We start from the raw sequence: 66,313 nt of genomic DNA, 5'->3' as shown, positions 1-66,313 counted from the left end.
CCCCCCCCCCCTCCCCCCCCCCCGCCCCCCCCCCCCCCCCCACGTCGGGCCCTTTCCCGACTACTCCCCAGCCCGACGCCCCTCAATACCCCCGACCGGGCCTTTATCATTCATATCACACCCGAGGTGACTCTCTACTCACACACCGCCGCCACGCTAACGTTTCATTCCTCCTTCAACCACCCAGGTCCATAGACGCTACAATTCTTACTAGTTTGTTTCCTTTAAAATTATCTTTTTTCCCCTTTTGATAAACAAAGGGGTTTACCCCAAAACCCCAAATTTGTCTGAAACGGCGAAATTGAAAAAAACCCCAATTTCTATTAAAATTTGGGTAAGCGGCCCCAACAAACAACCATGGCAAAAATAATAATCATGTCATTACAGAGAGGGGAACAGTCTCTCTCCTTTCACTTCTCTTGAAAAAGATAAAATTAACTCGGGGCCATTTTTAATTGTATTTTGGGCGTTTTTTTCCAATGAAGCACGAAGTAAAAAAGATTATAGCATCTCGTAATATGAAGAATGTCGACATGAACATTTTTTAACAAGACCTTGACCATAACGTTAAAAATAAAAATGATGCAAATGGTCTCCACGAGTCAATGGTGCGGTGGACAAGCATGCTCCCTTAAAAACTAGAGCAGTGAGGGTAAGACGTCAAACACCCTGGTATAATAGAGGAATAAAATTGACTGGATTAGCCAGGAGGTGGGCAAAGAGAAAATGGCTCAGGTCCAGAGATGCTGTTGATAAGAAACTGTACATCTCGGCTAGAAATGATGCGAAAGCCGTCAATTTCAGGGCCAAAAAGAAATACTATGAAGACAGCCTGAAAACCGTCGGACATTTAGAGACAATTCTTTGCCTTGACCAAGGAACTGCTGGGACAACAGACGCAAGCAGCTCTCCCATCTTTAATCGATCGTGCAAATCTACCAATTCGCTTTGGTCAATATTCTAAAGAAAAAAAATGATACCATCAGGAAAGAACTCTCATCTGAATCGATTCAAACTACATTTGACAAGTTTCATGGTGATTCATTAACACATTTTTCAAAGTTCACTCAAGCTGACTTTCGTGACTGCATATGTCGTCTCGAACTAAAAGTTGTGATTTACCCCGTAAATACTGCCATGCTAAAATAATGTATTGATGTAATTTAAACACTATTAAATGTATTGTTAATAATCTGTTGCAGTCAGGTGCTGTACCAGACATTTACAAACAAAGTTGCTGACGTCAAATCCCTTTTGAAAAAAAAACTGATCTAGATAAAGAGACCTTAAAAAACTAACGCCCTGTATCTAATCTTCCTTTTCTCTCTAAAATCGTGGAAATACTTGTTTTGAAACAATTCTGTCTCACCTTAAATATAATTGTCTTGTAGAAAAATTTCAATCGGCTTATAGGCAACACCATTCGACGGAAACCGCATTTGTTAGGGTTGTTAATGATCTTCTCTGTTGTGGACAATGGTTCTTTGCTGAATCTGCTTGACCTATCGTCTCCTCTAAAGTCTTGATATTACTTATGGCGTGTCTGGTGCAGCGCTTGATTGGTTTATGTCATATTTGTTTAACCATAAACAGATTATTACGGAGGATGAATATAGATCTAAAGAAATCATTCTTGATTGTTGGGTTCCCAATTGTTCAGTACTTGGACCCGTTCTTTTTGTTTTGTACGTTGGCCCTCTGTCTAAAACCATCAGAAGTTTCGGTCTGTCTTACTATCAATACGCTGATGATACGCAATTGTACTCCTTCTCCAATACGAGAATTTTGCAAGAAGTAGCAGCTATTAGTAATAATTGTATCCAAAGTGCTAAGAAATTGATGAATGAGAAGAGACTGAAACTGAATGATGATAAGACGTAGGTGCTGTATGTGGGGAACAGGAAGTGGAAATGTGAAACAGATTTGAAGCTGGGGGATGCTTCCATTCAAATTGTTGACAAAGTGAAAAACATTGGCACATCCTTAGACTCTGGACTGTCGATGGAGCAACAGGTTAATAATTTAGTTAGATCTCTCTTTTTCCAACTAAAAAAGATTGCTTGCATTAAACGGTTCATATCTGAGGATGTGACCAACCATCTGGTTGTGTCCCTCGTATTATCGAAATTGGATTATTGTAATGCTCTATTGTTTGGCGTTTCGCAATATAATCTGAGACATCTTCAGATTGTCCAAAACAGCACTGCCAGTCTGGTACAGCGTAGATGCGATTCTGCCAGACCTCTGCTTCATAACCTCTTTGGCTGCCTGTTGAGAAAATAATTAAATTCAAAACTTGTGTTTTAGTGTATCGTTGTCTTGAAAGTACTACCCCTTCCTACCTTTCGGAACTAATTGAAAGATATTCAAAACCCTGCCCCTTACGTTCGACCAGTGATTCCACCAAACTAATTGTCCCTCGAATATGCAAAAATGCTGGAATGAATTCTTTTTCTCCTTTCGGACCCTCTGTTGGAAGGCCTTACTTAAGGTTCTTTACTCACATTGTCTGACCATACTCGGGGTGTAAAATGAGTACCTGGCCGTTAACACCGTTGTCTTTGTGTGGAAAAAAATTGTAATATCGCATAACAGGCGTCATGCCTCGTTCTACATGTTACGTGTTGCTGTTGGTCAGGGACCCTTTGTAGAGCGCTGTGAGCACGTTTGGTGAATATTGCGCTATATAAAACCTTAAGTTAGTTTTTGAAATTCTTTTAGGTTAGTACAGTAATGGGTAAAATTCTCTCTCTCTCTCTCTCTCTCTCTCTGTGTGTGTGTGTGTGTGTGTGTGATCTCTCTCTCTCTCTCTCTTTCTTTCTCCCTCTCACTCTCCATCATCTCTATCTCTCTCTACCACTATCCCTCGTTCTAACTCTATCTCTCTCCCTCTCTACATTAATCTCTCTCTCTCACTCTCTCTCTCTCTACTTCTTTCTCTCTCCCTCTCCCTTGACCTCTAACTCTCTCTCTCTCTCTCTCTCTCTCTCTCTCTCTCTCTCTCTCTCTCTCTCTCTCTACCGCAAATGGTTAATAATGTATTTAAATTTATAGAACGCATATTATTGTATTCTCAAGGTTATTTCCCTAGGATAAGTAATGCTAAATAGAAAAAATGAAAGTGCTAAAATGCAATTTTATGATAAATTGCCAGACTGGTTCGATAGCAGGTGTCATTTATATGGGTCTTAGCTACCTTTAGTGAATTCATTCTTACAATCCGAATGTGCACCTAATTTCCCCTACCAGTACGAGATAAATGGGATGACATTGGACACGAGTCCACTTGACATTTAAGATTGGAAGCCATCCAAAACGTCATTTCAAACCAACCATTTCCTTTCTTATTTACATATTAAGTTCACTGACACATGAATTTTCCAGAGAAGTGTTCTAAAACAAACTTGAGCGCGAGTAGGAACCTGTAACAATGTTTACATTTTCTTCTACTTCTATGTAATCCACTCGTAGATGCAAACAACATTTTGGCCTCGACTTCTTCGGGTTACATCCGATAATGATAGAGAGGGAGAAAAACTAAATAAAAATCACACACGCACACACACACACACACACACACACATATATATATATATATATATATTATAATATATATATATATATATATATATATTACAATATAAAATAAACATGGACACTCGCATTAAATCCTTAAAGTAACTAAGTGAATGCAACGATTTGCGTAAAAACGCTGAACTGGAACTTTTTACAGTGTCGAAATTGATTGTTTTTAAGAGTGTTAGTGTCGTCCGTACATATTTCATGATATCTGTTTGACTCAACTAACTTTCAAACTGACTTTAATTTATAAAGAGAAATCAAGTTATCTGTTTATCTAATCTGTAAAAAATACATTTCTAAGTTTCAAATCTTCCAGTAGAGTTGTGCGCCGTATAATTTTTTTAATTGACTCAAATGGCACAATGTTCTCCAGAAGGCTATATTTTTTAAAGAAAGGGTATATATATATATATATATATATATATATATATATATATATATATATATATATATATATATATATATATATATATATATATCGCATCGAAACGATCGTCTTGACAAAAGAAATGCGAGTGTCCATATTTATTTTAATGTAATTAAAATAATTTTTAAGTTTTCAACAGTTTTCATTTATTTATGACATCAAGTAATACTATTGCCCCTTTGATGCTTTCAATGTGATGGTTTCGGGTGGATAACACCCAGGTTTAACTTCTTTGGTAATAAATTTAAAAAAGAATAATAATAATCTAAAAAATCGAAATTTAAAACCAGAAAATAGAAGTTGCATTGAAGGTAAAATAAGGTTTTAGAAAGATCTTATTACATGTTATGAACCTGAACAGTCAGGTGGCTCCGTAGCGCAGTGGATGAGCTGTCAGACTCTAACCTTAAAAGTACTGGGTTCAATCCCATTGTGGATATTTTTTTAAAAAGTTTACTTTATTGAGAAATACATCATTTTTGTTGTTTTAGTTACTGGAGATATATTTAAAACCTTAAATTAATCTATTATTATTATTATTATTATTTATTATTATATTGAAAAAAAAAAAACAACATCGGTACCATTCAATTTGTTATCGACGTGCATTTATATGTAAACTTCGATTGTTGTCATTTTATAATATTTTATCATTCTCATCAGTGTATTCGATTACCGCGTCTTTGTCATTTTATTGGGGGTTTTTTCTTCTTCTTCTTTTTTGTTGTTGTTATTTTTCAAATACTTCCTGTCCCATCATTGTTAGTGTCTATTTACCTAATCTACGCCATTCACACTACACATCTCTCATTCGTCCTTAGTGTCTTATTCGTCGTGTTTTGTTGATAAAGGGGAAATCAGAAACGTCCACGGTATGTCTTCGTCTATTAAATTGGGGCTTACAATTCCACATTTTTTCCTTCGAGCTTCAAGCAGCAACAGTTTCATCAATCAACCATCAGCGCCAACGGAGGTGCATAAAAACGGTGCGTTTTTGTACACCTCTAACGGAGGTGCATAAAAACGCCACCAAACATGATTACCAGAGTACTGTACTGTGAGGTAAATTCTCGATCCCAGGATCGTCTTTCAACTCTGCTACTTCAGGTTTATTTTCGCAGTTGATTTTCTTACCACAACCTGTTTTCACACACGGTATGTTGCTGTGTCACGGGTCAGAGGCTATAGAGAGTATGCCGATGACGTCACGCATTAACCATCCACGGTTACTTCCCTTGCACTAAGAGCACTGTAACTTTCTATCGCGTTGTTTACATGAGACACACAGAGAGAGAGAGAGGGAGAGAGAGAGAGAGAGAGAGAGAGAGAGAGAGAGAGAGAGAGAGACAGTCAAACACACAGGCAGACAGAGAGAGAAAGAGAGAGAGAAAGAGAGAGAGAGAGAGAGAGAGAGAGAGAGAAACAGAGGGAGAAAGAGAGAAAGTCAGTAACAAACAGAGAGCGAGAGGGATGGATGGAGAGAGATATTTTTTTTTAAGAGAGAGAGAGAGAGAGAGAGAGAGAGAGAGAGAGAGAGAGAGCGAGAGAGAGAGAGGTTCGTTTTATGGTGTAGTCATTGGAAATGGGAGGGAGGGTGGGGTCTCACGAGACAATAAACAATGTGAGTGAACCCAAAGAAAAATGGGAGGAGAGTTTAATAGCTGACAATTGACCACAAGGGGTTGTGATAACGAGTGGCATGTCCTAAATAACTCGAGGTTGCAGCTCAAACAAGAAGATTCAATTATATGATTTCATGTAAGACATTACAAATTAAGCCCCAGCACCTCCTCTTCAAGCTGCCACTTGACTCAAAATGGAAACAATGCAACAAATGATTTGACCAATCCCATTTTTAAAATTGCAATCTCATTGGTCAATATGTTTCCCATTGATTGACCTCGACTCCTTTTGAAACGAAGGGCTTTCTTATACTATCCCTACCTATTCTTTGCTCCACCCTCCTTCCTTTTTCCCCCTTTCTTAATCTACCAGTCTCGCTCTCTCTCTCTCTCTCTCTTTGTCTCCCTCGTGTTTCTTTCACAAGTACAAACACATACATACACACACACACACACACACACACATATTTATATCTTTATTCTATTTAGCTCCCGCCCTCAACAATGCTCTCTCTCTCTCTCTCTCTCTCTCTCTCTCTCTCTCTCTCTCTCTATATATATATATATATATATATATATATATATATATATATATATATTATATATAATATATCTGTCTATCTATCTATCTATCTATCTATCTCTCTCTCTCTCCCCGGTTCGGGGCGGAGTGTCACTAAAATAATAATAATAATAATAATAATAATAATAATAATAATAATAATAATAATAATAATAATAATAATAATAATAATAATATAATAATAATAATAATAATAATAATAATAATATAATAATAATAATAATAATAATAATAATAATAATAATAATAATAATAATAATAATAATAATAATAATAATAATAATAATAATAATAATAATAATAATAAATAATAATAATAATAATAATAATAATAATAATAATAATAATAATAATAATAATAATAATAATAATAATAATAATATAATAATAATAATAATATAATAATAATAATAATAATAATAATAATAATAATAATAATAATAATAATAATAATAATAATAATAATAAATAATAATAATAATCATCATCATCACATAATAATAATAATAATAATAATAATAATAATAATAATAATAATAATAATAATAATAATAATAATAATAATATATCATCATCATCAATCATCATCATCATATATCATAATCAATCATCATCATCATCATGATAATAACAACAATGATAATAATAATAATAATAATAATAATAATAATAATAATAATAATAATAATAATAATAATAATAATAATAATAATAATAGTAATAATAATAATGATAATAACAATAGTAACAATAATAATAATAATAATAATAATAATAATAATAATAATAATAATAATAATAATAATAATAATAATAATGATAATAATAATAATAATAATAATATAATAATAATAATAATAATAATAATAATAATAATAATAATAATAATAATAATAATAATAATAATAATAGTGGTAGTAGTAATAATAATGATAATGATAATAGATAGATAGATAGATACCTAGATAGATAGATAGATAGGTGGATAGATAGATAGATAGATAGTTAGATAGATAGATAGATTGATGGTGGTATGTGATTGGAGGATAAGTCTTGATAAGTCTTTGTCCAAGTTTCCGATTTTATGTCGTATAGATCAATGTCTTTCACGCATTCAATTTTTTCTTTGTAGCTTTTTCTCGATACTGTGTCTATTGTGTTAAAAGGATTGGTCGCCATTTTGAAGAAATATATGCTTCCATCAAGGGACTTAACCGTGTAAAATGTAAAAAAATTAACTCCCTTAGTCTAACCCAATACTCTCTATAGTGGCTTACACTTCATGTTGGGCCACACAGAAAAATCAACTGAGAATGTACCAAGTTACACAGACAACGTGGCTTACTAATCTGCCCTAATTAAATGATGTTGGGTACAATATCGAATGAAAATAATTCTTTTCCCGCGAAATTGCGGCTATTTACTAGTATATATATATATATATATATATATATATATATATATATATATATATATATATATATAAATTGAGCATTTATATAGAGCAATATCCACTTAACGTGCTCAATGCGCTTTACAAGGGGTCCCTGGTCAACAGCAACATTTAACATGTAGGACGAGAAATGACGCCTGTTAGGCGATATTACCATTTTTCGGACAAAGACAACGCTGTTAGCGGCCAGGTACTCATTTTACACCTGAGTACGGTGAGAGAATGTGAGTAAAGAGTCTTTTCCAAGGACTCAACTATGCGCCGAGCGAGGCTCGAACCCAGGACCTTCCGATCCGAAAGCGAGTGTCATACCACTAGACCACATAGCCGCACGTATATATATATACACAGTGGTGGTTGTGATGATGATGACAATATGATGATTGTAGAAGTGGTCGTAGTGGTGACGATGTGGTGAAGTTGTAGTAGTGTTTTTGGTGACGATGATGATATAGTGGTGATGATGAAGATGATGATGATGACGATGATGATGATGATCAGGTGGTAATTGCTGTAGTAATTAGTGGGATAATGATGTTGTGGAGGAGTTGCAGTCGTGGTAACGGTGTCGATGATGATCATGAAGTGGTAGTGGTGGTGGTGGTAGTAGTAGTAAAGGTCATTGCATTGTTGGAACTTATGATAATGATAAAGAGCGAATTCAAAATGCGTGGGATCGAAGCGCTATTCAATACACTAGAAACTCAACTAGATCAAAGTGGGAAAAGGCAACGCACAGTCATTACACAGTGGGGGGGGGGGGGGGGGGGGGGGGGGGGGTGTCAACAGATGACTTAGAAATTTGAGAATTAATTCTGAAATGTTCTATTTTGAAAATATGAGATGCGTTTATTAAAACAATCATCGAATGAATAATTCCCACCTTATTTCCTTATTTGTGTACTGTATATTATATCTATATATATATATATATATATATATATAATATATATATATATATATATATATATATATATATATATATTATATATAATCGTGTTTGATACAAATATGATAATTATTACCGCCTCTATCTTGCCACCTTGTCGCCTCTATCTTGCCATCTTGCCGCCTCTATCTTGCCACCTTTATCTTGCAACAAGATATGAAGTGAATAGAAAAGTGCCAGAAGACAATAGAGAATAAAAATTTTTCGCGGCGGTGATGGGGTTTGAACCTGCGACCTTATTGGTTCGACAACTCCGCCTGGCAGGTGAGAGCGTGGCTCTACCGTGTGAGCTATCCACGAACACAAAAAATATTCGTTTCAAACTCAAAGTCATTACTAGATCCCTCTCTCACCCACTTCTTGAGACCGCCGATTCGTACGTACACCACCATCGCGAATAATTTTGACCAGCAGTTAAGCTTAATAGCCAATATTCTCAACACAAACATATAACATAGAAACGATTGAGACATTGAGTATGCTCCGGTGTATGGGGTGAATTTTTAATTCAGAAAAGTGAGTGGAGCAGGCACTTATGTTGGTAACAACAAGATATGAAGTGAATAGAAAAGTGCCAGAAGACAATAGAGAATAAAAATTTTTATTCTCTATTGTCTTCTGGCACTTTTCTATTCACTTCATATCTTGTTGTTACCAACATAAGTGCCTGCTCCACTCACTTTTCTGAATTAAAAATTCACCCCATACACCGGAGCATACTCAATGTCTCAATCGTTTCTATGTTATATGTTTGTGTTGAGAATATTGGCTATTAAGCTTAACTGCTGGTCAAAATTATTCGCGATGGTGGTGTACGTACGAATCGGCGGTCTCAAGAAGTGGGTGAGAGAGGGATCTAGTAATGACTTTGAGTTTGAAACGAATATTTTTTGTGTTCGTGGATAGCTCACACGGTAGAGCCACGCTCTCACCTGCCAGGCGGAGTTGTCGAACCAATAAGGTCGCAGGTTCAAACCCCACCACCGCCGCGAAAAATTTTTATTCTCTATTGTCTTCTGGCACTTTTCTATTCACTTCATATCTTGTTGTTACCAACATAAGTGCCTGCTCCACTCACTTTTCTGAATTAAAAATTCACCTTTATCTTGCCACCTTGCCGCCTCTATCTTGCCACCTTGCCGCCTCTATCTTGTCACCTTGCCGCCTCTATCTTGCCACCTTGCCGCCTCGATCTTGCCACCTTGCCGCCTCTATCTTGCCACCTTGCCGTGATAATATTAGGTGCCCGTTAAAATATTGATTCGGTCATATTTCTATCCAGATCCAAAAGGATAGTGCAAAGCCTTGGACGTAAAATATTATATTTAAGAAGCACGGTTGTTCTCAATTGATATTTGTTAGGCCGTGTTCGGTACAGAGTGAAGAAGTATCCATCCTACACATCTTTTTCACGAAATGTCTGATCAACGCTGCTACATGAAAACAGAAGAGCAAACTTGAGACAACAACAAAACAAGATTTGTTTGTGTGTATTGTATTGCCTTTACGTGTTACTGAATAGGTACGTTTTCATTGTCAAAACCTTTTTATTTTATTTTTGACATTTTCTTATTTTAAATTAAAGTTATTATCTAATTAAATCAGCAGACTTGTTTAATAATTTAAAGCAATACTGTTGTGGGGGCCCATTGTAATATCATTAGTCCGATTGTGGTTGGAAATATCTTTATATTTTAATGTCATAAAGCCAGTGACACTTGTGCAGAATATAGGTATTGGAATTGTTCCAACTATCCGGAGACTCTGTGGTGTAATGGTAGCACGTCTGACCGGTAATCAGAAGGTCTGAGGTTCGATCCCCAGTCAAGGTAGACAGATTTTTTTTTTTGGATGGTCTCTTTGTCTTGTATTTTTCTTTCTTGCTTGATCTGGCACCTTTCACACACACGTGCTCAGGTCTTTATCATATATATGCGGCCGCATAATTTTGCCTACTGCATGTCTTTGCCGCATATTCGTCTTTAAAAAAAAATATAGAAAAATGATTAACTAAAAAGAAAAAAGTTAATAAATAAAATGGCTCTGCCGTATATTTCAATTTATTTTTCAAATTGGAGTTTTGGCCATTTCTAAAACCCTATTCCGGGGCGACCGAACAACTGTAGAGTAAATATTCTAACCCGGAATCAATTTTTTCCTTAAAATTGAGAATGAGTGTTTCCATAGCGGTTATAAATACATATGCAAATTATAGGAATCATTTTCAAAGAACCTACACTTTTATTCAGGAACAAAATTTTGACCAAGGTCAACCCCGGCTGGATGCAATGCACCCGATAACAAATAAGAGGAAAATCTTGCTGGGTAGGTGCAATGCAACCGTGTACTTTAAAATAGGAAAATGGAGGGATGCATAACAGCAGTACAAATAGATTGGGGAGATATACATTATATTCAATTATTAGCTATGAACATGAATTACATTTTAAGTGAAAAATATATTATTTCAAATGGAAAATACATGCGTTTCAAAAGATTTATGAGCAGAAATAAATAATATGAAATTGAATGTAAGCTTCAATTTTATTACAAGAACAGATGAAATGAACGTTTCGGGTTTCCCCTTTATCAACAAAATAGGATGAATGAAACACTACAGATGAACGAGATGTGGTAGTGGCGTAGTTGCGATGAATAAACAAAACATTGGTTGGCAGGAAATAGTATGCTCCTTTGTAAGGAAGCACACATTAAAATAGAATAATAGATACTTCTAAAAGGTAGAGTAGATTTTTGACATTGCTATATCGATCCGGGGAAAAATGGCTCCAAATCACCCTGCAAGTGATTCTGACAATATAAACCATGCTGAAGAACATCACAATTTTTTTGGCTATATTTTTGTTTTCCGCTTGGAGGAGAAGTAATGTGCCTTCTGGTCCATTGAGGCCACCCCACTTTTTGTTTGATTGTAAGTGCGCACAATTTCTGGTTTGCGATCCTCACATATTATGTTGTTGTCATTGTGCATTGAGCTCAGCAGCACAGTGTTCTTGTATCGTTTACCCTAGAAAGAAACCAATGTGATTCCTTCTTACTTTGGATGGTAGGAGAGAGGAAGCGCTTGTTCCGTCGAACCGTGTCAACAATTACTTTTCTCTTCAGGAGGTCTGTCGGTAGTTTTAGGTTGTCGCATGTGGCATTCCATCCAGTGTCAACAAAATTGTCTGTCAAGTTCACAAGACAACAGAATCATTTGTAGCCACCAGGGCACACACAGTTGTTAGCATTGGTAGCCACCCTTGTGAGTGTGGTCCTTTACCCAAGTAAGGAATTCCCACAGGTGATATCTTGTAGCCTCACAAATCCAGAATATCTTTAATCCATATTTGTCAGACTTGGATGGCATGTGCTGAATAAATGAACAGCGTCCACGGACAGGGACTAGCTGCTTGTAACAAATATCTGATTAACAATCTTTATATAGCGCAATATCCACTAAACATGCTCAAGGCGCTTTACAACGGATCCCTGGCCAATAGCAACACGCAACGTGTAGAACGAGACATGACGCCTGTTCGGCGATATTACAAAGTTCTCCGACAGAGACAACGATGTTGACGGCCAGGTACTCATTTTACACCTTAGTACGGTGAGAGAATGTAAGTAAAGAGCCATTTCTAAGGATTCAACTATGCGCAGAGAATGGCTCAAACCCAGAACCTTCCAATTTGAAAGCGAGAATCTTACCATAAGACTTCCGAGTCGCATTTTCATGCAGAGAATTGAATTAATGGTCAAAAACAGAGAACAACAAGAGAGCACCGGCTCGAAAACAGAATGCAAGTGAAAGTGGATGGTAAGTTAGGGAACATAAAGGGAACCACTTTTGAATGATTTGTATATCTGCCAATGCATAAGGCACACTTGTCAATAGTTGCCAGCGCTAAATCTTATCATTGCAACCGTTTTTCTTCTTATTTAATTGTTACTACCGGATGCAATGCACCCAGCCGGTGGGAATCAGATGTAAAATATGCCATTCGGGAATAATATTAATATGGCTAAAAACCTGGCATACGTAATGATTAGCAGAGTCAATGATGTACTTGCGAAATCCCAGCGTGTATGGTTAAATAACTGAGAGACAAGCGTGGTGACGGACGGTCGCTCGAATATTCGGCTTGTCCTTATTTTCCTGAGCGATCGGCAGTATAAATAAGTGGGCACTTTTTTCTCTCGGAATTTTGTTGTCTTGACTTCAGATTCTTGATCAGCGACTTACAATAGGTTTGATACCAGGAACTATGTGTCTACTCCAAAAATTGTTGAATTAATTTTTTTAAATGTATTGATGTAGTTTTTTTTTAATTGAGCCAGGGAGCGATTTCATCACCGACATATTTATATCCGTTGACTATCAGTGTACTTAGTTTGAGATAACCAAAAAGTTTCATCCAGACACAAGCACAAATCCACCAAGAGGAATACACTCAAATGTTTACAAACCATTGTTTTAAAAAATAATAACAATGCATAGCAGAGAGATGATTTACGAGGGAAAAAAATATCACCTCTAAGACAAAGACAGAAAGCAACTAAGAAAACACATCTTGGGGGACAGAAGACACAGAAAGTGACCACCTGTCAACCATGGGTGGTCAAAGACCCCGTCCAGATGGTATTAATAATAATATTTAGTCGTTCGTGTAAGAGACACAGAAAAGATTAACTACGTAGTTCAAACAGGGACAAGAAGTAAATTCAACATTCCATATAGCATTCTGTCTAATTTGAAACCATAGAAGTTTCACCAAGACACAATCAAAGTATCCTGCTAAGAGGGAGGGATACAATCAAAAGCTTCAAAAAATTATTTAAAAAAAACTAAGACAGTCCATAAAAGTAAGATGATTTACAAGGATAAAATATTACCTCCCAAAAAAGGAACTGTGAATTCTTTTGATTGATTCTGTCTCAACTAAGATATTTTCAAGGCAAGGCAGAAGGCAATGTGGAAAGAGGAAAAAGTTACAGTGGAATACCAGTATGATAGGCTCCGATATACCATGGATCCGATTATAACAAGAGTTTTATAAATCACTGTTTTTTTTCTTCCTCTTTGCCTTAGGTAAAATTTACTGTTGTAACAGGGGCGCCGAAACATACTTTGGGGTTAGTACTTTTTGGTACACTCATTAAAACCAGTGGGTTCTCACTTGTGCCTCTAATTCAGTTTTGTTTAAAAAACAAAAAAACAAAACAAAACAAAAAAACAAAAAACAATCCCAAACAGAAAAAAACCCCACCAACCAAAAGATAAAGGCTCATCCCGCCATCACTGTTATACTGAAGTTCCGATGTATAAAAATGTAAAAGACACAGCAAGAATGATCCCTACATCCCATCATGGGAGGTTGAAAGCCCCCACCCCAAGATATCTTGTAAAAGTACAATAAAATCACTCAATAAAACAAAACCTTCACAATCATAGCACAGAGCTGAATCAGATGGTAAGATGAGATGATAACTAATAGAACAGATACCATTTACATTTTACATACATACTCCCAAGCATACGATGACACTATTATTGTAAGAATTCATGCTTTAAAAAGACAAGACACCAGCAAAATGTTTTGTCAATTATCTTTTTTGTTTAATTGATTTTGCTCCTTTGCCATTATGTGATCGTGGTATGGGAATACGTCATATTATATTTCATAAGTTAAGTACCAAGCAAATAAAGAGGTAAAACAAAGGACTTGCAAGACATTATTCTGTAAAAAGAAAAGACATCGGCAAAAAAATAATCTCTTTTATCTTTTAATTAAGTTTATTGGATTTTGCTTTTTTATCCTTATGTGGTCATATTTACATTAAAAATTATGTACAATGAACTATGGAAATCTCAAGAAATGAAGTGAGTATGTTTTGTATTTAAGGGTTTTAAGGCGCTTGCAACACATTTAGGTTATATCAGCGCCAGTAAAAAGGAAGAAAATGGGATGGACAAATTCTAGAATTACAATTAAGCACCCAAGAAAAAGTAAGACAAAGCGAAACTGGGAACAAGTAAGGATCAGATGTAGATTCCAAGAGCTTACCACCAATGTACCTAGTTTGAGATCACATAATATAAGTCTCATCCGTACACAAGCACAAGATCAAACAAAGAGGAATACACTCAAATGCTAACATTACATTATACAATCGTTTTAGGAAACGTTTTAATGTTTATTTAATCTTAGGATTTCGCCAATAAATCATACAATTTGATGACAACATTCATGAAAGTAGGACAAAAGTGTTAAATGGAACCAAAAAATAAAACGATACTATTAATAACCACCAAAAAAAATACACCATCGGTAATACCACCAATACTTACAATAATAATAATAATAATAATAATAATAATAATAATAATAATAATAATAATAATAATAATAATAATAATAATAATAATAATGATTATAATAATAATAGCACAATAACAATAATATTCGTTGACAATTAAGAAAATGGGAATAATATCAATGGTGATTCTGTTTTGGATAATTAAGTTATTGAAATTTAGTAACACTTGTTGTAACAAAATAAATTGGTCTGGGTGATCTTTATCCAGGGTAACTCTGGGAAATTCCAACATAAATAACCCATCCCCTTTCTTTATCATTTAACACATTTCTATCACTAAGTTCAATTCTAGAAGACTGGAATTTTTGACAACGTCACCGTCATTTATTAAGGGCAATAGAAACGAGCCTAGAATTTACAGATACCTATGAGTTTAGAATCTTGTTAAGTAGAATTACAGAATTAATTTTCAAAGACAAATCATGAATCTTTTAGAATATCACAAACTTTTAAGTAATTTTCCGTACTTCTCGAGTGAAAGCCCATGTCAAGAAGGATTGTTTTCTTTGTTTTTAAGAATTTTACCTTTGTTTTTAAGAATTTTACGGTGTTTGTGACACATTTAGGTCATTCGAGCGCCAGTGAAAAGACAGAAAATGTGATAGATAGTCAAAAGTATACTTTTGTCAAAGGCACATACGAATAAATAAGTCAAAGGGGAAATGGTTCAAATAGGGAACGGAGCACATCAACAGTGGACCTACTTAGTTTGAGATCGCTTAGAAGTCTCATTCAGACACAATTCCTAACAAGTGAAATACAATCAAATATTTACAAATCATGATATTCAAAACAACAACCAAAAGAGATTATTACAGTTTATTACCGAAAGATAATTTTACAAGAGAAAAATTTTAAAAAAATAAAAAATATACTCCTAAAACTAATACTTACACCTGACTGTTCCCCCCCCCCCCCCCCCCCCCCCCCCCCCCCCCCCCAAAGCCAAGGACTCTGACCAGTGTCAGGCATACCAATTATGTAATCTTCTTTCAAGACAGAGATAGAAGGTCACCTGGACAACATATAGGAAGACAAAAGACACAGTGACCTCCTGCCCATCATTCTTCTAGCACGTTTGGTGATGGCCAATGTATTGATACAGTGGAACCTCCCGATAACGACATGCCACGGGACCGAGTTTTTATGTCGTTATCCGGAGGTGTCGTTATTTAGAGGTTTCCAATATGGCGGACAAAATGGGCGTGGTAAGGCCCGCGGGACCAGTTTTTATTAACATTGACAAGACAAACAAAACATTGTAGTGTATTCCTCTTAAAGGGTTCTTGTGCGTGTGTCTGGATGAGACTTTTAGGTGATCTGAACTGAGTACACTGATAGTGTGCTCCTGGAATCTACATCTGTTCCCTATTTAGACCATTCCCCTTTGTCTTACTTTTTCTTATGTCATTTCAATTGTAAATCTAGAATGTTTTTTACTCTCCAATTTTCTTCCTTTTTACTGGCACTGATATGACATAGATGTGTCACAAGCGCTGTAAAACCCTTTAACTTTAAAACAAGTGAGTTAGATAAAATTCCTCATCCTTTTCCTCCTCCTCCTCCCACAGAAACACTACTACTACTACTACTACTACTACTACTACTACTACTACTACTACTACTACTGCTACTACTACTACTACTACTACTACTACTACTACTACTACTACTACTACTACTACTATCACCACATAATATCACATTTTTCAAGACTTTGTGTTTACTTGCTTACACTTACATTTATACCTTGGTTTTTATTAATGCATATCAGCCAAGATTCGTCAAAAAAAAAAAAAAGCTGCGTTCTCATTGATTTCAAAAGCTGCGTACTCATTGGTTCAAGCAGGAATCGTTTTTATAAACTTTGGGTACTCATACTCGGTATTTTTAGTATCAGATATCCACGAAAATCGCCAAAATGATGTCGTTATTCGTTATTCGGAGGTTTTATCAAAAAGTGCGTCGTTATCTGGAGGTTTTTTTTTACTGATCTTAAAGAGAATAAAAAATCGGGACCATGGGTCAATGTCGTTATCAGGAGGTTGTCGCTATTCAGAGGTGTCATAATCGGGAGGTTCCACTGTATTATATTTTGACTCGCTTCATGAGAGGATTTACTCTAAACTCTAAGTCCATTCATGGGATCAGTGCCTTTTTCTTAACTTAAGAAGCTTTGCAGCCTCTGTTCCGAGTGGAATCTTCGACAATTCAAGGTTTTTCCCTTCCACACCAACAGCATGCCCTGCACTCTCCACATCAACAACTCTTTTGATCATGCCCAACATAAGATCAAGAAAGGAAAGATGGGTTTTTCTGGCTTGCAGAAAGATATTGCAAAAGCCAATTCAATTTTTGCAAGAGGATCTTCAATAAAAAATTTAAATAAAATACAACAACTTCAATATAAAAAAATAAATAAAGAAAGAAATTTAATTACATTGAAGTAGGAACAACGTGTACTCATTTACAGGTCTGATAACCCATATTGTTATGAGCTCAATGTTCACAGCGTACATAACGATAACAGTTTAGTTGAGACGGTATATATATATCCGCTACAAGCATTCAAACTCGTCAGTGTAGTTTGGGGCTGGTCTTTAACTGCATTGCGTTGATGACAAATCGCATTTTATTCATATCATTGATAATGCCGGATGCTTTTTTTTCCAATTGTGCTGTTGTTTGGTGACAGCTCTCTGTGCCTTGTTCTCCAAGAAGTCTAAGTCCAAACTTATATTGAGTGATATGTGGTATGCAGTGGTACTCAAGGTGTGTTTTGGGATTATTTTGTTTGGAAAATATTTTCTGTATGTATCCGTGTAACGTTTTATTGCACTTTGAATATATTGGTTTGTGTCTGCTTTGATCGATTTTGTGTGTGAAATAAAGTTGTGCACATGACTATAGGCCTTGTTTATATTGTCGAAAATTAATCCAATACTGCAAGCGTCGTCAATGATGAGTGGGTCATGGGGGCAGTTCTTTGTTTGTTGGATAATTGTAAGTGTGAGTTGCGTGTAGACTTTTTCTTGTAAATATTTGTGGCAGTGGTTGCCAATGAATGACCTGCTGTGGTAAGCCTGTGGTGTAATGCAGTATTCTGTCCAATTCAGAGGCAATAGGACCATCCCTGAGGGTGAGTGGCTCGTGCATGAGATTTGAAAGTCTCTCCTGTGTTTCTACTCTGTCGATATCAAACATGCAAGTGCAACCCGTTTCAAGGTTGGTTTATTTATTATTAGCGTCTTGGCAATGAGCAAATACAAAGAAGCTAATGTGCTTTATAATGTGTACTTTTTACACATAAATTATGAGTGTGTTCCTTGCTTGTCCAATGCCGTGTCAGTCCCATAGACTAAAAGAATGTCATTAGAATAATTTGAACATTTAAATGGTTTCTTGCGGGCAAGTTTCTATTTCTGTGTTAAACAAATCATACCACATGTCCTACATAATGAATTCACTGCTTGGTTATGACTTGCAATTGTGTGGTCCATGCTGTAAGAGAAAATTCAAAATTGACTGAGCGATGTAAGCAATGATATAGTGAATTAATGAATAAAATGAGTTTTAAAACACTCTGTATTACTTCTCATATCCATGCATACATAACAGCGTACATAAAATTTGGAACAAGAAAAACCAAACACTTCACCAAATTTCGTGAAAGAAAGGGGGAGCAGGAAAATTCTAAGTTGAGCTAAGTTGAGGCCCAACAAACAATGTCATTTAAAATTAATCATTAGCAAGATAATTCAAATTATGCAATTTAAAAATCAAATCATCATTGAAAAAAATAGAAAAAAAAAAAATTAACAATAAAACCGCAGCGAAATATTACGTTTCAAGAACAAGGCTAAAGAAGTAATACCATTATTACCTGACACCGCGGAAAAATAATCGTTACAAAATAATGAAAACTGAAGAGTAAATGAAACTTACCTCATTTCGTAGTAAAACTTGTGCCTTGTGAATCACACCAAAAAAATTTGAAATTTATAGGAACTAGTGCTTAGGCCACTGGGACCCCCCCTCCCCCCCCCCCCCCTTTGGGAGTTTATGCCACTATGTTTTTCAAATAATAGAACTTATTGGCCATACAAATTCCACTGTTACCGTAAAAATAAGTGTCATTTAAGAGAGTTATGGCTCTTTGAAAAAAGTGAGTTGTGTCCCCTTGCAAAAAAGAGACATTTCTTTCAAAGGCTCTGGAGACTACAATATTAATTCAAATATATGCAAATTGGGTATCAAACTGAAGGAAATTGAATATACTATCAAACTATGTGCACAAGCTTTCAATTTGTAAATATTATATAGATTCACAGAAAGTTGAAACAATTTGTCAGTAATCTCATGACGTGTCATATCTAAACTAAGCTATTTCAGTGTTTTACACAAACATTATTTTAAATATGGCCAAAAACAGCATGTTCATTAAAAAAGTAGCACTGAAGAAAGCTATGGCCCAAGCCTCAACAACAACCTTCATATTTCTACGTCATAGGAAAAACTAAAAGTGTACGCAACCCTTAAATATTTCTCCACTTTGTGGGATGCCAAATTCATCATAATTTTCATTCTTTTTAAACATGGTATTGATGTCCAGTTGTCACATTTAAAAGTAAGTTGAAGGTGTGGTAAAAACAGTAGATATATCATGAAAAAAGACTAATTTGTTCACAACCCAAGTGAAGCATCATTACCGAAGACTTTTGAACGAAATCGCATTGTTATATTATGAAGAATAATTGATACTCAAAAGGGATTCTTGATTCAAGATGCAGTAAGTACATAAAAACAATATCCTTATGTGTTTTGCAAACATGCTTTACTCCTTAACAGTTTGCACTGCTCACCAATTTATTACATATCCTCATCATCAGTAGCAAAATCCTCTTCGTCCTCTGAAGTGTCGTCAAGGAAATCACTGTCAAAGCTATCACTACCATCCTCGGCATATGTATCTTCGTCAGTACTGGTGCAGCTTTCTTCATACACAATTTCCTGCAACTCATCTGGAATGAAAGCATCTTTGAACCACTGTACTTCCAATTCATTTGCAGAATTTCTCTGCCAACCGTTATCCTCTGGTTTTGGAATGCTAGGATTCTGGCACACTGCATTCCTCCAAATGAGAGTTTGAAAGTTGGCTCTTGATATGTGCAGTGTCAATACTTGACTACAAGGAGGCATCTGACACAGATCAATTCCACCACTGCATGAGATGGTACCTTTCTTTCCTTTGAAACGCTGGCGAACTATGTCATACCTCACTTTGTTGACACTTGTGCATGAGGTTTTGCCATACAGCTTGCACACAAATGACTCTAACATGAGACAGTCATTACTCGAAACAGCTGCTGATGTTCCAAATCTGGAGAACAGAATTCTAAGATCTTCCTCTTTTTGAAGAAATTTTAGAGCTTTCAGCTTTCCTTGCCCAGCAAAGCAACTTGTTGTGTCACAGCCTGTGAATGCATGGACACCAAGTAATGCATCACACATCTGTTTAGACAAAGTCTTTGCTATCTGAGAGACATTGATTTGTCGCCTGTTGTTGCCACAGCCAGTATAAAAAATCAGGGTCTTTCCAATTGTCTCTGAGAATGAAAGGAGAAGTAAGAAGACATCCGTGTCTGGTGATCTGACAACAATTGTTTCACAGTTTGGTTGGCGGGAAGCATATTGACAGTGCAGTATAATTCGTGTGTCTGCCTCTTCCTGTGATGAGTAGAGATCTAGACAAGGTACAGCTGTGGTAAATTCATCCGTGTCACTGTAAAGTAAGGTGCATCTCTCTCTTCACAGACAAAGAAGATTTCCCTGTTTCTCAGTTTCTTTGCATATTCGTTACTTTCCCATTCCTTGAGGAGAAACCTGATAAGAGATCTTTTGTTATCAACGCAGCTGAGAAATGATTTCCAACGTCTGGGCACTGTTGTTGCAGATCCTCTTAAGAAGTATGCATTATCTTCAGAAGATCCTCTCTCAATCTCTCACAACCTTTGATTGAATCTTCTATGTAAGTATCAGTCACAAAGTGCACACAAGCTGCTTGTGGTAAGGAGGAAAATGTAAGTTTGGCTACTTCACCAAATGTATTTGGGATTGCTGACAGAGTTTGTAACAGTGCATTGCCATCAACAATGTAAACGGTGTTTGTTTGTTTTTTTGCATAATCCTCGAACATTAATGAATTGTCAGGCGTGAGCTTGTGCAACAGAGTTGCTTTGTTGGTCTTCAGAGGTAAACCATCTGATGAAGCCAGCGACCATGGAGTAGGTGTTAGAGGATATTGAAGAACTTTTTGAAGATCAACACTGTGCTCTTGGGACAAAACAAGAAGCTGGCCAAATAAATTTCTTTGTACCTTGATTTTGACCACGTTCATGTCTTTTTTCACTGTTACCACTTTCCTCAATGATGCAAATGTCTTGGTCTTGTTCCTTTCTAATGGCTTGTGAAATTCTACAGTCTTTTCCTTCAGTCTGTTTTCAACAAAACTTTCAAACAATCTTTTTCCTGTTTTTTCCACGGCTAGCAGGTCATCAGCAACATCCTCTTGCATTTTCATTCCTGAAGCTAGACTGACCAGACCATCTTCAACTTCAAAGGGATTGATAAATGCTGAAAATGCCTGGAGGATCTGTTGCACTCGCTTTTCACTTTGTCTTTTTTCTGCAAGGTTCAATTCTTTGTGGGTGTCTATATCTATACAGTTGTTGTTGCTGATCATTCTTTGGGTTGCTGATACATATTCTGCTCGATTGTGTCTTGTTACACTCCAACGGTAATAGCTTGGAAGACTCTTGCTGAACCCAACAATACCTCCTTTTGTCTTTGCATGTTTGTTTATTGTTTGTCCAATGGTCATATCAACTGCTATTCTTCCAGCAGGCGTCCTTGATCTGGAGACACTAAATCCATTATCTTGTAACATTTCTTCTGCCCCTGGGTGGGAATGAATCAGGTTGGCTAGTGACACAAAATATACACTGATATACTTGGCATAATTATGGTGATTCATGGTAAAAAGCAGTGGGCACAGTTCTTTTAAACAAGATATATGAAGAAGAAAGTTGTTTGTCTTTGTAGCTCGCAGAAACTGGAGGAGAAGCCAAACTCTGTCCATGTATTGGATCCAGTATTGTGCAGTTTTTCCGTACTTTCCTGAGCGGACACTCTCTTTGAAGGCTTCATACTGGGAAAATAACTCAGCATACACAGTTGACTGGAGAATTTTATTAGCTGTATGGCTTGAAATTCCTTCGGTGAATTCCTTTATGTAAGACATGAGGTCTTTACTGAGTTTTGAATCCGTGTCCTGCTCAAATTTTGCAAGCAGAAGCCTCTCTAGAGCCTCCAAAACAGACACATGCACTCATATAGCCCTGTTGTAGTTCTTTCCACTCATAACCCTATCCATAGAACCATGTGCACATAGCCCTGCTTCAGTCACAATTTCTTCAAAACCAGATCCACTTTGGAGCTTTCCCAGGGCACCAAGATATGAAATTATGGTGTGAAAGACACCCAGGTGAATAATGACTGTTTTGTAAAGCTGTGGGTTTTGCCAGACAATATCGTAAGCTTTCTTTGCTACAGCAAGGTCAAATGTTACAAATGTATATGTGTTATATGCCCATTAATCATGCCTGAATTGTGCTAGTACAAAATTCCTCTTGTTTATTTATCACTGAAAGGAAGCAAATACACTGTAATATATATTTTTTTCATATTATAGAGAAAATGGCTATCAAAGATTTAAAAACCCTATATAGCTTTGTAAAATATTTTATGATATGAGGCAAAAAATGAGAAATGACAATAAAATTCCACTATTTATTGCATTTGAAGAAATTTTAGGGTGATAAACAATCATTTTATTCACAAAAATGAGTTCACGAAAAATTGCACCCGATGACCTTTCAAGGGCCATAACTCCTGTAAATGATACTTGAAAAAACTGTAACACCCTGATTAATTTGTGTTATATGTCCCTGAAGCATGCCTGAATTGTGCTAGTGCAAAATCCCTCTTGTTTATTCATCCTGAAGGGAAACAAGTACACTGTAATAGACTTTTTTTTTTCAAATTATAGAGAAAATGGCTATCAAAGATTTAAAAACGCTATATGGCTTTGTAAAATATTTTATGACATGAGGCAAAAAATGAGAAATGACAATAAAATTCCACTATTTATTGCATTTGAAGCAATTTTAGGGTGATAAACAATCATTTTATGCACAAAAATGAGTTCACGAAAAATTGCACCCGATGACCTTTCAAGGGCCATAACTCCTGTAAATGATACTTGAAAAAACTGTAACACCCTGATTAATTTGTGTTATATGTCCCTGAAGCATGCCTGAATTGTGCTAGTGCAAAATCCCTCTTGTTTATTCATCCTGAAGGGAAACAAGTACACTGTAATAGATTTTTTTTTCAAATTATAGAGAAAATGGCTATCAAAGATTTTAAAACGCTATATGGCTTTGTAAAATATTTTATGATATGAGGCAAAAAATGAGAAATTACAATAAAATTCCATTATTGATTGTATGTGAAACAATTTTAAGGTGATAAACAACCATTTTATGCACAAAAAACGATTTCACAAAAAATTGCACCTAATGACCTTTCAAGGGCCGTAACTCTCGTAAATGACACTTGAAAAAACGGTAACACCCGGATTAATACTCAAGATATATTGCTGTTTCAGAAAAACCATGTGGCGAAAACTCCCCCAGGGGGGGGAGGGTTTCGCCCACTGGCCCATGCACTAAACGTTTTTTTATAATCCTGAGGTAATTACCAGTAATTTTATTTAAATGTTATAGAAAAATAGGTGAATTTGAATCATGGCTTGTGGAATAAGTACGGGAGGTATTGAAATAAAAGTTGGACTGATGGAAAGAGGAGGTCTGCGAGAATTCTTTGCATTTTGGGTGGAATTGCATCGTCACGAAGATCGTGAGGTTAATTGGTACAGAAATCATCCATTGGTATCACCCAATGCACGTCAAATCTACGTTCTGGGAATTGATTGGCTGACCGCTGTTGACACCGGTTACCTGTCGGGTGAGGTTACGTCGGCGCTCGGAACAGCGGGAAACTAAACGGTCAGATTTATAGTGCAGTTTAGACGCCGTGTGTTGTAATGGAAATACTTTTAAACCAATGTAATTTTTTTTTTTTAATCCATTACAACAATACTAAATCAAGCCCATACTTCCCTTCGATTATCAGATATGTAAATGTGTGCAGGTCAAGTAGGAGTGATTCAATTTTAAAACAATTTTAATGAGCAATAATTGTGTGGCCACATGTAGAACGTTTCATTATGGCCATTGGGAATTTCCATACTATTTTATGTTGTAAGTTTGTCTACTGATTTTATTGATGAATATATTTGTGCCTAGAGCCTTTATTTTCGGGATTTTGCATTTCAGAACTTAACTACAATATCATTATCACTGAAATACCAGATTGTTGCTATATCTCCCCATAGGTGGGAATACAAAATTAAACTACTAGAGAGAAAGAGTGAAACTAAATCTTAGGGAAAATGTTTGAAAGACCTCTTGATTATTTAAAATAGTGAATTCTGTGTATATAATGTGAAGTCCCTGAGAATACATTCCTAATGTCTGACTGATCCAGCTCTCATAATAAGATGCTTCTGAATTCCATTCTATTGATCTGACTAGAGCTAGAGACTAACAAGTCTTAGACTTCTTTAAATATATTGCGAGTTACAAAGTTAAATATATAAATTTTAAAAATTGAGGTAGATTTTACACAGCCATTTGGCTAGAGTCGAGACTTATTTGGAAAGCTCCCATGATCAGCATCTTTAATCTGTTCATCAATTCTCTCTTCCTCATATACATCCAGTACATCCTTGTAGATATCAGCCTTCATCGTCAAAAGACTCTCCCTTAAGTAACCGCGTCCATAAAAACATTTCAATACACCAAGTGATTCATTCATCAGCAAATTCTCGGGCTGAATTGAATGTACCATCCCTACTTTAAATGCCTCATCTGCTGTGTAACGTTTGCCTAACACCAAAGCATCATTATAGTTGGGGCCTTTTCCTAGTTTACGTCTGGGAAAGAGGAGAGTGGCAAGAAAAGACAAATGTTACTAAAGAGACATAAAAAAAATCAAAACAAACAAAACTTAAGATAAAATGTGCAATTCAGAATTGAAAATGATAATGGTGACATCACACAGAACCTTTTGAATTATCTTAAAACCTTAAGAAAAAAGGTCAAAATAATAAAATAATAATCTTTCTCTTCATTCCTCTATACTTTGAAGAAACAAATTTAAAGTGTCCAGGTAGCATTATATTAATAAATGGTAACAAGCCAGGTGCCCTTTCACTGTAGAGTAATGTTTGCAAAGTGTACTTGAGGATGTGACATTGGAGCCAAATTTTTGAGATCATTGACAGCTATCAATGACAACACTCGCTTATCATTTGGCTTTGTCATAAGTTGTGATACTCTGGACAACTTGCCAGCCAATGCAATGGAAATACTACGAGTGGATTTCAAAATTATCCAAAGTCTTCAATGAAATGTGTATGAATCTTGCTTGAACACATATCTGTGTATCATGGGAGACAAGTGGGATAAATATGGTATCGAGTATACATAATCTGCATCTGATTTTAGACAATAAAAGCAATAATAAAAAACATTCAGCCACTAGCACTATATAGTTTTTATACACAGGTTTTGATTCTTCTATGCTAAAGTTACAGTAGTGGTATAATTATTACTTCATTTAGTATTTTTATTTATTTTTTTAGTTTGATTTTATTTTAGGTTGTGGGGGGGGGGGGGGGGGTTGAAATGTAAATTGCCCGACATATTAAATTACAAGTTTTTATTAAAATCATCATCATTCTTAATATAATGCCACCAAGTACATTATAAAGCTTTTCAAATTAATTACACAATTAATAGTTCACGCGTTAATAAGCATTAACCAATCAGAATATCACATGTCATTTATCCCGTTTCATCCCCTTGACTATTTATTTCCTGTATGATAAGACCTGAGATACCCTTAGTACACATCAAACACACATATGGGTCAGGCTCAGTGAGTATTTCTCACAATATTTTGACACTCTGATAACGGAATCGCATCCCAAAACCTGACGATTAACATGTAGCATTTTTGTTTTGTTTTGAATTATCTGTGTTAAAATTGTGAGGGATGCTCAGGATCTGTGGGCTGTTTATTCCAGGCGATAGACAAGAACTTAAGGTTGCTATGGGTCTTATATATATATATATATATATATATATATATATATATATATATATATATATATATATATATATATATATATATATATATATATATATGTATATATATTGGTCAGCGGTTGATTTCAGGGCCAAAATATACTTTATTTAAAATTTTTGAATCAAAAATAAAACAACTTAAATGTTTATACGACTAGTTTTAATAAAGTATTTGATAACTGGCGTAATTTTCAAAAATGCATGCAGTGTATGTTGATTTAAGAACTGAATGCTCTTACTATAAGACAACAATTAAAAATCTATGTCAATAGCTTGACAGGCTTAGCAACAAGAGGTCACAGATGAACCATCAATTTAAAAGGGGACTTACTCAAGAAGCCTTAGATTAAATTTTCCAAACTGTAAATTGATGAAGACTTCATTCATGCAAATCCATCCTTTCCCTGTCCTCATAGTGCGTAGATCATGAACGAATGCTAAAATAGCTCCACCAGCAAAAGCATGACCTGTAATATTTAAATGGAGGTTCCAGATTTTCAATTTAAAAATAAAAATGCAAAGGGGAAAAAGAATCCAGCAAAACAACTATTCACAAATTTTTTTAATCTGAGAAGGTGTGAAATAAATTTACATTATATATATCACTAGTCTCTGTATAGTTAATGCATAAAATCCACAAAGAAAAATAGTAGTCCTTCAGCACTACGCATAGAGCTATGCGTCATAAAGCCAGACTTTATCCTGATTTAAGTAACCTTAAAGGTACAGTAACGATTAGTTGCTTGTTACATTCTGAATAGGACAAGCTCATCGGAAAAAAAAATAAAAAATCTGCCAGAGCTAATAGACCCAAATACCCAACAGACGGGTAGACAAGGGGGACTGAAAAGGATCCAAACTTGTTCATTTGCTTGTAGGTGGAGTGCTCTATCAGGAATTGGGACTCCACTCAGTAGAGACATGAAACTTTATATAATCAAACTGTACTGTATCGATGATGGTCTGATAGGAGTTGGACATGCACTTTCTCAACTGGTTATTCCAGATGGAATATTTTACATGTTGGAAAATCAACTAGTATTAAATTTTTTTGTCAGTTGTTACAGACAAAACTTTTTTATCTGCACTATCATCCAATCTTTTTCAACAATACAAAAATTTGCTATAAATGCATTTCCAATGAAGAATCAATTGTTTGCAATTGTTGTCTATTATCATCATCATTATTACTGTAGTACGACGATTTCATACTCATTCTTTTTTTTATAGCGCTTTTGATTCATTTTCGTAATCTCCCTCTGTCCCATCTTGCGGTATGCTGCGTGTAGTGGAAAGCACATAAACAGTGTGTCAGTCCCTCTGACAGTCTTGCAGTATGCTGCACGTCGTAGGGCATACCATACACATTTTGATTATGAGGGGAGAAAAACAATGGGTATGAAATCATCAAAAGAAGCTGACAGCTGAATGGAGATATCTGGTGGATGCTCTTTGTGCCTCAAGGCCGGAAGAGGATTCAATAAGTATGAAATCATCATACAACATTATTATTATTATTATTATTATTATCATTATTATTATTATTATTATTATTATTGTTATTATAATAATAATAATAATAATAATAATAATAATAATAATAATAATAATAATAATAATAATAATAATAATAATAATAATAATAATAATAATAATAATAATAAAATAATAATAATAATAATAATAATAATAATAATAATAATAATATTATTATTATTATTATTATTATTATTATTATTATTATTATTATTATTATTATTATTATTATTATTATTAAATTCAATGAATGAAAGAAAATAAATGAAATTAAAATTGTACAACGCTTAGTCATTTTGTTAAGAAAGATTTATAAAATATTTGCCTTTTGTCTTAAAATCATTTAAAGATTATCTTTGATTTCTACTTCCTTAAAACAAGAACTAATTCTCTTCACACCACAACACAATTATTCAAATTCATATGCAAGGTTTATTTAAAAACGGACTTCTTAAACAGTATGTGCCTTAACTTTTCTGCAATTTTAAACTTCTGACCAATCACAATTTCTTGCATCATTTATATTTATATAGATCACAACCACAGACCAATATATTTTCACGAAGACAGCAGAAATGTAGCTCATGGTGCATTACAATGTGTCTTTTGTTTGTTTTTGTTTTAATGTATATTTCTGATTTCCCTTGAAATTATTATATCTTATTGTCTAAAATATAGAAAGATGGCCATTTGTTTTGCCAGTTGACCTCAATTGTGTTATAGTTTTATCATTGGCAAATTAAAACCCATGAAAATGCTTAAATTCGCGCAAATTTATCTAACATATACATATAAATAATATATATATATATATATATATATATTATATATATAATATATATATATATATAATATTATATATATTAGACCTGTAAATGAGCTCTAAAAAATTGACTGAAACTGAAACTCTTAGTAATTCGTCGTAGCGGTAAAATCCAAAGAATCAAAATGAAAGGTAAACAGCAAGCTCACTTGAGCAAAGCAATGGCAGAAAACTAAATTTCGAGGGAATTAATTAGGCTACTTACCATTGTTCCTTGTAATTAGGTACCCAATCAGTGAAGAAACATAGAAACGGTCAACCAGTTTGTTTACAACATGAGGTAATCGAGATGTGCATGTAGCAATCATTTAACTTTCGATTTGAAGGTGTCTACATAACGAACTTCCGGTGTTTCGAATTTTTCTTTCTCATACTTTTCCTGTCCTTCAAGTAAATGTGGTCAATTTTGGCTTGACGAAACAGTGAAATTTATCGCTCGGCGGCTCAGTTAAAATTGGCTACGACAGGTTTCGAAAGTGAAAAAATAATTTCACGAAGGCTGTGTGAAAATACACTGGGGTGTGCTCAGACACGGCAATTCTAAAAAGCGTCGCTTAGCCTTGGCTATATATATCCATCATTAATATAAACGGCCCATGAGTTATGCGTGGGGCTGTGGAACATTCCTAGTTAACTTTACAGTCAATCGACTACGATTCATGAATTCTTTCTTTATTCATTTCTTTCTTCCCTTTTTAAAAATATTTGAATTTGACAAATTGACTGATTTCAGTTAATTGACTGAGAATTTACAGGTCTAATATATATATATATATATATATATATATATATATATATATATACATTAGATCATATATCAAAGGTGATTCTTGTCCTTCGCAGCAATCATTTCTTTCATTTTCAACAATATTTAGATTTCTAATTTAGATGCTGATGCTTCTAAAAGCTAAGCTAAATGCAACTATTGTTTGAAGACACATAATGGGGCATTGTGTTATATTTCTCTCAATCTCCTTTCCACATCGACTTATTTTTTTTCAAACTTCTCTTCCCCATAATAAAATAAAGTGATTGGATTGATGTTTGGATAATAAATGGTCAAATTATAAAGTAATAGTTACATCTAATAAAAATATATTACTACAGCTGAAGCTAGTACTACTATTATACCTACAACTACTGCTGAGTGGTAATAAATTAAAATTAATAAAAACTAGAGAAGTGTAAATATATTTTTATTAAAAATTCAAGCTACCATTGATTGCAGCCAGTGTGGGGATAGGAAACATGAGTATACGCTTCATCAGCTTGATAAAGGTAAGGAGGATTACTGATGTCTCTTCTGGGGGTAGAGAAGCAAACCCCTGTAGGTCAAGGCCATTTCCATAAAATTTACCCTTGCCGGTTGTGATAAGACCTTTGCAAGATTCGTTTCTGAAAAACACGAAGTTAAATATATTTAAATTTGAAATTAAAAATAACACCTAAAACAGTTTTAAACCAAAAGTAACAAGTAAGGTCAAAAGGATTTGGTTAACAATTTTGGTTTAAAGCATAATTTTCATTTTGATATACTGACAGTAAAATCTGAAGTACATCTGGGACAGACACAAATATTCCTTTTACTACTGAGTCCCCTCCCACCTTCACCCATAGTGCCAAAAGTAAGCTCTACTACGTTTACATTCCATGTTAACTTGTCAAATTTTGTAAAATTCAGAATTAGAATTTCATGTTATTGGCTTATATTTTCTTAAAATAGACATGTCTGATTGTAAGGAAATAGTATAAGTTTCATTATTAAAAGCGATGGTCTAGTTTTTAAATATGGCCACAGAGATGGGGTTTGTTTCAAGTATCCCAATCATTAAATTAATACTATTTTTCAAAGAATCATCCAATACCTGCGTCCAGCTTTATTGTAATTTTTCCCTACACAAATGGTCCGAATGAACTTGTTTTCCAATATATCAATTAGTTGTTAGTACAGTCCACTCTGGAAAATCACAACACCTTGGGATCAGCGAAAATGTTGCGATTAACCGAAGTTGCAACTAACCGAAGTTGAGTTTCCTGTCCACAATTGCAACATTTTACACAAATATGATAAACTCAAACAAGTTGTAAACATTGTTCTGAGTCCACCACAGACTGAGCAATTTGATTGTGAAAAAATTATATGGCAGCCCTGTCTAGATTTTGACAAGCAAAACCAGCTTTGAGGCAAGCCGACATCTTAAGATTGGATTCACTTTCAATTTTTGTTCTCAACATTTGTAAGAGTCTCTTGAGATTAGCCGTGATGAGAGACAATAAGCTCTCACCAAACCCGTTGATCACAATGCACAGTTGTCAATCACAAAACAAAGGATATCATCCCTCAGTCTCTCCTCACAACTGTCATCATCTACCTGTTATCTAAACCATGCTCAGCCCAATTGCCTCATATCTCAGATGACCGCACAAACCCGAACTGCAAAGCCCTGCCCCTCTTGTACCTAATAGAGTGGTGACACACTACTGTAACATTAAACCTCACCCACTCTCGATTCTTCAACGTGTCATGATTTCACCCATGATGAAATCTAATCACGAGATTTTGTTTGATTGATTCGTTGAATTTGCCTCCTTTTGAGGTCGAAATTTCTTGCGATTAGCCGAAGTTTGTTGCAATTAACCAATGAATTTTATAGAGAATTAATTCCGTTTCTTGGGAAATGTTGCGATTAACCGAAAGTTGCAATTATCCGGAGTGGACTGTATATATAATTATAATCTGAGACTAATAGGCAGTGGAAATTCAAGCAATAATCAAATGAGACAGAATTTCATTATTCTTTCATTTAAAAATAATACAAAACAAAAAAACAGATAGATAACTTTATTGATAATAAAACTGGTGGTGATCCATATTATGACGAAGTTCTGCAACTCTCAATATAATTTTTCTTTTATATTGAATGGTGTTAAATTAAAACATTAATCAGTTGTGAACATCATTCTGCTAAGATTTTGCAGAAGAAGAAGAAGAGAGAGAGAGAGAGAGAGAGAGAGAGAGAGAGAGAGAGAGAGAGAGAGAGAGAGAGAGAGAGAGAGAGAGAGAGAGAGAGAGAGAGAGTTTTAATTTTGCAATATATTGCCTTCTCCAATGTTTGTAAGGACAGAAACCGATTTTCTTCAGTGCATATTCTTACTTCTGTTCCTGTCTATAAAGCTATATGGGTCCCCAATATTCGTCTTTTTCTTTATGTGATTCCTTATCAAGAGTCTGAAAATGTCTGTATGCCTCTTTTTATGTTAACTGTTCCAAACATTTATATATCGTTTCTTTTGTAACTGGAGAAGTTAATATATATTTCCCTTTGATGTATACTCTGCTTCCCAGCATTTGTGTCTCTATGAAGAGGGAGGAAAAAGAAATGAGATTTGTGCATTGAAATTCCATACATACCGATGGTTTTAAATTGACACAGACTGCAATTCATTTTCTACCACTCTTTTATTAATTTGCTTAAATTGTGAATCAATTCAATATGTTGTTACATGGTCAATAAGGTCTCATTTGTAGGCAGTCCTTTGGTAGTTTAAAAGCTCACAAGAAGAATACAAAATTTTTTTAGAACAGTTAATTTACTTTCATGAGGTCTTATGGTATGACACTCGCTTTCGATCGGAAGGTCCTGGGTTCTAGCCTCGCTCGGCGCATAGTTGAGTCCTTGGAGAAGGCTCTTTACTCACATTCTCTCACCATACTCAGGTGTAAAATGAGTACCTGGCCGTAAACAGTGTTGTCTCTGTCCGAAAAAATTGTAATATCACGTAACAGGCGTCATGTCCCGTCCTAAATGTTAAACGTTGCTGTTGGCCAGGGACCCCTTGTAAAGCGCTTTGAGCATGTTTAGTGGATATAGCGCTATATAAAATCTCAATAACAGGGCAGCAGTACTAAATCTGTCTCTACCTATCAATATTTTCTTTCTCACCTTTCCACTAAGTCTAGGAGCTCATTAAATCCAGTGATTAATGCTTTGTTGATCCTGTTTTCCCCACGGTCCATCACAATGATGGCGACATCTCCAGAATAATACAGGGACAGGTTGTTGACAGTGGCCACAGGTTTGTGCAGGTGAGCAGATGACATTTTCTGGGGTTGGGTTTGTTGAGATATTGGGTACAATTAAAAGCAGACTGTTTATCACAACATATCAACAAAATCACAAAGTTAGGCGTATCAACAAACCAAAGGCCTATCATTGCTAACGACAAGACATCCACAATCAATCATTTAACATGAAATCAAGACTTCATAATATACTGATAGCGGTGATGGGAAGCAGATTTCTGTATGCTTAATTCTATTATTAGCCTAGTATGTTGTGATGAAACAGGCAGGCTAGTGGTGCGTCATACCAGGTCGTTGAAGAGGTCATAAGCACAATAAAATCTGCATCTTGTGCTTTTCTTCTTCCTTCACTATTAGGTTATTAGGCTACTATTCCTGAATTTTCATTAAAATTTTTGGTTGTTTTGGTTAAAACTTATGAATATTTTGTTGACGTTTGTCTTAAGTTTCTCTGCAATATTAGAGGCAATGAACTTGAAAGTCCAGGGTAAGTAGTGCTTGCTATGCTTCTATGGACAGCACGTGTCTGGTGGGTTTTTGTGGGGGGGGGGGGGGAATAGGGAGAGAGAGAGAGAGAGAGAGAGAGGAGAAGAGGAGAGAGAGAGAGGAGAGAGAGAGAGAGAGAGAGGAGAGAGAGAGAGAGAGAGAGAGAGAGAGAGTGAGAGAGAGAGAGAGAGAGAGAGAGAAAGAGAGAGTAGGTGAGCAATAAAGATTTAGTTATAGTTTACAAATTTTTGGTTCTTCTTCTTTTTGCATTCACCTGGGTTATCAAAAACCTAAAGTCTGTATGCTTTTCCCAGATGTGCACCTACCATCATATGGATAGAATTAGTTGGAAGGGAAAGAAAGCTTATCAGGAGGTTTGTGACAATTTGAAAGTAAGAAGAGATTTACTATACACCATAAGGACAAGTCAGTGGGATATGGTCGAGCTCTTTTTCTTGTCCTTTATCACTCCCATCCTCTGCCTACTGCCCACATTGTGTCGTCCTCCCCTCTGTATGCGCACGAACATTGGAGTTTGAGTCCGAATAACCGTGTATTCACTGGTCTCACCACGGCTCATTTTCCACCATCTTGAAAAGCCTGGATAATGACATAATTTTCTGGTCCCAGGCGATGCCGTTCTCCAGGGATTGCACTGTAGTAAAAGGTGTCAATGACCCATTCATAATTTTCTATTGAAATATGGAAAATTGTCACATGGTCAAGTGAAGCTAAGATCTGGTTTACGACCTAAATCTAATTAATTTGTCAGTATAAACTTGCATATGGGCGGTAGATAGAGCATTTTCTGATCCCCCTGCCCACCAAGCAGTGATTGGGTAGCTGGGTCTGTTTGATCTTGTGGGAAGTACTTTGCGATAGACTAGCGTCATATCCAAAGGGTAGCAACAAATTGCTATTGTCCGTTTCATGTCATGGAAACCGAGATAAACACCGGCTCCAAGAGCCTCGGTGTTTATAAACCTGCATACCTCTAAGTACTCCCTATCTCGTTCAAGTTTAAAGTTATATGTGTAAACTGCAACTGCAAGAACACACAAAGAGCATAGTTGAGGCAGAATCTAAAAGGTAAGTCAAGGCTCAAACTCAAAATAATATAATAACGAATACTTTTGCAGAGATATGATCCTTGCCAAGCGGAGTTTGTCAGATGTTTTATGTATGAGAAATGTCACTTTACGTCCACGGTGAAATACCTACCCTATCTTGTATATCTAGACCCGGTCTAATCTAGAGTCTACTAATGGACTAGACTAAGTGGAAAAGATGCTAGATCGAGGAGCTTTCGGAAGGCCTCCCCTATTTTCATTGCTTGGCGACTAGGGAACTGAACACTTCAAAACAAATATTAAAACCAGCAATTGCACCAACCTTACTTCTTGAAGTTTAATCCAAATTTAATTTCTTTCTGATTAGTTAGACTAGAAGACTTCGCCCTCAGATCATAGGAGATGAGGAAGGAAAGTCGAACTCTGAACTTTGAACTTTCTGCTTACTGGCCTCTGACCTAATCGAGTTGTTTGGTCTGCTAGTTTTCAGATTTTAAAGTTTTGCCCAATTTGTTATAAGTAAAAGATCTCTAAATGAATACGTCATTCTAAAATTTCATAAATTTATCAAGATTACCTGGATTTAATGTTTGAATCAATTACATAAAGTTATTTAATCTTTCTTCTCGATTTTGGTAGAGATTGTTTCACGAGTGATAGTCGAGAGTGCGTTCCCTTTCATAACTGCCAGCATGACGATTTAACACCAAATTTTACATTTGGAAAACTTTGGTGTCAGGTATTTTAAACTTCTTTTTTTTTGGGGGGGGGGGGGGGGGGGGGGGGGGGGGAGGAGGGGGGAGGGGGGGGGGTCAAAATCGCAGAATTCTGTGGTCAAAATGTTTCAAAACTAGACGCGCAATCTCAAAAACCGTATAATACCCGAGAGGTTTTGATTCTGTAAATCGGTTTTAATTTAAAAACATGGAATGTGGGATAAGTTCATCTTTCTTTGGGAGAATTGAATATGATTTTATATAGTGCCTAACTCTGAAAGTTGGTATCTTGATTATTTTAAGTTAATATTTTTTTTGAGAATCTGCATCATCAACACCATGTGGATGAGTCAATTTCGACGTGCACTTATTTGCAGGTCTGATAATCCCATTAATTATGGGCTCATTATTGAAATGGAACTCTAAAAAAATGACGCAAAATAATATCCATTGCAACAATTTTAGACATGAACATATGCACATGTCGGTCAATTTTATCCATTTATAGACAAAATAACACTAATTTTAAAATCTTGAATTGAGAACTTTTTTATAAATAAAGACACAACCGTGACACAGGGCTAAGCTGTATTTTCCACTTTTAAAAAATAACAATAATCAGATTTAATGTGGACGTTTTGTGATGTCCCCATTATCTGTCTTCGTTAATTAGATTGAAGCTTATATTCAATTTGATTATTATCATTATCATGTATCTCTTCAAACTCAATCAGCAACATTTGTATTTTCCATTTATTTATTTATTTCTGTGCTTTTTTCGTTGGCATAAGTGATGCATAGTAAATTGGCTTTTTTTTTCAGACGATTTGGAATTTTTCTGTGATCAGTTTGGCATTTCGTAAAAAAATAAACTCTGGCAATAATGTTGACAACATGGCGACCTACTGTGTCCTTCGACAAATGAGGAGTGAGTAGAAATAGAAAGAAGCTATTGTAATTGTGGGAGGCCTCCGAAAGCTCTTACATCCCCAGTATTCTTGTTTTTTTAAAGGGAGACCTTCCATAAGCTACTACATCCCAAGTATTCTTGTTCTAGTAGGGGGTTTGGAAGGGGGAATTTTTTTTTTTAAAGTCTCCCCCCGCATTCATCATTATTTTCGTTAGTTACTAACCGGGACCTAGCCTCAGGATCTACGTACACGGTAACATTGGTAACCTTGAATCGCCTTTAATGGGTTGAATTGTATTGTTTGATTTTTAAAATGATTTTTAAAAAATAACACACACACACACACACACACACTTACACAGAGGTCCATCCATTGGTTGTATTGCAGCGGCAAACCAGTCAGTTAATGGAGCTACCTGGACGTTAGATCCTGAGTCCTGAGGCTAGGTGCCCGGTTACCGGGTACGTAGACACTGCCTATAAAAAAAGTTTTCCCTCTCCCAAACCCCCTCAGAACAAGAATACTGGGGATGTAGGAGCTTTCGGAAGGTCCCACTGAACTTGAGACCTGGGCTTACTTGGGTTTTTTTTTTTTTTTTTGTTATTGTTATTGTTATGAAAACCGCAAAAATAATGCATATCACATGAATAGTATTCACACAGCAGTTGTTCAAAGCAACCCTACCCCTATTTTTGCTAAGGGCCGCAACTCTTTGTTTTCAAATCAGCATAACTTCTGAAAGAGTATCAATATTGGGCGATAACTTTTTTTGGTGGTGGTCAAGATACTGCTCTTTCAGAATATATAGGCAGACAAAGTGTCCATGGAGAGATAGGTGGAGGTTACCGAGGCCAGAATTCTATCATCCGTGAATACTAGAATTACCAAATTTTAATAATAAATGGCACAAATCACCTAAAATATACTTTTGGGGTTATTTTTCAGACTGGTTGGCTAAAATGCTGCAGTCAACATAATGTCCAAAAAAAAAAAAACCCACTTCTGGACCCTTTTGCCTTCTTGTGGACTGAGAAAATCTATTAAAAAATTGTCAAAATTAGCTATTTTCCGATTTTATCATCAATTTTCAAGGTTATGAAATATGGCTAATGAGCATACTGTTATATTTTTCAAAAGTACATTCAATTAGCTTTATTTTGATACCAATTGTATATGTAACTACTAGAGTACTTATCTTTTTGAGATATGCAGTGTTAAAGACAAACAGGACACTTGTGATTTTTTTGCACCGAGTGACCTTTCAGGGGCCATAACTCCCAAAAGAGTATCGATTTTTGGCTATAACTTTTTTTGGTGGTGGTTGAGATGTCACTCTTACAGCCAAAATAGGTGTACAAGGTGTACAAGGGGGGGGGGGGGGGGGGGCAGGTTTCGTCCCGTGGCCCTTTACCTATGAAGTCTAATGCCTTGTTAATGGAATTTAGAACAATAATTATGATTTGAAAGAAATCAACTTTTGCTGTCATGAGATTAAACTACTATTTGATTTATTCTTCACATTTTAATATAATTTTTTTTTTTAATTGCTCCATCATCGCCAATATTTCCTCTATGCATATCGTGATATTTTTATTTTTCTTTCAAGGAAATGTTCTGCCACAGCCTTTGAGTAAAACAGCCTTGCCTTCCAGTGGGTTGCCATTTTTTAATCAGTCATCTTCCAAAGAGAAGAATTTCCACACTTCTAGCTACCACCTAGTCAATCGAAGAAAGGACAGAGCTGTTATCAAGCATCTATATTATGTGTATGTATTTATAAAATTTTCAGCTCTATTCTTATCTTTCTAACTTACAATATATTTTCTGTAATATAACGATATTTTCTTTCAGTTTTTTATTGATGTTGACTGTGGCAATATAAATTATAATATGTTTGATATTTTAAAAATCGAATCTAAAGGGGTTGTTTAAAAAACTATTTTTAGGCCTGGATCGTGAGAGGGAAGAGAAACTCTTTTAGGTCAAAATCTAAAAACTTGGAAGTATTTTATCAGTATATAATCCCTCTCTATCTTTTTTTAGCACCTTTCATCTTTTTATTTTCTCTAAAATGCTTAATAGTATTAGATCTTTGAGGATATAATTAATTATGGCCACAGTTCACATTGTAACTTGATTTTTTTCTTTTTCACCCTTTTTGTGTGGGTAAATGTTTACTGTCAAAACTAAAAATGTCAGAGAAAGGTTTAAAATTGTGATTTTTATTTTTCCAAGATATACAGGCGAATTGTTGGATCTGAGTTTCAATGCATTAAACATTTTTTATCTTTGTATCTTGTGGCAAAGAATCAATCCAAATATTTCTAGATAATAGTAAAATAGTAGAAGGCCAGCATTATTGCTTTCTTTGTTATTAATTTTTTAAATTAAAAAATACGATAGATACCAATTCGTGGATGTGACACTAGAGACAATCAAAAGAGTAATGTAATGATAATGGTGTTGAAGTTTTGGCAAGGTTTGTTTCACGCAATACGAAATCAGATAAATAATAAGGCTTTCCCTTTTTTTTTTCTTAGAGACTATGAGAAGACACTTAAGCATTCCCAAAGTCCTCTTGTAGAGTTACCAGACTACACATACCAAGGTAAGTGTTTTGTCAGCAAGACAGAAGTCTGAAATACAGTGTCAAAGGCCTTCTTTTGTGTATGTTCTTCCTTTCCTTTCCCTAAAGAATTTTGGTTTATTTTTGTTTGATTGAATTTCTTCCATCAAATACAGTGGAACCTCCCGATTACGACACCTCTGAATAGCGACAACCTCCTGATAACGACATTGACCCCTGGTCCTGATTTTTTTCTATTTAAGATCAGTAAAAAAAACCCTCCAAATAACGACACACTTCTTGATAAAACCTCAGAATAACGACATCATTTTGGCGATTTTCGGCAGTTTTCGTAGATATCTGATACTAAAAATACCGAGTATAAGTACTCAAAGTTTATATAAACGATTCCTGCTTGAACCAATGAGAACGCAGCTTTTACCACCATTAGGTCCAATGAGAATGGCATCCACTTTTGAAGTGTCGGTTGATTCTATTCTGTCATCTGCATTTTTTGCGGCCGCAAATATCAGGGCGATCCGCAAATTTTGGCAAATTTCCCAAAATTGGCAAATCGTGGCAAATTTTGGTAAAATTGGCAAATCGCGTGGCAAATTTTGGGGGAAAATAAAGAAGCAAAAACAAAATAATGAAACTAGAGAAATGTTGCAGCTTTGCCTGGGCCCAAACCAAGGGAAGCTACTCTCTATGGATAATGATCCTTTAAAATCTTTGTAACAACAAATTAATAAATGTAGCCTCCTTAAATATAATTAATTGTCTTTTATATATATTTTTTTCTGTATCGCGTGTTAATTTTTGCTGAAACACTTATTTCTCCTCCGCAAATTTTTTGGCAAATTTTGGCCTTTTTGGCAAATTTTGGCAAATTTTAGGTCCCAATTTGGCAAAAAATGCAGATGACAGTCTATTGTCACAGATGTTCTTGAGACAAAGATGCCAACAACAGAAAATCAAGACGAAGATGATCTTGACGGCGATGCTCCACTCCCTGTTTTGACAGCCAGTGAAGCGGTTATGGCGCTAACAACTCAGAACTTTTGCCGTGCAACATGACAGCGGTGCGCAATTATTTGACATGCTCATCCCGATGGAGGACAAAGTATCTCCTATCATTTCCAGCGCCAAACAGTGATTATGATAGAGGATTATTTCAAGCCAAATAAGTCTTGATGTTCATAACAAAATAACAAGGATGATGAACCTTTTTTTACATCTATAATGGATAGAGAGAAACAAAAATAAAAGTAAAAAGAAAAAAAAAAAAAAAAAATTTTAATGCGGCCATGTGTTCTGTTGTATTCAAAGAGCTGATCACATGCCGGTCCCCAACCCGGATAAACTGCAGACTGAAAATGGTACTGTTGTGGCGTGGTTAATAAAAACTGGTCCCGCTGGCCTTACCACGCTCGCTTTGCCCGCCATCTTGGAAACCTCTAAATAATGACACCTCCGGATAACGACATAAAAACTTGGTCCCGTGGCATGTCGTTATCGGGAGGTTCTACTGTATATTAATGTTTTAAGACAGCTTTTTTTTATATATATAGAGATATATATATTTTAGATTGAGAGATCTGCAATTGAAGGTGGTGGTTCTTTGTAGCTTGTGATCTAATATTTGTGCAAATTCTTTGACTCTTTCTGATAATATAAGATATCTCATATATATTCACATTTTGATAACTGATTTTGATCAGTTTGACTATAGGTTTAGTTTTCAGCATCTATTCCACCTAAAAGGATTCCTGATTTAGGAGGTTTGTCTCAATTTGGATGTATCTTAAAATCTAGTATGGTTCCTCCTTGAATTAATATCAAATTACAATATCAACTTTAAAAACTCTTTGCTAATGTCTCTTTTTTTTTTTTCACCGCCGCGAAAATTTTTTATTCTCTATTGTCTTCTGGCACTTTCCTACTCACTTCATCTCTTGTTGTTACCAACATAAGTGCCTGCTCCACTCACTTTTCTGAATGAAAAATTTACCCCAAATACCGGAGCATACTCAATGTCTCAATTGTTTCTATGTTATATGTTTGTGTTGAGAACATTGGCTATTAAGCTTAATTGCTGGCCAACCAACTTTGGGGAGGTTGTGTGAGTTGGACCTGCGATCTCAAGTAGTCGGTGAGACAGAGCTCTAATAATGACCTGAGTTAGAGACGATCTTTTTTGGGATCGTGGATAGCTCATACAGTAGAGTCACTCTCTCACCGGCCAAGCGGAGTTGTCGTACTAGTAAGGTCGCGGGTTCAAACCCCCATCACCGCCGCGAAAATTTTTTATTCTCTGGCACTTTTCTACTCACTTCATCTCTTTTTTTTTTTTGGGTGAGATTGTGGGTCAAAAAAGAAAGAGAAAAAGAAACCCATGAACGAATGGACCAATGAAATTAAATAAATAATAAATAAATAAAATTCCCTTTATTCATCCCCAAGGGGAAATTTGTCTTTAGGGCGGGTCTGTTCCAAGGGAAGACTGGAATAACCCAGGCATTAGCCGCAGAGCAGCGCCGCAAAGTGAGCTAGGGCGGGTGATCAAACTCGGTACCTTTCGGGTAGAAAGCAAAGACCGTACCGCTGAGCCACGCTGTCCCCCTAGTTGACAGGGTCCTGAAAAATTTCCTTTTTTTTTTTTTTAAATTTCCTTTGATAAAACGGCGCTAGTCAAGTCACTCCTGCAGTTGAGCAATATGATTTGGGCAACCAGATCTAGAGTTTTAATAATTTGTTTGTTCAATTTAAAGCATTGATTAAATACAGTACAGCTCATGCACAATAGCCTCTGTTGCAATGGGATGTCGGCTACAATGGGTAATTTGAAAATCCCAGTTCTATAGCCTGTATAATTCATCCAACTTGTGCATGGCTACATCGGGGGTTTGAGTTGCAAGTTTAGTACCCAGTCGAGAAAAATACTACGTACTCAAGAAGAATAGAGGAAATCCACATGGCAAATGTAGCTTATAAGGAATAGAAACTTGAGCTTTTGTATAGAGCAATATCCACTAAACATGCTCAAGGCACTTTGAAAGGGGTCCCTAGCCAACAGCAACACTTAACATGCAGGACGAGACATGATGCCTGTTAGGCGATATTACAATGTTTTCTGACTGATAAAACGCGGTTAACGGCCAGGTTCTCATTTTACACCTGATTATGGGGAGTCTTTTCCAAGGACTCAACCATGCACAGTTCAGGACGGCATTCGAACCCAGGACCTTCTGATCCGATGGATGGTGTCATACAAGACCACATAACGAAGATGGGGTGAGAGTGGGAAAATTGGAGTTATTGTGTGTACTTGTGGGGCAGCATGACTTCCCCTAAAGAAAAATTTCCCCTTATTGGATGAATAAAGGGAATTTTATTTATTTATTTATTTTAATGTATTATGTGTACTATCCACGATTCTATGTGTACTTTGTGTAACATATCCGCCTGTGGCTGACTGATCAAAGCACATACAGTAGAATTACTTTAAACCGAAATTTTGGGGACCTTCTAAACCATTTCGGTTTAAAGACATTTTGGTTTAAAGCAAGTTCCCGTTTTGCAATGTTTTTCAAGGGTAGTAACTATTTAAGGAATTTGCTCATTTAATCGTATCATTGGTTTCGGGTTAAATGGAGTTGTTAAATAAATGCCGTCTTCATAACCTTAAAAAATGTTTATTTATTTTTTTTATTATTTTTTTATTTTTTGTGTGTTTTAAAAATATTTTTGGGGGTTTTCGTTTTCAAATCAAAATTGTTGAAAGAGTTGAGTTCGGGATGCCGTGTATTTTACATATCTCCGTCTTGATCAACTTTTTTTTCATCGACTTCACATAGTATTTTGATTTTAAACTCCAACGTGTAAGAACAGTGCTTTCTTTTAGACATCTTTTAGTAAAATGCAAAGCTAAAATAAGATCGAAAGTTCTTGTGCGATAATTGATAATGAATGATGCGCAGCTACTCAGAGGTGAAGTGAAGTAGAAATGAAAAGGCGTGTAAATGTTAAGCTGTCTACTACACATCTCTCTTTTGTTAAAAAGCCATTAGTTTCAAAGGCCTAATTACATCGAACCCCCCCCCCCCCCTTTCACACACACACATTTAAACAAAGTGGAAATGAAATGGCATGTCAATGGTAAGTTGTCGACCTCCCCCCTCCTTATTGTCGTGTTGAAAATCCAGTCAGTTCCAAAGCATCAACACACGAGCGGGAACATCTCGCTTGTGTGATTCTACACCCCAACTCCCCCTCTTTCCTCATTTTTAGCCTGCCAGTCACCCGCTGTCTTCCTTTTCCAGTCTGTGCGATTGTGGTGTTGGCCAAGCCCAAGTGCAGTGATCAGTGACATCTATAGAGTATATGAAGTCCAAGTGCAGTGATTGAAGTGTTTGCCTAACCCCACCCCCCACCCATCACCCTCATCTTATACTTACGCTCTTTGTTTAATATCGCCGGGCATTATTACGTGTGGCCTTCTTCCCGAATTTTTGAAGAAAAATAGAGAGAGAAAAAGGGAAGGTGCTCTCAATTTGTTTCGGTTTAAAGAAAGTCCTGCTTATAAGTATTTCGGTTCATCGTAAGAATTAGTACAAAGATAATGAAGAAACTAGTACAATTTATTAAATTCTTTGCGGTTTAAGGTATTTTTCGGTTTAGCTTCTTTCGGTTTAAAGTAATTTTACTGTATTTATACACTTAGGCCTAATGTTACACACCGAGTAAAGGGTTAGGTAACTATGCCCAATGAGAAGTGGGTGGCTCTTAAGCCATATGTGAAGCCTGAGGCTGGGATGGTGCTCTACTCGAGTTTTGAAGTGCAGTTAGTAATGGTAGTGGCTGTCAATGGTGGGGTTGGAATGGATTGATAGCAGAGAAAAGGAGGGGTGGGGGGGGGGGGGGGGGAGACTTTGACCATTGCATTGTTCCAACCCACCTTTTGTTCTGGAGTAAGTGGAAGAGGGGGGGGGGGGGTTTGAAGTATTGTGATGGGAGAGGAAGGGGTGGGTTTAAAGTGATGAAAGTCACATTCACGTCTGATTTATTTACTTAGGGTAATAACTCAAAATATGTAGCTTGCTTTTTTTTTTTTTTCCTTCAGTATTGCTTCCCTTCAAATATCATGCATGGATATAACTGGACTCGGTCACAACAGGGAATTTTTGCTAGTCCCACTATCTCTGTTATATCTGAATTTCATAATATTTCTAGGGCTAGGTGAAGGTTAAGATTAAGGTTGATTTAAGAGTATCATAGACAAATGAATTTTTAAGGATTAAAAAAAAAAAATAGAACTCGATCATAGTTAAAGCAAAATTTTAAAGTTTATACTAAATATTTCGTATTGTTGTCACTTCCTAAAGTTTTCAATAGTTCTTAAACATTTCAGATTCAATAGTGGTTGAAAAACTATATTATTAAATTCATCATGTAAGTTTGGTTTTATTTTGTTTTGTTTTAATTTGTCTTTGTATTTTGTTTTTTTCTTAATGAAATCTTAAACTAAAACTACAACATTATTTTTTTAATTTTTTCATCTTTATTCCAGATGGGAGACCCACAGAGATGACACTTTGCCATCAACGGAAACAGGAGAAGAATTTAAATCTTGCTGTGAGTATCCACAATTATCTGATATAAATCCTCATCTCATATCTTCTCATATTTAAATCTGCATTTGTAACAGTTGTAATACTTCCACCATGAGAAATAAACTCACTTGCTTTGGAGTCAGGAGAACAGGCAAAGATAATTTCTTGTGATACCTATCAGATATTTAATATCCCAGTCTCACAATCTAATGATATTATTATAGAATTTAAACAGTGACACCGTCTTTTCAATTAAACTCTCCTCATATTTTTCAGATTATTTTTTTTTAAACTCCTTGTAGACTTGCATCTCTCTTATTCATTTGCAGAAACAAGTTGTAAAACTCATGGAAGAAGTGAAGCTTGCCCAGAATCAGTTTACAAAACAAGAGGAAGCCAAACTGAGACATGAAGAGAAAAGAAGACAGTCACAACTAAAACAGAAGGGGAAAATACTATAATATATATTCTATCTGTTTGAAATATGTAACCAGCCCGTCTCAATTCTGATATAATGATAGGTGAATCAGATGATAAATTGAAATCTCAGATCATGAGTTTTGAGTTATATGAAAAAATATTCATTAATTTTAATGTAATTTAAAATGCCAAACACCAAATTTGTTGTTCTGAAGTTTTTGACTCTACATGTAAATCAACTTTAGACACTCCATTCACCCTATCAAAATGCTGCCTCATGTTCCAATGGCCTGAAGAGAGATTCATCGAAACTTGTTAGTTACTCTTATTTTACTTATACCTATACCATCACATGTTTGTTCGAACATGGGCAATGTGATGAGGAGGACGACCTGTGGAAGGAATGCGAATTAATTGATATATTCTGTTTTGTTTCATGTACAAATAATAATTAAATAAATTTAATAAATTTGAAAAATGAAGTAATCTTGATTCTTTTTCACCTTTCTTTTGCCAATCTGTATCCTGCTGGATGTGAGTGACTATGTTTTGTTTTTTTCCTGGGGAAGGGGGGGGGGGGGGGGGGGTTAGAGATAGCGCCCGTCTCTCCCCCACCCCCAACCAGCTGAGTGGCAATGTGAGCAACGAGTACCTTTAAAATAGATGGGGATTAATTCCAGCTCATAGACCATACGGATCTGAATCACTGAAGAGTTACGTTGACACACTGACCAATGCACTCACCAATCTCTGGTTGGTACTCTCATTTAGTGCTGACACTGGGTGGGGTTCCTGACCTCCCATAGTGGGCAGGGGCGTACTTATTGTGTCTTCCATCCCCTTATATCTGTTTTCCAACATGCTTTTTGTCTTTGTCTTGGAATGAGCTTACTGTACTTGGTTTTGTCCTGGCCTTGGCCAGAGTCCTAGCTGAGAGGGAAACAGTCAAATGCATGGTTGTGGTTTTGAGAGATGATATTTTTTCTTTGTAAATCGTCTCTCTGAGAAATGTTGCAGCTTTGCCTGGGCCCAAAACCACTCATACACCCATTTTTTGTGATATTCCTCAGCATGAGTTCACGAGGTATATTGAGAAACTGGGGCCCAGTGCTGTGAGAGAGTCTGATACTGGAATTATCGATCTGAACCTATTTTGGAAGTCTGTGGCGGATTATGTTCCAGCTCTCGCTGCATTGGCGTCCCGGTATGCCTTCTCAACATGCTCGTCAGCTGATGCTGAGCGAAGTTTTTCTCTTTACAATCTTGTCTTGTCTTCCAGAAGGCGTATACTCACAGAAAACAACATCAAAGAACTAGTTTTCCTTTACTACAATAAGTTTATCGATGCCTCTTTTTTTGAGTAGTAAAAGAAAACTAGGCCTTTGATGAGTCTGACTGAAAGTGTACGTTTGTGTGTGTGTGTGTGTGGTGTGTGTATGTGTGTGTGTGTGTGTGATTGTCTGAAAGTTTGGGCGCATAAATCACTTTACACATTGTGTAAATTAATAAATGTAGCCTCCTTAAATGTAATAAATTGTCTTTTATATATATTTTTTTCTGTGTAATTTTTACTGAAACGCTTAGTTCTCCTCGGCAAATTTTTTGGCAAAGTTCTTTGCAAAATTTGGGGTTTTTTTTTTTTTTGGCAAATTTTAGGCCCCAATTTGGCAAAAAATGCAGATGGCAGGTTACTCGTGGATATTCAAACTATCATTCGAGTTCAAAGCAAAGGTTATACCGCTGGCATAGATTTATACACCTATGACCACAGACTACATATGTAATCTGTGCCTATGACCGCTGGGCCCCGCTGATCCCCTCCCTATCAAACGTCATGATAATGTACGATTTCATCATCTAACGTTTTAGCATGTCCTGATCAGTTCGAGGAAAACTAAAACTAGAGGTGCCTAAACGAGCCAGTAAAATGGAGAGAAAAATATATCTATTTTTCTCGCCAGTTCGAGGAAACCGTGCTGGAGTGTAGCCTACCTTTTATTTGTGAGGAAACAGTTGCTTGTAGCATCAGTTTTACAATTTCACTATGAAATGATTTCCTCAGCCTGCGCAGATCTGCCATATTGTTATTTGTGATGCCAAATTCAAAGACTTGTCTTATCTTCATATTTCAACTATCATTAATTTATATTTTCATTAAATTAAATTGAGACATTCAATCATGGTTCTGTGATTTTATAAAAAGACTTCTCTATTTTATGTGCATTTTAACAGAAAAAAATAGAGCTAAAGCATGGGATCGTAAAACGAATGTAAAGGTGAATGTGAAAAGGATTCGGATGCAAACAGTCGGCACATGTAGGTACACTACTGTTTGTATATATTTCATCCGAATCTTTTCCATTTTTACCTTTTTATCAGCAGTTTGTGTTGACAAAAAAAAAAGTGATGGTTACCTGGAAAACTTTCGCACTGTTAAAACATTTGGCGTTTTCTTGACTGTCTTTGGCATTTTTTAATATTTTTTTTGCGAAATTAATCTGGCAATCCTTCATCACTGTCGTCGGAGCCAATTTTATTCAACTGTTTTCTTCTCGTAGTTCCATCATCTGGAATCACTTTCAAATGTGGTGAATAAACAAAACACACTACATGACCATCAAAACGAAATTTACCAGCTAACTTAGGCTGCAACTCAACAGTTTTTTTTAGTTTTATTCTTGGACTTTAAAAAAAAAACTTTTTTATACTAACATTCATTCAATTCATTTTGTAAACATTCTCATTCACGTTCCCTTTCCTGTCTGGCTCAACCTCATCTGTTTCTTTCGCTCAGAGAATGTCAGACGACGAAGATTACATTTCGGAGGAAGATTTAGACTATGTTCCATCAGGTGTGTTTTTTTTTTTTTTTTCATTTGCTAAGTAGATTGATTTAGATTTAGATTTGAACGGAAATGACTTTGGCTTTGGTTTCTTCAGACAGAATGTATGACTGGGCAGACTACTGCAACTGTGACTGTGACCGCTGTGATTATCCCCAGACATGTGTCTGGGGATAATAAAAATTTGTTATCCCCAGACACCTGTCTGGGGATAACAAATTTTTATTATCCCCAGACGCATATTTGAAACTCCGCTCTTTTAAACAATTATCCACATTCCAGAATATGGAATGCTTCCAGATGCACATAGAAATAAGGAAAGTTAATAAAATATCTATAAAAACATAAAATTAACCAACATTAAAATCAGTTGTTACTACATATACACAATATGCGTCGACTTCGAAATGGGTGTCATGGCCGAATGGTTTAGTCGTCTGCCCTGGAAGCTTGACCATAATCGACGTTGTGGGTTCGAATCCTGGTAACGTCACTTCTTTTTTTTTTTTTTTTTTTTTTTTTTTTTAAATTCCGTCTTCTTTTTACAGAACGTTGAAAGGGATAAATGTCCCATCCATCCTCCCCCCACCTCTTTTTTTTTATTATTAAACTCTCTTTCTCTCTCTCTCTCTCTCTCTCTCTCTTGTTTTTTTTCTAGTTTCCAGCAAATATATTCGTCCCCACTCCGATCTCAAATAGTGTCTAAAAAGAATAAATAATTAAAAAGCAAACAAACAGAAATATTCAGAGAGCGACCAAATGGTCAGATAAAAAAGAAATAAAAAATTCAACTGATTAAAAAAAACTCTTGCTCGGAACTCGGAACAAAAGTGAAAACAATGAAAATCAATTGGGAAGAAAGAAAGAAAAGTAAAAAAAAAAAAATGAGTAGGGGGGGGGCAGTCGCGACTGGGTCGAATCTGTGCAGCTAAAAGGAGTAAAATGAAAGGTGGCCTTACCCACTGAGCTGCCTATCCACACCGCTATCGGAATATTTTAAATTCATATATGAGCTAAACATATTTCCACCATTTTTGCTTCCTTGTTTTGCTATGGTAGTTATTTTCATCTCTGATTCGAATAAAAATATGTTGTTGGATCTAGTTTTGTGGACGTGTGATACTAAATTGTATTGTCTTGTGCGAAGCAGACAGGAAAATAACAGGTGTGGGTTTTGGGCTTTGGGGCGAACAACACCATGGCCTAGGAATTCGTCCGCGACATAAAAATTATTCCCGGTCGTCCCCAAAATTGTGGCCAGAATGAGCAAATTATAGAAACAAGAGATGATCAATAAAGTTAATAGGTAGGTTGGTAATGAAAATTTAAATGGTTGGTGGACTATGAACAGATTTGATGATTAACAACTTTCTTCCTGGTTGAAAATAAAAAGTCGAATTGCCAGTTTGACGTTTTCAGATCAAAGTAACAAAAGAAATTTCATTGATCCATTTGCTTTAAAATATTTTTTTTTAAAAAGAGCTGGATTTGACATTTGATCACTATTTACTTTCATCTTGTGTTAAATATCACTTGATATATTAACTGTTTTGGGACACAACCACTAGTATTTTTTCCAGAATATTTGGTATTTTTCACACCTAGTTTGGCATTTTGCATAAAATCTTTCTGCCCACTTGCTACATGCGTCTGGGGATAGTATCCTCAGACAGGTGTCTGGGGATAACAAAAATTGGTTATCCCCAGACACCTGTCTGGGGATAACGAATTTTTATTATCCCCAGACAGGCGTCTGGGAATAATGACAGCCGACTGTGACTGTGTGAGACACAGACTGAGGAGAGTGGACAGTGAGGGTAGTGATCTAGTGATAGTCCGGTTAAGTTCCATCACTCAATGCCATTCTATTAAAACATTACTAGGGGCCCAAAGTCTATCTGTTGATTAGTTTATTAGGGACTGATTATGAGCACGATCAGGCTAAGCCTAATAAGCGCAAAACATCTTCCCCCCCCCCCCCCCCCCTTTAATTTATAAATTTATATGATAATTAAATAATATAACAGCTACCAACTTTTTTCCCCCTGCATCTTTATTATTCCAAATTTCCCCGTAGTTTTCCAACCTCTTCACTGTTTGAGCAATATCTAGTGTTACGTGCTAGGTATCACTCAGAAAAGTTTGCATTGTTGATTGCATTGACTTTGTCAGCTTACTGTTGTCACAACAATGTTTAATCAACTATAATAATGATAAAACATGGTAAACGTATTGTAAACTGATGAAAATTTTACTGACAAATTAATGAGAAAAAAATTAATAAAATGGATAAAAGAAACATTAAGCACAAAAACGATAAAAATCAAATCAATAAATAAGTTTAAAAATAAAGGAAATTTAAAAGTAAGATAAACGTAGTGTTTTTATGCACCTACGTTGACTGTGTAACTTAACGGATCGTTTTAATGCACCTCCTTTATACATGCGCATTCTACTCAGTTTCATCAGCGATATTGTGTTTCTGTATATTTGGACATGACAAAAGTTGTATTGTGACATCTGTAGGATGTCTTTGTTAATAAGTTTAAATAAAAATAATAATAATCTAAAAAAATCGAAATATAAAACCAGAAAATAGAAGTCGCATTGAAGGTAAAATAATGTTTAAGAAAGACCTAATAAGGTTATTAAATGTGATGAACAGTCAGATGGCTCCGTAGCGCAGTGGACAAGCTGTCAGACTCTAACTTTGAAAGTACTGGGGCGATTCCATTGTGGACATATTTTTTAAAAAAATTACTTTATTTTTTTTTCTTCTTCTTCTTCTTTTATTATTTTAATTTATTTATTTTTTTGTTGTTGTTGTTTTTCAAAAACTTTTTATCATGTTAAAGAAAAAATTCGATTTTAATTTTCTAAAATTATTTATTTTTTTGAGATCAGTATTAGTATTAGTGAGCCATGTTTCTTTTTACCTTTGGTTTTTTAAATTATTGTTATTATTCTTTAATTTTATTATCATTGTATAAACATACATTAGTAATCACTAAGCAGTGTGCTTAACTACAATCTAAAACTATTTAAACCTCATGGACGTATACAGGAGCATTTTCATTAATTTACCATCACCGCCAATGAGGTGCATAAAAACGGTGCGTTTTTTTTACACCGCCAACTGAGGTGCATAAAAACGTGTTTTTTTACACCTCCAACGGAGGTGCATAAAAATACCACCAAAAATAATAGTGGTAAGAAAGCAGAAATAAAAGTTTTTAAAAAAATTAATATTGAAAGTTGTCCCCATTGAGATTTGAACCCCGGATGATGTGCATATATTTGTAGGCCTGATAACCCAATTATTATAGGCTCATTGTTGTAATAGAAACCTCAAATAATGATATGCAAAATAGTATCCTTTACAGGAATGTTAGCCTAGGCCCATGATTGCTTGATTTGGATGTCAGACCTGCATATATGTACCCATTGACTCAGGACCTTCCAATCAAGAGTCAAACAGCTTAATCACTACACTACAGAAACACGCACACACACACACACACACACACACACACACACACACACACACTTGTGGTTATATTTAATAATGTCCACTAAGAAAAAATTTTTAAAATGAATTATGCCACTATTGTGTTTTGCTATTTTTAACCATAGCACTTTTTCTTTATAATGATGCATGCCATGTATATTGTGCGTATTTTATTGGATAGAAGCTATATATAAATAGATTATGTCATTATTATTATCATTATTATTATTATTACTATTATATTATTATTATTATTGTTATTATTATTATTATTATTATTATTATTATTATTATTATTATTATTATTATTATTATTATTATTATTATTATCAGAAAAAAAACCCAAGACATACAGATGCTTTCCTTTTTCAAGTTTTTGTGACTTTATTTTTTTCAATAAAGAAAATGCTGGTTTGATATCTAGTGTTGCATTAGGTGTCGCTCTTCTATTAGATTAATATCTAGTCACTTCAATACTCAAACGTCCCATTAATTTAGCCTGATTTATTCTCATCTTCCTCATCAATGAACATCAGCACTCCGCTGTCTCCATCACTTCACATATTATATTCATCTTTTTATCTGTCCAGTTGATCCTCAGCATTCCTCTTTTGAACCTCATCTCAATGGCCTTGTTCTTTTTACTGTTTGTTTGCTTAGCATCCCATGTTTCACACGAGTTTATTAATGTATTAAAATGATTAATATGGGTTCAATAAAGCATTACAGTTGCCTACCTTTATTAGTTTTTTGATATATTCACTCAATCTGTAGGAAAAATGATTATATCTTGTCTTGGAAGGCTGCTTTCTTTGGACCAAATTGGCATTTCATTTCGCCTCTCATCTTCCATTATGGTACACACAGGCAAGAAAATCAGGGGGAGGGGTGGGGGGGGGGGAATATTTTGACTGCTCAAAAATCAGAATCCTCATATAAGCACAGTCTGGCTATAAAAGCACACTGATAACCAAAGGCCGTACTTTTAAACGAAGATGACTGTCAGAGCACATTTTTCTCTATTATTATTTCAAAGATATGCATTCCATCATGCTCGTATTAAGTTGTCAAGTTTTGCCGTGAATGAAATTAAATTAAAATGAATTTCTTATTCTTACCAAAGTACCAACATTTATCCCTCATTCCTTTAAGTTATAATGTAGGTTTTATTCTCAAGTCCAATTTTTAAAATTTTGTGTCCTTTTTTTTTTCTCTCTTCTATTTTTAATAGAGGGAGAACAAGTGAGCGAAGAAGAAAACTCAGGTGATGAAGAAGATCTGTCAATACTACAGGATGGTGAAGGAGATGGGGAAATCAAGTCAAGCAAAAGGAGACCTGCTGGAAAGAAGAAAAAAGCATCACATTCTGTGAGGTATATTCATTCAATGTGTTTGGTTCTGAAGGTTTAGTTATGATGAAGTAAATTATTCAGAGCAGATGTACTTTTCGAAATATGAATTGCTTATTTTATTTATTAAAAAATTATTGTTTTAAAAGTCTTATTGCTTTGTTTAAATAAAGTCATAGATTGGATGGGCAGAAATAAACTCTTGTTTAATTTTAATGATGGAAAGACAAATTATAATGTGGTAGGCAAAAGTCCTTAAAATGGCAAGTTTTAAAAAGGGCTTTCATTTGGGGATCACTCTATTTCTTCTTATAATGTATTAAAACCCTTGGTGTGTTGATTGATGCTGAGTTTTCAATCTCCTGTCAGGTCAGTCACCTTATTAAAACAATGTATCATGAAATTTGAAATCGGAAGAATTAGTAAAATCAGAAACCTTTTCCAAACAAAAATAGCTTAGGTCTTGATTAATTCTTTTGCACTTTCAAAGTTAAACTATTCTAATTCCTTACTATTGAATGTGGCAAAAGAGAAAACAAAAAGCCTTCAAGCTGTTTAAAATATTGCCACTAAGCAACTTTTCTCATTCGAGAGTTTTAATTGACTGTCTGTCAAGAGGAGAATCATTTATAAAGTTGCTACCTTGGTTTATAAATGATTGTACAGTAGGTCCCCACTGTAGTTTATAACTATATCTTTTAAACTTATAGTCCAACAAGAACCTTGAGATTGAGTGATGCCAAGCTTAAATTAATAAAACCAAAGATCCTTTGTAAGGTTTGCACTCAACCATTTCAATTTTGCCACTTCTAAATGATGGAATTCCCTTCCAGTATTTTTAAGGTCATCCTTGTCCCTTCAAATTTTATTTTTAAAACACAACTAAAACACCACTTGGTCTAATTGTAATAAATCTTCTTTGTCTTTGTATTAGTTTATTTCGATTAATACCTACTTGTCAATGTACAGAACTTAGTGCTTGTTTAGGCGACATAAAGCATGGCTGTCATATGAATTAGTCTAATTACATTTTGTTCCTTCATTTTGTGGTACCACCACTTGCATTTATGGCCATCAAAAAAAAAGAACAATTTATAAGAAAATGCAAAAGCAAACAAATCAATAGAAATGTAACCATTGTTGTCATTTTCAGCTATGTTTTAAAGTTAGTTTGTTGTGAAATTATGTGTGCCAAAGAAGATTGAATGGTTTACTTGTGTCATTAAAGGAAAGTTGCCTTTTGTATCAGTATCAGAAATAGGTTTATTTTTGTGTTCACAGAAAAGGGCAGTAGAACAAGTTTGTTCATCTTAGTCTTCATTCATGTTGAACTTGAAAGAGTAAAGGCCCTCATCTCCACTTTTTTTACCAAATGGATCCAGATGGGGAGCAAAAGTTGCTAAAATTTTGTTGCTTAAAAAAATTGATTTCAATAGATTTCCCAAATTTTTATAATATTTTCAGACAAAGGAAAGGGGGGATAAAACTTGATGATAATGATCAAGATGCAGAAAAAAATGAGAAGGAGAAAGAACTCAGTGAGGAGGAATTAAAACGAAAAAAGGAACTGGCTGAACAAATTGCGAAAGAAGAGGAGGAGAGGAAGCAAGAAAAGGACAAAAAACGTGTTGATGACTTATGGTCCAGTTTTCTGTCAGACGTCAAAGGGCCGTCACGGCCTGCCAGTTCAAGCTCTGCAGGAAGTTCGTTAGGAAGTCTATCCACTAATCAGGTAACAAGGAAGGCTCCTCTTCTTTTTCGGGCTGTGGAAACCACACATTCGAGTTCAAATCCACATTTATTATAACCAATGCCAGGTCACATTTACACTTTCATGGGAAAGCGTGACTCAGTGGTAGGTCTTTGCTTTGTACCTGAAAGGCACTGAGTTCGCCTTGAGCAAGTCACCTCGCCCTAGCTCAGTCTGCGGCGCTGCACTGCGGTTGATGCCTGGGTTATTCCATTCTGCTGTTGGAATAGACCCTGGAGACAAATTTCCCCTGTGGGATGAAAAAAGGGAATTTTATTTATTTTTATTTATTCTACTTGAAGGCTGTATCTGTGGCTTGGGATTTATCAGTATGACATTCAGCTTGTGGTGATCTGTAGGTATTACACGGTTGAGGAAAAAGGCTCTCTACTCACATTTTGAAATTATACTTGGGTATAAGATAAATTTTGACAGAGTGTCACAGCAATATGGTTTATCCTTTTACTGAAGAGATTGTGACCTTGAGCAAGTCACTTCACTTTAGATCACTTTTCATTGTTGCACAGCATCTAATGCCCAAGATATTCCTTGAAAGAAAATGTCCTGAATAAAGGTAATTTATTTTGTGATTTTATTATTTAAACCTGGCCAGTTGTGTCTGTCGAAGCAAAAATATACTAACATTTACAGTTGTCAGGTCTTATCCTATTTGTTCGCTGTTGCTGTTGACATTGGACTGCATGCAAAGCACATCTGGTTGGCTATCATATTTTATGAGCGATCTCTTCTTTTGATTAATGAAAATGAATGTATGAGATAATGTAGGTCTGAAATTTACTTCTCATGGCTGGATTCCAACCCCCTAACAAATCATTTCAGAGAGAACATCAACAGGTTGACTAACTCTGACACCAGTAGTCTTTTCCACAGGTTGAATCATGGGCATGTGAATAAAAGGATTAAAGAATGGATAGGGGATGTGTGTATAGATTCTTGATGTAGGGATAATTGGGGTTTTTTTTTTCTGTGATTCGGGTGGCATGTTCACTGCCGCTAGTCAATGGACTTTCTATGATATTATACATAATCTAAAACATAGCTAGCTTTTTGGTTTGTTTTGGTATCCTGTCCAATGGTTTAATTCACTCAACACTAACGCCTAACACCGACTATATCCGTAATTCAACCGGGTTACTTTTACCCCATAGGCATTTATTACATTTTTCTGAGACCAATTATAGGCGTAGTATAAAAGATAATGTTTTTAGTTTTTGCATGTTAATGATATTTGAATAAAACTATCTATGCACATGCTCATTTTTAATACAATTTTTTCCAATTTTGAAAAGTAGCAAAAATCTCTCCGATTGAGTGAGTTAAGGACTTTTTTTTTAAATATAAAAAGGGATAGAGCATTTTGCACATGGCTGATAATGTTGCATTTGAGCTATCCTACTGATCTTTTAAGAATAGTTCTCTCTCTCTCTCTCTCTCTCTCTCTCTCTCTCTCTCTCTCTCTCTCTCTCTCTCTCTCTCTCTCCTCTCTCTCTCTTCTCTCTCTCTCTCTCTCTCTCTCTTTTCTCTCTCTCTCTCTCTCTCTCTCTTCTCTCTCTTCTCTCTCTCTCTCTCTCTCTCTCTCTCTCTCTCTCTCTCTCTCTCTCTCTCTCTCTCTCTCTCTCTCTCTCTCTCTCTCTCTCTCTCTCTCTCTCTCTCTTATTTATATTTGTATTAAATACAATATTTAAAAGTTGATATCATTTCTTCCTGCAGGCAAAGACTGTAGCAACTCAAAATAAAGTGACCATCACAAAGGTTTTTGACTTTGCTGGTGAAGAAATAAAGTAAGACTTTTTTAATTTAAACTGTGTGTGTTTTTCTTTTTAGGCAGTTTTTAAAACTTGTTGAAGGTTGTAAATAGTTGTTAGTTGAAATGGGAGAGCTCACAACCCACAAGCAAACGGACAGAATTCAAACTCTTGTAGTAGGTATAGATACACTAATAAATTGGGAGGATATGGAATACTTTACGATTTGAAGTCTTTCAAAAGGACACTATTAATTAACATTGATATAGTTAAAGACCTGTGTGTATATTGTATACATTTTAACAGCATAACTAACATTGTAACAGTAACAAGATATATCTTTAAGGGTGCTTAGAGCCATGAGTCCCATGGAGCCAGAATTTTTCTTTTGATTTTACACCATTGGAAAGACAGTAAAAATTTCTTGCTGCCCTCTGCATAGGATATTAAACTATTCTACAGCAACATAATTTCCATCAGATTTGACTGACCCAACTATCCAATCACTGCTTGGTTCAATTCAATACAATTTAGATCAGTTTGAAATGTGGCATCAGTGAATGTACTTTTTGCAGGACGTTCCTTTTTATTTTTCTGTATTACTTTCCTTTTTTTTTTCTGTTTCGATTTGTCTTTAAGCTTAGAATGTGAAATGTGTTGTAAACAGTTGCTCAGATTTATTATAAGGATGGGTTATACTTTATGCTTAATATAGAAAAGAATGATGATGTTGCTGTTTTTGTTCTTGATGATGATGATGTTGCTGTTTGTTGTTCTTGGTAATGATGATGATGATGATGATAATGATGTTGTTGATATTGATTTTGATAATACAATAATACAATACCCAATCTGGAAAATAGGTGGAAATCGGGTAATTCGGGAATGAGAACAAAAATCATCAGAAATGTCCCTAAAAATTGAAGAGTTGGCAGGTCTGTATATGACTCTGAACGAGATTTTTGTCATAGACCTGCGATTAATGTTTTTAATTCCTCATTCATTTATCTATGATCTTATGTAGGGTGACCAAAGAAGTAGATGCCAACTCCAAGGAGGCTAAAGCTGAAATGAAAAAACAAGATAAAGGGGAAGAGAGTCAAATAGAGAGTCTCACACCCAAAGTCCTACATATAGAACAACCTGCACAGTAAGTAGAAAAGGATTTGTAAGTTGTGTATGTGTGCAGCTTTATGATCAAGTGGTATAACACTCTCCTTCAAACTGGAAGGCTCAGGGTTTGAGACCTACTCTGATCTGAGTCGCGCGAAGTTGAGTTTTTGGAAAAGGCTCTTTATTCACATTCTCTCACCGTCTTCAGGTGTAGAATGGGTCCCTAGCTGTTGACAGCATTGTCTCTGTTGGCAAAAAAAAATTGTGATTTTGCTAAACAGCTATCATGTCTTGTCCTACATCCAAGTCTAGCTGTTGGCTAGGTACCCCCTTGCAAAGCGCTTTGAGGACGTTTGGCGCTAATATAAATGATCAATTTTTTACTCGGCTTCTGACTTGTAGGTCCCTGATTGGAATTCCCTGTTGGTTGCACGAAGTTGAAATCTTTGGCTTTGAAAAGCCCCTTTACACACATTCTGTCAACATGCTTAGGTGTAAAAGGTGAAGTGAATGATTAACTGGTTGGTAAAAAATGTTATCAGTCAAATGATTTTGTATTACCGTCATTTGGTGTCATGTCTTATCCATTGTAGTTTTGCTGTTTGCTCGAGACCTCTATTGAAAAGTTTTGAGAACATTTGATATGATATTGTACTATAATGAAGCTAATGTTTTGTTTGTTTGGTTTTGTTTTGGTGTTTTTTTTTGTTTTTTTTTTTTTGTTTGTTTTTCATTTCACACTGTCAAGAATTTTTATAAGAAGTAAACTTCGAAAACGTTTAACATTTTTCTATTTTTAAGGCCAAGTGATAATTTTAAAAGATTATTTTTTTTATATATCAGCAATGCTTCTGCAACCTCTTATTAAAAGCTAATCGAAACAAAAATTGACATTTCAAAAACCATTCGAGTTTATATCTCATGAAAAAGTAGGACAAGTTGAACTCAAACCAATTAAGTGTCATATTTGAAATTCTTGAATTTGAGTGAAAAATACAGTGGAACATGGAAATCTTAAACGTCGGGACTGGACCTTTTTGTTTGAGATATTTGGGTTTTTGAGATTTCCATATTTAGTATTTTACAAAGAATATGAGTGAGATTAATGTGAGGTGCCCCCCCCCCACCCCCCTTCATGACTTCATTACCCACTAATCTGGTACCTAATCACTATTTTACCTCTCACTTATTTCCCTTGTGCCTCTCCTCTCTCCCCATTTTCCCCACCCCTAATTGCTTGTTTGATTTTACGTAACAGTGACAGCCTCAGGCCATCACTGCCTTTGCTGGATTGTAGTGTCGCCAATTCTATGAAAATAGAGGGATTAAAACAGGATCTTGAGACATGTTTGAGATTTCTGTGATTTTGAGATTTGCACGTCTGAGTTTTCAATGCTGTACTGTAAATGTAAAATTGTGTTGCTGCCCATTACATGGTCAGAGCTGACAACGTTTTAATAATCTTGATCTCTATTCATCTCCTCTTGTATCTTTTTTTCATTCTCTGCAGACCAACATCATCTTTAAAGCGAGCAGCTGCAGGTGGAGGAGGAAGTGGTGGTGGTGGAGGTCTAGGCAGTGTTTTGAGTAAAATTGGCAAGAAAAGTAAAATGGGGACATTGGTAAGTGCTAGTATATCTATCGTGTGTCCAAAATTCAGAAATCGACACAGCTAGCTACTTTTTCCTTTGTGAGTTGACAAGGAGACCTGAAAAACATTAGTTCTTTAAAAGTCCCTTGAATTTGAATGTCCATCCTGCCAAGTATAATATCAACCATTGATTTTTATATTTTGCTGGGTCTAAAGACAAGCAGCTTTTCATTTACTTCTGGGATTGGCACAACCTTTGACCAGTCTTGTCATTAAGGTTTGGATGCTAGTGCGCTAACCATATCACCACCCATACCATATAAACAAAGGTTGGGGAATTATGTGACTTCCATCAAACAAAAAACAAGATTTGACCAACAAGCAGGTTTGTAACATAGCAGATCTGATTCCTGTCGTGAATGTTTGAAGCTCTTTAACATAATGTATGTTTTATCTTTCTTTTTTTTTTATAGGAAAAGTCAAAGATGGACTGGGAAAGTTTTAAATCCAAAGAAGGAATAGTGGACGATTTAAAGATTCATAACAAAGGAAAACAAGGGTAAGAACATGTAAAGGAGTTTTTTTTTTTTTTTTTTTTTTGGGGGGGGGGGGGGGGGTGTAATTTGTATGGGACAACGTGGCTCAGCGGTATGGTCTCTGCTTCATACCCAAAAGGTACCGAGTTCAATCACCCACCGCGCTGTGTGGCCTTGGGCAAGCCACCTCGCTCTAGCTCACTTTGCGGCGTTGCTCTGCGGCTGACACCTGTGTTATTCCAGTCTTCCTTTGGAATAGACCCTAAAGACAAATTTCCTCATGGGGATGAATAAAGTGAATTTTATTTAATTTTATTTTTATTTATTTATTATAAACGGAATGCAGTAGGACAAGAATATCGCTGAATTTCTTTCACATGTGGAGTCACTAATAAATGACAATGGCCTGGTTCCCCTCAACCTTCCCCACATTATCATTGTAACAAAGTTTTTGATGATGGCAACAACTTTAATGGGTTGACATCTTCAGAAGCCAATACTGCAAGGCTGAATGATATGGTGAAAGTGAAAGATTCTGGTTGTCAGTGTGAGAGAAAGTGAGTGAGGCTGGTTGTGCTGAGCTTATTATTAGAGAGCTATATTTCTCGATGTTGATTACACACGAAGATACACACAATGAAGAGATAGGATACCCAATTTCATCAAGAATGAATAAAGATAGTGAAGTATGACTCATCAATAATGCGAGGAAAAAGAAAGTATTATTCTATGTTCTTTTTTTTTTTATCATTTTATCCATGAGTCACACTTAACGTCTTTCTTCATTATTGATTTACATATTTATAGAGATGTTCCTCAAACTGACAACCACCATTAATAAGCAACAAATCAATTTTCTCAGCTGTTATCTGCATCAGATTATTTTGTGGTATTCTGAAAGAGGACATTTTATCATCTCATCAATAGATCCATCCAAAATTGAAGGAAAGTCTTCTAATTTAAAAAAAATGAAATATGATATGAACTTGACCCCAGGTTTAATTGTCTTTTAGGGCACACAATCATCTATAGCACTTCTTTTCCTCTGTGAAATTCTTACAAATGATTAGTGTCATGTTTTGTCTTTCAACAAAATCAAGGAGCATTGAGTTTGGTCATTAACATGATTGGTTACAATGCTGTCAAGTACTTGCTTCGATGTAGTTTCCTTGGATATGGGACTTTTCAGACATTTTCCCCTTTCACCTCGGGTGGGAATGCACAACTGGCTATAGGCAGTGATTAGTGTAATGAGAGTGGAAATATGAGTCTCTTGCCTTTAGTTTAGAAGGATTGGATTAGAATCCTGGTTGGGTCAATTAGATTTCTTCTTAAAGTATTGTGATGCACATTTAACATTTTGAATCTATGCAAAATGTGTTATGACAGTTTTCTTTGTTCCACTCCTGCCACAGATATACAGATGTGGCACCTTTTAAATTATCTACAATGTGTTGGAAAGGTTGTTCAAAATACATATTTTATTTAAACGTCATTTTTCTTTCATTTGTTTCATTTTGCTGCTGGAGGGAAGGGAACAAATGGGTTAAAGTAAATGGCATGGTGAAACCATAAAAAACGTTTGACATAGATTTAATAAGAGAATGCCCTAATGCATGGCATCATAAGATGTGGTTGCAGAGGCATAAGGGAATGTAGATAATCCATCAAAAAATGTCTGATGTCAATAGGAATCCTGAGTGTTATTTTGAGTGAGCAAATTTGGGGTTGATAATTTTGCTTTTGATTCAATTTGAAATGCCAGAATTGGGGCTCAACCCAGAACCAATTAGCTACATAGCAATGCCTTATTCATTTAGCCACTTTGTCCCTATAAATTTGGACTGTTTCAAATTTGTAATCTGCTGTCTCAATTTGATGCTATGTCTGGGTGAGTCAGATGCTTAATGTTAATTTAAATTTGAAATATCAAGAATATGAATCTTCAGTGTTTATTCTACTTTTCCATCAATACAGCAAATGAATTTAACAGGCGTCTCTTATTTCTAGCTTTTGATTCATTTTTCAACTCTTTTACCACACCCGACATAGTACTGTTTTGAGGCTAGAAGTCTCATTTGAATGTCAATGTGAACACTTGCATATTTATATATTATAACTTTTTGTAGGTATACAGAGCGCATGGCCTTCTTGAACCGTACAGACCAGCGACAATTTGAGATGGAAAGGGACCTTCGTCTTGGTACAAGTAGCAAAAGATGATGACACTTGTGCCAGACTTTGTGGTTTTTGTTTTATTGTTTTCATTGTTCAACTTATGTTTTCATTGTTCCCTTTATCATTGGCAATACATTCATTTGATTTTTGTACAACTGGGTGTTAATTGTTGTTTGTTGTTTCTAAATTTAGAATACTCATAAGATCATTGCAGTTAAAGAGTGTCTTTCTAGAGTTGAAAGATAATAATGAGAGTGATATACGTATGTCTGTATTCTGGGTTAATTTTCTTGAATATCATTGGGGTTTGTGATTGATTCAGTGCACCTGTCTTCATTTTTAGCAATGTCAAGATATAATAAATGTGGTCACTGGATGATGGATTGACAATGATTCAACATTTTGACATGGGTCTTATTCCTTGAGTAGCAGGGAGGTAGATACTGTGTCTTCTATCCCACTGTATCTGTTTTCCAACATGCTTTCTGTCATTGTCTTGGAATGAGATTTCTTCGTTTTATCCTGGTCCTGGCTGAGAGGAAACAGCCAAATGTATAGTTAATTTTGGGAGATGATATTTTTTTCCTTGTAAATCATTTCTCTGTTATGCACTGTATTATGTTTTGTATATCTATTGTATATGATTTGTAAACATTTGAGTGTATTCCCCTTAGACGAGACCTGTGCTTGTGTCTGGATGAGACTTAGGTGATCTCAAACTAAGTACTTTGATAGTGTGCTCTTGGAATCTACATCTGTTTCCTATTTGAACCAGTTCCCCTTTTGTCTTCTCTTTTCTTGGCCACTTTAATTATAATTCTAGAACTTTTTACTATCCCATTTTCTTCCTTTTTACCGACGCTGATATGACCTTCATGTGTTGCAAGTGCCGTAAAACCCTTAAAAACAAACAAAATTCCTTGAGTAGGACTTACATACTGCACAACAGACTCTTTTCTGAATTAATACTAGACCATGCATGGAAAACGACAAATATTCTAACTAGGGTATTACAGACAAGTTGTATGTCAAACGTGTAGTTCAGTCCAAGCTGGTAGATGCCACGTAATTGGGACAGCCGCTTTATTGGGGTATTTCTTGGGAATGGAATTTTTTTCTATATAAAAAGTCATACCCTTTCCAATTCCCAGCCACCTAATTGGGACGGTCCGCCACTTAATGGGGGCGAAATTTAACAATGACCATCAACTTAAAAGAGCTTTTTTGTTGTCTCCCATCGTTTGAAACGATGATTCATAAAATACGAATTGGTTTAACTGGATGGTCAACCGGGTGTGTGGTCGTACTGTTCATCACAGACAATAGAATTTACCTGTATCCCTGGTACAGCGACGCCAATTGGTTGTGTAGCTGTCACCACCAAATGATTTGTTTATTGAATGAGACGAACGGGTGCATTGTGTTCCATTAAGACATGAAATACCACTGTCTGATAAAACTTTGTTGCAATAATTGACATACAATGTGATTACGACGATGAAGGCAATCAGTATAAGATTTGCCGAATTGATATTCAATCATCCATTCTACATATCTTGGGCAATAATTCATCAATGAACACGGCTTCTTCAACAAAGAGATACTTTACAATCTGGATAAATGCAGAGTGGACTATGGTATATCTGAAAAATTTTCTCAATTTCATGGCCACCGTTTAATTGGGACAATTTGTCAGGAACTGAGCCTTCCCAATAAATCAGCTTGGACTGTACTACCTTATGAAATGTTTACTTTAATATGGTCTGCTGGGAGAATGAATAAAGTAATATGTATATGAAATATTGATTGTGGTGCCTCTGTTTATTTTTGCACCAACTAAATATGCATTTTTTTCACAATGTAAAATTAACTTTGCGATTTCAGGACTTCTTAATTAAGACCTCCTTTTTATCCGCTTAAAATCCTTGAAAATAAAAATATTGGAACATTTCTTTTAAATGTTTACATCTAAAGTAGATTGATGCTGAAATCTATGACTTAAACTTAAAAATTGAGAGTAATCTAAATTATTATTATCAAATTTTATCCTGATTATAGTATTGAATTAACGTTACATTGATAAAGTTTTTAGGTTAAAACCTCAAAGCACTCTCCATACATACATAAGTGGACGATGAGATTCTTGATCTCTTTGGTGATTTTACAGATAAATATAATGCACCTCTGTTTTGTCGACTACAAAAAAGCTTTTGATAGAGTACGCCACGAAGAAATACTAAAACAACTGCACTCCATTGGCGCTGATGAGAAAGACCTCAGACTCATGCAAACATTATACTACACCCAGCAGGCATCTATCAAAATCGGAAACTCTACAGGAAATTCCATTCCTATTAAGAAAGGAGTCCGTCAAGGGTGTGTTGCCTCACCAGATCTGTTTAATCTATACCAAGAAACAATCATGAGGGGCATAAATAATATGGAGGGAATAAAAGTGGGAGGTCACAACATAAATAATATAAGATACGCAGACGATACGGTACTCATTGCAACATCAGAAATCCAACTTCAAAAGATTGTTGACAAAGTGGTAGTAGATAGTGAAGCCAAGGGAATGGAAGTGAATATCACCAAAACGGAATGCATGGTAATACAGAAAAACCCCGAAAACAACAACACCTGCAATATAACGATTCACGGCGAGCAACTTACCAACGTAGAAAGTTTTAAATACCTAGGTTCAATAGTGACAACAGATGGAAGATGTAACCGAGACATACGAGCAAGAATAACTCAAGCCAAACAGGCCTTCATGGACCTGGGAAACATTTTGAAAAACAAACAGATGTCGTTCGGGATTAGATTCCGAGTCTTGAAGTGCTACGTGTGGCCAATCTTGTTATACGGATGCGAAAGCTGGACTACAAATGCAGAAACACAAAAGAACATTGAAGCTTTTGAAATGTGGTGCTTGAGAAGGATGCAGAGAATATCGTATACTGCACACAAAACGAACGAAGAAGTGCTAAAACAAACATACCAACAAAGGAAACTAATGCCCTTAATAGTGGATCGACAACTATCCTTTTTCGGACACATAGTAAGGAAAGATAAGAATGAATACCTGGCAAGTTGTGGAAAAATACCTGGTAAACGCGCCCGGGGGAGACAAAGAAAAACACTCATAGACCAACTGAAGGGCTTCACCAGCCTAACAATCCAAGAGCTGTTTGAAAAGGCAAGAGACAGGGAGGAATGGAGAGAAATAATTCATGCAGTATCCGAAGCCTGGACCAGGCATGGAACCTAGAAGAAGAAGATAATGCAAATACCAACAATACATACATTTACAAAGGTAATCAATTTACTACAAATACAAAATCAGTTGTTGAAAGTCTGAGATTCAAGACTTTTTTATTGTGTTGAATACAAAGTCACTTTTACTTTTAGGTAAAAAAAAATGTTTGAGAAATAAAAACAGGAAAGATGCTGACCATACACATTGGACTATTGGTAAAGAATTGAAAAATGCTGCCTTTTCACGTCGGGCGGTACTTTTAAGAGAATGTTTATATTTGTCAATTTTATCCCTGATGAATAACAATTGTGACGGCATTTATCAGTTTGAACCATTTCAAGAGCCACAGAGATAGGTTTGATCTGTTCTTTCATGGAATACTTCAATCAGCCTTAATGTCTTTAAGATGTTGCCAACCTGAGAATTAGCTCTATGTTTTCTGTTTATTGATACAAATACAATGAAAATTGGCTAAACTTAGAATATCACTTGGTCAAAGAAGAAATCAAAATCGTGATTATTTTATTTTTCTTCTCTTATTGCTTATAAATTATCACAACCTATTCTCCGTACTATCCTTATTTAGCTTGAAAGACTTGTACTTGTTCTCCAATTATTGTGTCTCTGGCCAAATTGTTCTTTTAAAAAATGATATGATGTTCTTTACTTCATATATATGCTGCTCATTAATTTTGAAAATAAACATTTGGGAGCAAGCACTGGAACGAAGATAAAATACACACAGATTTTTATACACTAAAAGTTCATTATACTGCCAACTTTATGACTGGAAAGGATCGTTTTGCTCCATAAAAATACCAAAAACCTCGTTATATCGGTCCACCAAACCCGTGGTGAGAGAAATTGAGATAATCTTTATTATATCGCACATGCTTTTGAACAAAATTGTTATCCAAGTTTTTCGTCACAAATTTAAAAAAAATGGACAGTCAAGATTCTGTTGATTTTGCTACAGAGCTTTCAAACACTGGATGAATCACATAAGTATTTACCAAATTTGTTATAAACTCGCTGTACCGCCAATTTTGCCTTGGTCCCAAAAAACGTTGAGATTTTACTGTATATTCCGCTCCTATAGTGCCTTGTACTAGACAAGACATTGAATTATGCCATCGTGATTCAACACAAATTAGTGTAATACCACTGGGTGTGCTTCCTGACCTCCCATAATGGGCAGGAAGATACTTACTGTGTCTTGTATCCCTCTATAGCTGTTTCCAATTTGCCTTCTGTCTTGGAATGAGATTACTTTCTTATGTTCTGGCCGGAGTCCTTGACTGGGCGGGAAACAGTCAAATGTAAAGTTAGAGTTTCGGGAGATGATATTTTTTTATTTGTAAATCATCTGTCTGTTATGTATTATTATATTTGTTGTTATGAATTTATAATGTAAGCATTTGAGTGTATTCCTCTTAGTGGAATCCTGCGCTCGTGTCTGGGTGAGACTTTCAGGTGATCTCAAACTACTTTGATGGTATGCTCTTGGAATCTACACCTATTCCCTATTTGTACCATTCCCCTTTGTCTTACTCTTTCTATGGTGCTTATTTGCGCTGATATGACCTACATGTGTCACAAGCGCCGTGAAACCCATTAAAACAAGAACCAAAAAAAAAAAAATAGTATAATACCATTATTTTTCTAGTACATTCCAATCCAGCACAGTTTCCTCGAAGACACGGGTTCTTCGAACTCATTCGAATGTCCAAAATCTTTTCCTTAATTCTTGGTTATTATTCCATTCCTTCTTCAATCTAATTTTTACATCGAATACGGTTTACTGGAACTAATTTCACCCAGCCAGCATTTAAGAAATGAATTAATTAAAGCTTGATTTTTTAATTG

The 66,313-nt window shown here is 35.5% G+C and overlaps 3 protein-coding genes across 4 annotated transcripts; 2 read left to right on the top strand and 1 right to left on the bottom strand.

The window, feature by feature from the left end:
- Positions 1 to 17,785: 17,785 nt before the first annotated feature.
- LOC144976827 (uncharacterized) lies at positions 17,786 to 34,761 on the bottom strand. Of its 2 annotated transcripts, none has more exons than XM_078921311.1 (6): positions 34,657 to 34,761; positions 32,634 to 32,794; positions 29,906 to 30,084; positions 26,662 to 26,797; positions 23,787 to 25,114; positions 17,786 to 19,005 (listed from the first exon to the last, which is right to left on the bottom strand). In XM_078921311.1, the coding sequence occupies exons 2-5, from the start codon at positions 32,789 to 32,791 to the stop codon at positions 24,817 to 24,819; spliced, it is 771 nt and encodes a 256-aa protein (XP_078777437.1). In that variant the 5' UTR covers positions 32,792 to 32,794; positions 34,657 to 34,761; the 3' UTR covers positions 17,786 to 19,005; positions 23,787 to 24,816. The 2 variants fall into 2 exon arrangements, with proteins under 2 accessions (XP_078777437.1, XP_078777436.1); XM_078921310.1 differs by having other exon boundaries at positions 34,652 to 34,755.
- Positions 34,762 to 35,888: 1,127 nt separating this feature from the next.
- LOC144976826 (large ribosomal subunit protein mL52-like) lies at positions 35,889 to 45,036 on the top strand. The gene is made up of 5 exons (XM_078921309.1): positions 35,889 to 35,973; positions 37,563 to 37,722; positions 38,497 to 38,564; positions 44,092 to 44,156; positions 44,464 to 45,036. The coding sequence occupies exons 1-5, from the start codon at positions 35,940 to 35,942 to the stop codon at positions 44,593 to 44,595; spliced, it is 459 nt and encodes a 152-aa protein (XP_078777435.1). The 5' UTR covers positions 35,889 to 35,939; the 3' UTR covers positions 44,596 to 45,036.
- A 2,032-nt stretch (positions 45,037 to 47,068) lies between these two features.
- On the top strand, positions 47,069 to 61,343 carry LOC144976825 (craniofacial development protein 1-like). Its single transcript, XM_078921308.1, has 8 exons — positions 47,069 to 47,406; positions 52,137 to 52,278; positions 53,719 to 53,986; positions 55,736 to 55,806; positions 56,795 to 56,920; positions 58,394 to 58,505; positions 58,948 to 59,033; positions 61,140 to 61,343. Exons 1-8 carry the CDS (start codon positions 47,352 to 47,354, stop codon positions 61,231 to 61,233), a joined length of 954 nt encoding a protein of 317 aa, XP_078777434.1. The 5' UTR covers positions 47,069 to 47,351; the 3' UTR covers positions 61,234 to 61,343.
- Positions 61,344 to 66,313: the final 4,970 nt, after the last annotated feature.

The sequence above is a fragment of the Berghia stephanieae genome, chromosome 7 (assembly GCF_034508935.2).
Source record: "Berghia stephanieae isolate SIO BIC M18660-M18661 chromosome 7, UCSD_Bste_1.3, whole genome shotgun sequence".
Taxonomy (NCBI): domain Eukaryota; kingdom Metazoa; phylum Mollusca; class Gastropoda; order Nudibranchia; family Aeolidiidae; genus Berghia; species Berghia stephanieae.
This window is presented reverse-complemented; position numbering and strand designations above follow the sequence as displayed.

Coding starts and splice junctions, on each gene's coding strand:
- LOC144976826 (XM_078921309.1), top strand. CDS start 35,940: ATGGCGACCTACTGTGTCCTTCGACAAATGAGGA. Junction 37,723..38,496: donor ATCAAGCATCTATATTATGT/GTATGTATTTAT, acceptor TTTTTTTCTTAG/AGACTATGAGAAGACACTTA. Junction 38,565..44,091: donor ACCAGACTACACATACCAAG/GTAAGTGTTTTG, acceptor TCTTTATTCCAG/ATGGGAGACCCACAGAGATG.
- LOC144976825 (XM_078921308.1), top strand. CDS start 47,352: ATGTCAGACGACGAAGATTACATTTCGGAGGAAGATTTAGACTATGTT. Junction 55,807..56,794: donor TTTGCTGGTGAAGAAATAAA/GTAAGACTTTTT, acceptor GATCTTATGTAG/GGTGACCAAAGAAGTAGATG. Junction 56,921..58,393: donor CATATAGAACAACCTGCACA/GTAAGTAGAAAA, acceptor CATTCTCTGCAG/ACCAACATCATCTTTAAAGC.
- LOC144976827 (XM_078921311.1), bottom strand. CDS start 32,791: ATGTCATCTGCTCACCTGCACAAACCTGTGGCCACTGTCAACAACCTG. Junction 30,085..32,633: donor CTCCTAGACTTAGTGGAAAG/GTGAGAAAGAAA, acceptor CGTGTTTTTCAG/AAACGAATCTTGCAAAGGTC. Junction 25,115..26,661: donor TTTAATCTAAGGCTTCTTGA/GTAAGTCCCCTT, acceptor CCTCTTTCCCAG/ACGTAAACTAGGAAAAGGCC.